Consider the following 71,292-nt stretch of genomic DNA (forward strand, 5'->3'; position numbering starts at 1 on the left):
TCAAGGAGGTATTTCTTCCTTTGGTTAATCTACATTTTTCTAACTTCTCTTCATATGTGTATGGTAAAGTGTTTAACATATTCATGTACTATCATTTTATTTTTACGTATTACTCATTTATTAGTTAATAGGTTACCTTTTTATGCTAGCTATAAAGCCTGCATATAATTGACAAGTGAATCTTGAATTTTTAGAAAAAAGGTGACAAAGTAAATTTTGTTAGACTTACAGTACTGTAATTAAACTCTGTGGACAGAAGAGAATTTTATGTGTTGTTGGCTTGTTGCTATGTTATGTCCGTTGTATCTTGAATTAGCTTTTGAGTATCTAAGAGATTTGATTTGCATGTAAGAGATGGATTGCTGCTTTTGATTGGTTCAGGTTTGATTAAATGCATTGGCAGAAGCATTAAGTTAAAAATTAATTAAGTGGCATAAAGTAAAGAGAGAGAGAGAGAAAAAAAAATAAAGGAATTTAAAGAGCATTTACGTACCCAATATATATACATCAAGGTGTTTTACTGTTTTCATTGTCAATGTCTACTTCTGTGGTAAACTGTGTGCAACAGATAAATTCAATAGTTTCCCTTTGGTTGCAAATTTTTCTGACCTGCTGTTGCCTGTTACTATCTGATCTGAATCACATTGAAAGGCCTCTTTTGTTCCTCTCAGTCTGTCATTTTCCAGATTTCTACTATCTCTTCTGTTGCATCTTTGACAATTCTTCCAATTATTTGTTAGGTTACTATCTCGATGAGTTCGTTTGATTAGATATGAAGTTTAAAAAAAAAATAAAACGTAGAAATAGTGACTTTAGTTGAACATGTTGTGACATTCACGTGGCTATAAATATATGTTAGTAAGAAGTTTAAAGTTAAATTTGAATTTGATTTGGAGTAAATCAATTCAATATTTTAAAATTGTAATTTAAATATTAAAAAATTAAATAAGAAGTACTGTAAGTTGCAATTCTTCCCAAGGGACCTGGATAAAAATAATACATTTTTGAATATTGGTTAAACGTCTCATAATTTGAATCCCAAGAAGCAAAAAATATTGCATACATTGAGATAAAGGGAGTATATTTTTTTTATATTTATATAGAAAAACTGAATGAGAAGGAAATAGTACTTTCACTTAAGTTTGGAAAGTGTAAATAATATATAGCTGAAAAACATTCTTCTTATTTGAGATTTTGATTATTCTAATCATTATTAGTAAATTATGTCTTAAATATAGTTAATGCAGCTAAAACCCTTCACTTCACTTGGGTTAGACTCTAGTACAAATTCCAACTAATCTTTTATTATTATCTATGGTTAGTTAATGTAGTGTTTGATTTGATGTGCCATATTTTAATAAACAATAATATTTACATACACATTGATTTTGTAACCACCTTATTTTAATGACCTTGTATCTATGAGTGAAAATAACCGTATTCTTAGCTGGAAATATCAATTTTCCGTAGGTTTTAATTAGTTGATAGGTTTATTTAATGGTTCGAACATTAATTAGTAGCATTTAGGGAGAAGTTAAAAGAATAGAAAAAACAAAAAGATGAGCAGTACTTTCGATTTTTTTTTAGATAAGAAAAGACGTAAAAGTGTTAAAAAAAATGTATATGTCCCAGGACTTGAAAGGATACAGCAATGTTTAACACCTGTACCAACCAGACCATAATTACGTCTTATTTCTGTAAGGTAATATAATATATATTGTCACTTTCTCCTTCTCTTTTTGTCACTATTTCTTTAGATAATGAAGAAAAATGTGCTAATTATACATTCCTTCTATTTTTATAGGAAAATATCTCATAAGTTAAAGACGATTATAAAAATGTTAGTCGAGGATTTATCAAAGATAACCTCTCTATCTATTTACTTCTTATGATAGACAAATATTAATTGGTCATTAATTGCCATTGTTTGAATTTTTAAATGGGTATGCATTTTGCTATTTAAGTGAGACAACATGAGTTAAGGATATATTTACTTGTATTTATGAACTATGGTCCAGTTCTACTAACTGCTGTATATCATAATGGTATATATGAATGCTCTTAAAACTCCCTGTTTGACGTACGAACTCTTGTAAAGCGGTTGATGATCTATATCAACTTGTATTGGGTACGTAATACTGCTGTTTATATGTTTATAAGCCCACAGGGGATCCATTAGTTGTATTGTTAAAGTTTGTCGCGGACCATTCACTTTTTGATGCACTCATGTTGGATTTATAAAAATATTGTGAATCTGATACGCAACTGTTGATATATTTGAAAAATCCAAACTCTTTTTAAAATTTATTTAGACCAAGGTTAAAAGTGCAATGAATATTTTTTCATTTTATGTAATAGAAATTCCCTGGTTTGGTCCAGCACTGGCCTTGTCTGGTCTATATATAAGATGCCATTATTCAACAAAGGTACTCCTTGTTGTTTGAGTACATTTTTTTTGGACCATAGTCTACATGAACTGTCTCATGTTAATACTCATTATTTCAACTTAGGAATGTGATTGCATGTGCTTGTAGATAACATTTTTTTTTAAAGTTTACCTAGTAGGGAGGGGAAAGGGAAATGAGGGAGATAATTAAATTGAACTTTCCGTGAAAGTTTAGCTAGTCAATGAGTTCATTTTATAGTTATGCTAGTTTGCATGTTAATTTGTTATACTGCGCATTAAATTCCCACTTATTTTCATTTTTTCCACTTGATTTTAAAGAAAGTGTAACGTGTTACTTGTCGTATGTTCCACATATAATCTTAACCTACGGTACGCATAATTCAATTGCTGGTACCATTTAAATCTCCTTGGTTAATTCTTACCAACCAAAGCGGAAATAGGTGTAACTTTCGTATCACATGTGTTCATGTGAATTCTATTTTCTCTTCTGAAGTGGAGGGAAAGAGAAAGGTCAATAGGGGAATAACTTGGAGTGTATGTATATATATATATGGAGAGAGGGAGAAAAACAACTAGGTCAACTGGCTTACAGTGAGCGTGAAGAAATTTTAGTAACTCAATGGATTGATTTGAAAGTCAGAGAAGCCCAAAGCGGTAGGGCATGAAGAAAGTAGTCATGGACATACTTGGTATAGATGCTTAATTCGAATTTGGAGCATTCTAAAAACTTAGAGATCCAACTAGAAAAAGACAGGTTTGGCTATGGTGCCTCGAGCATTATTTGTAGCTTGAATTGATAGACAAGTAAATCAAGTTCAGTATGATATGACATGAAAGAATCTGAGCATAAATTTTAAGGCAATTGGTAGGAGAAACTCAATACGTTTAAACCTTTAATTTTATTTTTTTAGAAAACTAAAATTTCAGCATGATGTTATTCAAGTGTTGTGATACTAGTGTATTTTATTCTCTAATTTTAGTAAACTCATATTATTTAGCACTTAAGGGTGACTTGATATTCAATAATGTGATTTTTTAAACCTTGGAAATTCTGGTAGCCAGAAATTCTTTCAATTTGGCTAAGCTTTGATAGACAGTCGTTTTGACAGTAGTACTTGAAAGAATATTTGAGATGCATAAACTAGTCAAATCACTATGAAATAAACAATAAATATCCACGGATACTGACACATATAAAGGCCAAAATAAAAGAACATACATCGAATGAAGGTGAAGAAATTGTAGCGGAGCTGAATTATAGTTCACCGATTCAATTAAATTCAGTATCTTTAATTTAAATTTATATTTATCTTAAAATTTTTACCAAATATGTATAAATTATAAATTTTAAAATTATAAGATTCAAATTTCAACTCAATCGAACAAAAAAGTATATGTATGAAAAAAAAAACAGATGGGGGACATATCGTCTGAATGCTGATGTTTTAAATTGTGGAAGGGGAAAGATGATATGAACAACTATTTTCCTATTCCCAATGCTGACAACTATACTATTATTGTTTGCATGTTTACTTTCTGTGTGAATTTTGAACAATTAGATTCGATCATATATTCTTGGACAATTAAAAAAAATAAATAAATTCATGGTTCCAACAAAAAAAGAAATATATTCACTTTCCTCAGATTCAAGAAATCCTCGAGCAACAAAAACAAAATCCTCATCTTCTGCAATTTCCCTTTCAACATTATTTCCTCCCTACACCCTAAATATATGATATAATTATTTCATCATTTGTACGAAATAATTTCCGTTAAACAAAATATTTACAGTACTTGATAATTTGAAAAAAAAAATAAAAATAATTTAGTTGCTCTAGACAATATTGGAAATATTTGTTTGTCATTAACATGCCAGACAATTGAATTATTAAAGCATGCATTCCATATGACTATAGTTCTTTTCCATTTTTGAATTTTAATTTTTTGTTTAAATTGACTATCTAAAGATGCTTATGCTTAATAAAGTTATTATATTTGAGAGAATCTCAATCACTTTTTTAATACTAAGTCTTAGTTAGAAGATCAAATATGAAAGACATGCCTCAATCACTAATTAGTCTTTATTTAATGTGATCACTATATTGGTGTATAAAGTGTACAAAGTTAGAAGAAGACACGGACTAATCTTGAACCTAGAAAGGAATTACATGTAGACTTGTTTTGTACTCACAATTTTACCCCCAAAATTTTCATATTTCGTTTTAGAAGTAGGAAATTATTATAATTTATCTAGTTATATTAAATCTAGTAAAACGTCTGCTTGTGAAAATTAATGTTTGAGAAGAGTAGAAAGTTTCCATTGAATTAGAAGATGCCAATTTGGCTTATTTGTTTGGATTAGGTCAACTTGACTGACACTTCAACTTTTAGAATGATGGCCTACTTGCTCACAGTCCATGTATGTTCCTAAATATATTTTCCAATTTTCCTTAATGTAATTGCTATGGTCCTAAAGCAACACATTAAATTTGGAAAGAGTTAATAATGCTTTGACAAGAAATAGCTTTTATTTCTACCTAGTTTAGGTTAACCGTTCTAATATTTTCTAGCAATCGATTATTTATTTTAACAGTTTCACACCATTGTAAATTTTCACATGAATTATCTGTTGAAGAGTTCTACATCACATGAAAAATGAATGAATGAATGATTTTATTAGAATGTATAAGATAGCCTTTTCAGATTTAGTTAGACTCAATATTTATTTCCTTACATAATATTAGCGAAAATGTTTAATTTAGTCCTGGATATGAGACAAAATGATGTAAAGTTTCACATCGAATTAAAAAGAAATGAGTGATCTCCGCTTGGACATTCCGATTAGCCTTTGGGATTTAATTATATATGCCCGAGATTGCAATGAATTTTGGGGTGATAGGGGGAATAGATATTGAAAAAAAAAGACAACTTAATGAAAGGGGTGTAATTAGGGTTTTGTAGTGTTAAGAGGTGGATTATATATCTATACAACTATACTAGCATTTCTTATTAAGAATTATAATAGTAGCATCTTTTCCTTTTAGGGTTATTTCTTTCTTTTTTTAAATCACAAAACAGGATTACTAGGTTAATTAGTCTTATTTCTTTATAAAGAAAAAAAATACATATATATATATAGGAATCATCTCTAACCCCAATGCAAGATAATGGAGTGGTCCCCTAGCTACCTCCATTCCATAGGGTCAACCTAAAGTTTCTCAACACTTGAGTACAAGAATGATTGTTATTTGGATTAGAAGATGCTGCCAAAATTTAAATTAAAAAAAAAAAAAGAGTATATGCATATAAATGTGTAGTCTTCAAAAGGAAATAAAAGAACATGCAGAAGCTTAGCCAGAACTGAAAATTCCATTCTGTGTTTTTCTTTTTTACAAATATTCTTTGATGAAGCATAAGATGATTTCATGGAGGACCCCATATTTTTTTTTTTTTTTTGTGGTGGGGTCAAATTTATATAATATTGGAGCTACTGTATATTTGTGGAATCATATGTACGAGAATGTGAAGGGTTTGTGATAATAACGTTGTTTATATATGAACAAAGTTCCAAAAATACACAGTTATGTATTTATATCAAATTTTAGATCCAATTGTTGTAATACATGTTGCTAGTCGATACCTTGTACTGGCAGCTAGGGTTATATAAAAAAAGGGTAGCAGTAGGGTGTATCAGACTAGAAATGTACAGTGAACTCACATGACCCTATATACATATATACTCTCAGAAGGTTGTTTGGATTAGTTTCAGAAAATCGAGCGATAAAATTAGCTCAAAAAAGTATGAAATGTTTTATTTGTTTAAGATTAGGCATATTATTAACCCCTTATAGTATGTAATTTAACCCATATAACTAATAAATAATTTAAATAAAAAAGTTTCATTTGTTTAGTGTTATACCTATATAACTTTAAAGAAAAAAGAATTAATTTATTTGGTAATCGAACAAATTTTATTGTTCGTTCGGACGAGGATCTGTTGAAAACTACCTCTTTAAGATAAGAGGAATGTTTTGCAACTTAGCATAGGCTTCTACTAGACGTCCTATTTTTCCATAAAAATATATTTGTTCAAGAAGGGTGTTGTTGTTGGTAATAGACGAATCATCAAAAAAAAAATTATAAATTGATAAGAGTGGGACATATTAGGACATGACTTATTATTTAGTTCATCTTGACCTACCTTATTTCATCTCAGATAACTTTTTTTTAGACAAGATAAAGTAAATACACAATAATTTATTAATTTAATTCATCTCATTTTAACTCATTTAAATCCATTCAACCGTCAATTTGTCACCAAGTAATAGATAAAACATATCTACAAGTAGTATGTATTTTCTCTTTTCTATCTTTTTCTTACAAAGATGGGCTTATGGGGGTGAAATTGTCTCATTCCTTTTTCAAAGGCCAGATTAATTGCTCACTAGAAAAGCCAAAGCGAATGGTTCTTTGAAAAATTGATACTAAAAACACAAAGGTTCGAGGTCGATGATTATTTTTGTTCTCTTTTTACTCTGGCCATAGAAATAAAATGTCTACTGACTAGGAATAACGGAAAGAACAAAAAGTAACTCCTCTTGTGATGTTTTTGGTAAAGAGAGTTGCACTTATTCTCCATCAAAGTTTATTTTTTTTCTCTTTAGTATAGCTAATGTTTATATAAAGCATATCAAACAAAAGAAATCTCTTGATAAACTTATCGACAATCGGCATTATTATAGGACGTTTAACTATATATAAATGTTAGTAGCAAGAAAAAGAATATAGTTTGACATGGAATTTTAAGGTCGATCTAACGTTACACCAAGATAATCTAATGTGTATTGTTTCAAGCAAGGTAGGTCTTTGTGAAATGGGGAGAGAGTTTGATGCAGAATATGGTTTATTCTTTATAAAATTATTTTTGGTTTACAATTGTTGAGAAATTGGTGAAAAAGAACAAAATATACCAAAGTTCTAACCTTCTAAGGTGTTAACTCTGTTCTAACACTTATCTAGGGCAACTACACAATGATTCCTGCGGGTAATAATTCTTTTCCTTTAAATGTATAGTTAAGAGAACAAATCTGATAAAATTTTAAATAGTTAAGCATTAAATCCGATAAAAATATAGTTAAAAGAACCATTTTAAATATACTCATATACTTAAAGGACTATTTATGACATTTTCTCGAGAGAATAATATACGTTTTAAAATACTTAATCAGAAAAGAATAGAATCGTCTTTCCTTTCAAATTGGACAAAAATTAATAATACATGCCACACTGGAGTCTGTTTACAGACATTTTGTCTATATGGGGAAGATATAGCTATGGAACAGCAGATGAGTACAAAAATGCATATTCTGAGCAAGATGTATATAGTGCACCCAGAGAATCGTCCTTGTAACATTTGGAGATAAGTGAAAAACGACATCAAGGATGAAATGTTGACAGAAAAACTTGCCTTAATCTAACCCCAAACAGGCATAGTTTATACGTAACAAGTCTTGCAGTAATATACAACTCAATCCTATAGGAGAAAGAACAAAAAGAGCTCTCTAAAAGTTTACACTGTTCCAATCTTTTCCTCTGCAACGATTTCCTTTGGCCGAACCGAGGCCCTTCCCCAATGCGTATGGCTGAAATCCCATCGTGGTTGTTCGTTTTCTGCATGAAGTCAGGGATCTCATGGCTTACGCCACCAGATAGAACTCTCAGCATGTCTCAGTCGTCACCACTGACCAGAAGATGCTCTAGGTTTTCCCTTTGTAGAATTTAGATACTGTGAGACAAAGAGCACTCCCATTACAATTATAAGGCAGCCAACGAGTGTGCTAAAGAAGAGCGCACCAGGTTGCCTAGTTTGAACGAAACCATAAACTCCACTTGATGTGACAAGGATAAGATCAGTTAATCCATCATTTGAAAAGTCTTCGGACACCAAAGCGTGAGTTGGAGGTGCTGGGAGGTCAATAGTAGTCAACACACTCCCTCCAGGAGATAATATTACAGCTTCTTGGTCTCCTGCTGCAAGGATCAGTTCTTGACTGTCATGTACCCGTAGAGGAAATGCCTTCAGGGTTGGGACTACTTTACCAGCTTCCATCATCCCCGCTGGCGATTGAAGGTTTGACCATGTGGCACCCGTCAATACCTGCCAATTCCACAGAGCACCATGTCCATGCAAGCCCGGTGAATACGATGTTACCTGAAAAGAGTACAAGTAACCAGCAGTCAATTATTGTGTAAAAATGGATGTGCCCAAACATCATAAAAAAGACAAGAAATTAAGCATGTCCATGACATGTGAACTCATTTTTCAGGATTCAAACTACTCACTGTGAAGGCACAATTGTGTGTTACTGTTAAAACTAAACTCTTGTTCCTAAGTTGAGAGAATACCTCGCCACGGTTTGTCAAGAAGACAACATCTCCATGGCTTCCCTTACGATGTCGATGGCCATCATTTCTGGGGATGAGGATAGGCGTTGCTACCTCCAGTGAACTTGCATCAAAAGTGTGACCAAATCCTCTGGAGAATTCACCAGCCTGGAATAAGTTAAAAGGAGAATGACGACAAATAGAAGCATTGAAAAGCTGTTCTCGCACTGGAACACCAGAGGTGGCAACAGCCCAACAGGGACGCAGCACCTCCATTGATCCACTAACAACAGTCTGTTCAGCACCATTGGCCCCCACAACCTGCAAAAGAGCAAAATTAGAAAATAAAAGGACATGTTTTTGTCTTTAGACCAACATGCTTGTTCGTGTAAAAAAAGAACTCGTATTAGAAAGCTGATTGATTTATTAGAACAACAGTACTACCGAGCCACCAATTTTTTCCCTTCAACATTCATGTAGAGTCAAAATACTTCATATATTGCATTCTAGTCTGCTAGTTCTTTGGTCTCTGAAATATGGGAAAGATTGGTTTCTCTCCTAATACTGATTCATACTTTTCACTTTCAGTTTTAACATCCAGTATCCTCATATGTATCGTTCATTCATTTTTATTTTTATTTTGCGATCAAGCATAATATATACACATCATCCATAAAGGCTGACAAGTTCAAGAGGGAAAGAGTGTTCTCCAAAATTATCTCATCCTCGGCGCATATTTTATACTGTTCCTGTATAAATGTCAGTGCTATTAAGCCTAATTCCCGAGTGCAATTTTATGTTGTTATTTGGGGTCCACAAGATTTTTTGTAACTTCATCCATCTTACGCGAGTTTTATCTAGCATTTCACATTTTTTTATCTGTTGATGGAGCATCTATTTGCTACTTTATTCTAAGATTCATTATCCATGTTTATTCACATTTAAGCAAAGGCTCATATACCAAAGCTAATAGAGATTTTCCAATACGCTATATTAAAGCCCAAATTTGATAATTGATAATCGGACAATATAGTTCATTTCAATCTGAAAAGAAAAAAGTAACTTCAAGAAAATGCTTGACAAACATGACCACATTTCACACCTTGAACTCAAACAATCATTTCAATTTGAAATGGAGAAAGAAGACGTGATACATCAAAAGTTATATGTTACCTGGACATGGTCCAACACTCCATCGCCATTAATATCTGCATGAAGCCCGCCTTCTAGGAGGTGAAGCTGGTGAAATCATGACTTCACATTAGACATGAGCTAATAGGCAAGACGATGGAGGGTGAATAGGATCTAGAGTTCCCTTGTAAATAAACTTCTGGTCTAAGAAAGTGTAGAATATCTTTTCTAGGTGTTCATGATATATTGCTGTATAGAAAGACAAGATATGGCAGTATGCTTAGCAATTATTAGGCAGCTACTATCCGAGACCCCGTTTACTCAGATAATGCAATCAAGACTTTTATTAACCAGAATGTTGTACATATACACAGCAATACTTGAATCACCACGTCAGATATGTGATATGTGGCAGTTCATACCTTGCACACTGTACGTCCCGTTGCTATATGAACAGCTTCAATTCCTTCCTTCTCATGAGCCACGACAACGTTAGGGACCCACCAAAGCTGGGTATAATTGGTAATAGTAGGTATATAGGGCGAAGGCTGCACAAAAGAAAAAACTAAGAATGGATAATGTGATCGAGTGCTGATATGTTTTGAGGAATTCAATGTAGTCAAAATATTCTTAATTTCACCCAATTAAGTCTAGCTGACTATCTATGAATGATTCTAACTTTTAATCAATTGCCAGCTGGAAACAGCTGCTCCATTAAATGGTTCCATAGAAATACAGTTTCCTTCACAAAACAGGCACTGTTTTAGTGAGCAAAATTGTATAACCTTGGCAAAGAAATTACAGTCAAAATGGAGATGAAGATCCGGATTTAATTGTTCATTTCTTGATGCAGTAAGGAAATGAACCACAATCTTTTATGATAACAGAAGCATACAAGGAAAGTAGGTTACAATTTTAGAGGGCTAGTAGAAACAGTTTGGTTTTAGAATTTCCTTTCCAGATTTTAGAGCTCTCTCGCTCAATCTTTAGCAACCACTACCTGGCCTAGAAGTGCTTAATCCAGTTTTTGTATAATCTCACCTCTACTGACTATCTCTACATGCCAAAAACAACATAAAATACAAGACATTATGGAGAAAAAAGGGGAGGGAGAAGAGAACTACAATAACAGTAAACAGATCACCTTTTTGGGTTTTGCCGATTTTGCATAATTTACTGCCTTTCCTATAGCATTTGAGATTCTTTTGGTAGTGTCCTTCCCAGGAGTATGCTTTTCCTCAGGCTTCTGGAAAGGGTAAGTAGTGGACTTCCCAGGTACTTTCTTAACCGCCTTCCTTTTGTGTCGCCTGAAGTGCGCCAACTTTAACCTGGTGTCTTCTCGCCGATCCTGGTCCAAAAGAACTTGCCATATTAATTAACACAACCACCAACATACGTCGCAATGACTAGCAGAATGGAACAATAAGATGACATACTCACCCAGTTATGTGGCATAACTCCAAGAATAGATTCTCTAAATTCCCGACATTCGTACTAGTATTACAAACAATTCAAGTTAGCTTAGAGATGAATATTTTATAGAGTTGAATAAAACATTGTTCAACAAGCAAGGCAGAAATAGTAGGGAAAGATAACATTTGTTGGTCCTTGAAAGTTCTAAGTTCTGGTATTCATTATGTGTCCTTGAAAGTTCTAAGTTCTGAATTCATTTCCACGTAACACTGTTGGTCTCATAACTATTCTATAGAAGCTGGCTTCACATTGCTAGGTAATTAAGGCATTCAAAATTGAGCTAGTATGTTGCCATACCTCCCCAGGATGACGAATGTTCAAAGCATGAGCATCAAGTTTGTAATTATGTTGTGGAATCAGAAGAGATTCATCAGAAGATGGCGACTGAATATTCTGCAATATCAGGAGGATAAAAGGAAATGGAAGATCATTAGTAGATAAATATCTGAATATTCTCTCAAGTTTAGTCATACCCAAACTGACCGAGTTCACATGACAAACTCTAAGCTAGAAAAAACACCAGTAAGTTCAAGTTGTATCAGCATGTGTAAGATTTTCGCAAACAATTAATCTAGCTAGCTCTGACAAGATATTCAATTCCAAATTGACATTAACTCAATGGTGCCCTTGTTCAACAAATAGCAGACCAGCAATGATGCAACTACAAACTATAACATTGGTCTATGGTACAGATAAGTAAAGGATATACACACTTAACCAAAAATTAGACCTGAAAGATATTCTAGAACTAACGGAAAACAACAAATCACAAAAGGAAAACAAGGGACACTGCTAAAATCATCTTTATTCCTTGGGAAAAAAACATAACATGAAACAGAAAAGGCTTCTATTATGGGATGGAGAGTTGGTGGGAAACCTCTATCTTCCTGCTCCAACGTAGTTGGCCGGTCCGACCAGCAAGTGCATAAAGGGCAAAATGGCGTAAATCCACAACTCCTGAATTCTCAGATGCCTGGATTAAACAAGTATGTCAAATTTTAGAACTAAATAAAAAGGAAGCCTAGGAATACCTTGTCACCATAAGTAAATATAATTAATAATTAAAAAAAAACAATAAAATTCATGAAAAGAAGATAAAAATAAAACTGAATATACACAACCCCTCAGGAAGGACTAGATGCTTCATTTTCATCATGCTTTCCCCCAAGGCCCCAAAACAAACAAGAACTCAACACACAAAAATAGGGAATAACAGGTATAATGATGGTGATTTCTCCATCCTCCTCATATGGAGGTACACTAACACATGTGAATCACAATTCATGAGCACTATCATCTTAAAAGTCACATGTTTATAAGTACTTCACCAAGGACCCTGGAAATCTATTTGGAAGAGTGTGGTACCAACAAAGGTGAAGTGCTTCACCTGGCTGGTAGCCAGGACCCAGGAGAGTCTGTTTGACTCATGACTCATGAGGCATTACAAAAAAGGGAATTTGCATTGTTTCAATGTGCTCATTATGTAAGGAGGCCTCAAGAGACAAACAACCATCTTTTTTCACTGTAGAGTGGCAACATGAGTGTGGCATAATTTTTCAATATGGCTAAGGAGACCCGATCTATGCCAGAGCATACTGAAGACCTTCTAGGTTGTTGGATTAGAAGGGAAGAAAGCAAGAGCCAAAAGATATGGTGGAAATAATACCTGCCTGCATTTGGTGGAACATTTGGAAGAAAAGAAATGAAAATATTTTTGAAGGCAAACAATGTAAAATACAGAAGATCAAGTGGAAGCTTATCACTTAATGTTTTTGGTGTAAAGAGCAATATATAGAGGAGGAAGTTCAGTTAGTGGATAGACTTCTGTAATTACTTTCCGTAAGCGTAAATATTTGGAGGTGGACAACATACCCTTAATGCTGAGGAATACAAATTTTCCATTTTTTTTTTAAAAAAGTAATTCACCAAGGACCTTAATACAAAATCATAAGAAGTGACGAAGAATAAGGTCCAAGCTCAGACATTTTGCTCAAGGAGAGCTATTATTATTTCAAGGAGAAGCTGGGTTATGCGGACTAATGAAAGTATCTACAATTTTTCTTTGTGATATTTAATTTGACAAAGAGAGATAATTACTTCTCTTATTTGCTCAGACCAGAAATATGAAAGGGTGAAATCGGAAATACAAAAGAGTCATTTTACAGGCTTAGACGACAAGAACTAATATAAGTCATTTTCAAGTCAGACTCCTTGAATGAAAGCCACGACACTTAAGTTTTTCTTTTACATCTCTTCTCGATCTCAATATGCAAGCGAATAGACATATTCTGTATTCTATTTCTTTCTTCCCCAAATAACAACATGATTGATACAATGATATTATGTTTCTGTGGGGAACAAAAATAAAGCATGGCTATACTTGATAGAGACTGTAAGTCGAGCAAAAAGAAATGTGTGTAGAAAACAGCATGAATGTTTACCTCCTTCTCAGCAGCACTTCTTCTATGCTGCTCTGCACTTTTCTCAGCCATTTCAATCTCTTCAAATGGATCAATATGCATCTGAAAAGGGAGAAGATGTAACTTATGAGAAATTTAGCTCCAGATGTTTTACTTACTCAAAGAAAAGGAGAAGTTTAGCTCCAGATGTTTTACTTACTCAAAGAATAAGAGAAATTTAGCTCCAGATGTTTTACTTACTCAAAGAATTAAAAATTTAGCTCCAGATGTTTTACTTACTCAAAGAAAAGCTACAAAGGGGGTAAGAGACTAGCTAACAAATGCTACATGGTCATTGAATCATATAAAGTTGTATTTCCTTCTGAGATTTTTTACTTTGTAAATACTACCTTAAGTTGTATTTGAAATGACATTCTTACAGGATAGATCACTTCTAGAAAACAGTTAGGCTAATTACATACATGAGGCTGCATTTCCATCCGTCCGCCAACAATCACCAAACCTGAATCTCCATGCTTTACAGTATAATTACTTATGGAAATTGCTATCTCCCTGTGATGAGCATTGTGTGGAAAATCCTCCTGTATGAATTAACCAGGAAGAAAGAATAGACCATCAGTTATCACGAAGTATATCAGAGGTCACTGTAAGTCAAAATGTGAGAATCTCCATGCATAAAAGCACCTGCAAGTTGACCTCCCATAGCTTTTTGAGATTGTGATCGAAACACATCACAGACCAACCTGAGGTAACAACAACTAGGACCTGTTTTCGAGGCTCCCTGTGATTATAGTTCCTATCAATCACACCAGTGGCCATCGCCACTGCTCGTCTTCCTGAGACAATACGAATTTTGTCTGGCAAGAGGGACACCTCCGCGAGCAAACGTGCTTCACTGAAGCCTTCATCAACACGCCTAGAATGTGGTTCCAAAACCTAGCCAATACCCATATGCCATATGATAAGAAACCAAACAACAGACAAGAAACTTCTCAGCAAAAAAAAAAAGATTAAGCTCCATGCAAAAATTGATTAAGAAAATGCTGCTCAGTAATTGAAAATTCTAGCATAGATCCAGGCACAGAATAAATCAAAGACCTAATGCAAGGGCAGATTAAGACTAATTTCATCAGTGCAGTTGCAGTTGCACCCACGGATTTTTCCTGAGGGTCAGGTACAAGAATCTCTACTCTTCTAGTTCCTTCTATTCAAATGTTAGCAGTACTTTTCTACATCATATAAGTGGAAAAGTAGGTAGCCGCATAGCCTAGTAGGTTTCAGCTCAGCCCTTTCTATCTGATTAACCAAACCAAAAGTGTCTACACATTATATACAGGTATGTAAATGCACCAGTCGGAACCCATCCACTGACAATAAATTCTTAATCCGTATCTAATCCAATGGACTGTAATGTAAAAAATCACCTGAATTTTGGCATCATGAGTAGCGACAAGGACCTCTTTCTTTCCATCACCGTTGAGATCGGCAACAATTGGTGGAGGAAGACGCTCAGCCTCGTATTTGATGGGATACTCTTCGAAAAGATGATACCATGCCTCCTTGAACGATAAATCACCTTCGTGCTGGAATTAACCGCCAATAGACAATAAAATCAGTTTAAAGTATGAATTTTTCAATTAGGAGAAGTGATATAAAAAACGCTAGGGTTTTTGAAGATCGGAGATTTTTCTAGCAGTATGAAAATGGGATTGAATAGAGAAATGAATTTTACCTGTAGAGAGAAGAAAATAGCGAAAGCAGATAGCATCAGAATAGCTAAATCGCGTTTCCTCATCTTCTTGTGTCTTGCTGATTGATCAGCGACTCACACAGTCGCAAAGAGGAAGATGTGCTAGCGTTCTTAACTTCAATGAAGAACTCAGTTGTAACGTTTGACTACGGCTTGATTTTTTTTCCGGGTCAACCCGCTTCTACATTCTGGCCCAGTAAAATTGGGTTGAGAAGTTATGATCTTACTATCTTATAAATCAGAGAAGATCGTTATAAGTTGCCATAACAATCACACAAATTCTCTACTTGTGTCACTCTTCTTCCAAAAGAATTCCCAAATACCTTTTCCAATTTGACTGTTTTGTGCATATAAGTCTTCTCTACGTACGGCGTACTTAGAACGTTTTTGAATGGAGGACCCATGAAAAAACAGTTTCCCTATTTATCCCCACAAAAGGCAATGATAAAATTAACATAGCATATTTTATACTCTACGGTGAAATTACATTGACTATATTAGTGGTTGATGATGTTTAAACTTGAATAGGTTTCTTATTGTATCAATTAAAAGAAACTTTTTTAAAAAAAAAATTGTGTAAGTTCCTATTATTTTTTGGATGGAGATGGTATTAGTGTATAAGAGAATTGGTAGGAATTTGATGCTTCGAGATGGCCCAGTGATTTGAGGGTCTCAAGTTCAGAACCCCTTGCCAGCGAAAGCAAGGAGTTTGCCTTCTGGATCGAGCTTGTCGCACCAAACTTGCTTAGTCTCCTATGTGATTTGCGAGCCGCGGGTTCTTCTTGTCATAAAAAAAAAAATTGGGTAGGAATATAATAAGTATGGTGAAGAATAGTGGTTGCTATCAAGGAAAGCGTCTCATAATACACCGTATCAATTGTTAGAATATATCTTCTTATATTAGTAAAAAAACATTTCATTCGATCTGTCTCACTTGTTTTACAACCTTTCTCTTTATCATCGGCATATCATATATCCTATTATTTGTTCCTGTCCTAAACATCTCTCCAAGACTGACCGTTGGCTCAACGCAGCTAATTAGGTACTTAGTTTGTGTATATCTAAAAAGAATGTCTACAATAACAATTAGGGATTTTTTCAATAATCTGGAGAGGTGCCCTGGACACCATCTGTATCAATACTATGGTAAAGCTACCATGCGTATGCATACCCTACTTCAGATGTGTGCAAGAATATCAATAAACTGTTTGATGCACAAGGAATGACAAGATACGGAAATCTAAGCACATGAGAAACGTTGCTTTAGCAAGCACAGAAGAGAATCATGTCTCAAGGTCAGTTGTTAAACCATTGTGTGTCAAAGATCACCCTAATTGCAAACTTGTGTTAGAGACAACTGGAGTTTTGTCGTCGCTGTTTTGGAAAAGCTGGTCATATAACAAATCTTGGTGAATAAGGGAAAATGGAAGGTACAGGACATGCTCCTAAGCTAGCAAAACAAATACGAAACTAACAAGGGTAATTTGTATAGTCACCAATACAAAAGAACTTGCTGACTCGAGAAGCATTCTTTTCCACCTTTACTTCACCTACTCCAAAGCGTACAACTTTATTCATCAAGAGAAGGATTTTTATTTTTTTTCTTAATGAAACCAAACTTACAGGGGAGAAGATTTTTCGGTTTCCCTTTAAATGAAAAAATTGTGTAATTGAAGAAACATAAACCAATCTAACGCGCCTATGTTAATGATAATTACTTCATCTTTTTTCAGGGGGCAGCATAAACTGAAATCATCATACAAATGAAACTAAATAGTACAATAATTCAGGAGACTTGTGAGCCTACAGAATTTGCTGTATAAATTCAAAACGGAATGCGGGATGAGTTAAGTAAAACGCCATGTGTAAAATTCAACATTCAGAGGCCTATGGTTATCAATTCGTCAAGGTCCAGCTGGATGCATACAATTCACAAGAGAATAAAACCCTTTACTATGCTTTCTGTCCAAGTTGTTTCAAAAGTTTAAGCTTTTTCTGACTTTCCAGACGCGTCGAAAGCTCGGAAGTTTTCTTTTTAGTGTCCTCTAACTCTTTCTCCAGCTCCTCTATCTGCGTCATTTATGTCAGATATAAGGACGCATAATTTAAAAAGCATAACTTAAAAGAAAATTTAAAGTTATCAAACACATGCTCCTCAAGGAAGTGCTACATACTGTACGTTTCAACTCGGTTTCTCTCTGGATGAATGATTCACACCTGTGGAACAAGGATTCAAAATGTTACCAACTGCAGAGCCATTCAGTTTTAGTTTCTAGAGGAGGCCAAAAGCTGGAAGATATAAATAGAGAAGGAAACTGGAAACAAGGATTAGTCCAGAGACACTGCATTGAGATTTGAGGCTGCCTGAAATTTTAGGCTAAATCAGAGATGAAAGAGAGATAAAGGCTGAGAAGTTTATATCGTTTATATCTCCCAAGTCAAATTTAAGTGCAAAACCAAATTCAAGAGAAAAAAGCACTAATCATGTACTCATATTGGAAGGCCCATCCCCAAGAAGCAACATGTGGTGGTTGTCAGTTGTCACTCATTCATTGATCAACAAACTCGAGAGGAAACAGTAGCATGAATTCTGCAGAATCTTTTCCCCTAAAATTCAGTTGTACACTGCAACGCTTTTTAAAAAATAGATGTGGTGCCCAAGCCACCATACGCGCATCTCAACTAATTCAACGGAGACCTGCTTCCTTATACCAACACAAGTGTGGGGGTTACTGTGTCCACCAAGGCTTAAGACATAAGAGAAGAATCACCTGCCATTTTCTACCTCTATTGGCATTCAACTTGAGTCTTCCACGACCCATTCCAGCTTCATTGATTGCTAGAAAAGACACTTTGTGCCACAACAACCATTGATTTTTCTGACAAGCACCACGTCAAAGGCTTCTCTTCAATTCTAATGAAGGAGAAAAAAAGACGACTTATTGCATTACATCTAATCATGTGCAGCTCCTGGGACGTGCTTTCTGACCAGGTTTGACAATACTGGCTGAGTGGGATAAAGATAGTTCATATTCTGTTATGCTACATTTAGTGGTTATAATTGTTTACTTTGTCTTAGCATCAGGTACAGGGTTCGCCTGATAAGTCAACCCAGGTCACACGTTACAGTTTTTGGGTTTTGACATGTCAACAGCAAGAATGAGTAGACTAGAGAACTAGAAGATAAGCCGAAAGGACTAAAAAGAAGAAGAAGAAGACACACACCAGAAGAAGAACGTAATTCTTAAAAAGATAAGATTAGTAACATAACAAAAACAAACAAGCCACAGAGAACACGACAACAATTACAATGCATACTTAGGAGAGTCCTAAGTAGCATAAGAGAGAAAGCTTCAAGTATCTTGGGTATCCAAGGAAATGGGATTAAAGACTGAAGAAGGATTGGGAAGAGGTGATTGGACAGGACATGGTGCATCTTCAATTTACTGAGGACAAGACCTTAGATAGGAGAGTTAGGATAGAATGTTAGTACGTAGTGGAGCATTGTCTCGCTTTCTGGATAGGCTAGTTGGTAGTTTGGTAAACTGGTACATGTTTCTCCTTTCATATAAGTAGTATTAGCAGTATACCCATAGTTCCTTTTCTTCTACTACCTATTGTTTCTTGTGCTTCGAGCATCACATTATTCTTTTGATTGCTGTTTTTTTCTTCTACATGTTAGGTAATGCTTTCTCTATTATTTTTTATTTTTATTTTTTATAAGGATGCTTTCTCGATTATTTCTTATGTCTTCTTTACTTCTGTATGTTCTTTTTCATATTGCTTTAATATGCATTACTTGAGCCGAGGGTCTTCCAAAAACAACCTTGTGGAAGTAGAGGTAAGGTATTCATACACTCCACCCTCTTCAGACCCACTTGTGGGATTACACTAGGTATGTTGTTACAGTAACCTTTGTGTAACAAATCTGTGAAATTGCTAAATAGTCTAAAGGCCATTCTTGTACTAAGATTTTAAGTTCCAGCATAGTGTAATGTAGGACAGATATTTCATTTTGGCCTACAAATTCCCTAATTGAAATACAATATGGATGGATATAATCCCACTTCCCGTTATTAACAATCCAATCTGAGGGGATACAGTCCCACCTTTTCCTATATGAGGGGTATCAAATGACTCTCAAGTGTATAAATCCATCAAAATTGATCAATCATGCAAGGCAAAATGTATGCCGTGCAGCTGTATCTTAAAGAGAGCTTTAAAAAACATGTACCTCCTAAAGAGTTGGATATTTTCTTCACAAATCTGATCAATTGACATGCAACTTGAACTGGATATTTGTGTATCTTTTTTAACAGACTCCTGCAAAAATACCAATAAAGAACATCATTTATGTATGTACTCTAATAAATTGACACAAACCCATTAGACGTTTGATATCCTTATGAAGAACATGAATATAGTATTATCAACTTCTCAACAACGTAAAAGAACCATAAACAAAAAAGTGAATCAAACAAAAAACGAGAAAAGAAAGAACAAGGTCCTACAATTGCAATCCCTGTCATAGGCTGTACACCTGGCAGTTCCATGTTGCAGTTGGTTCTTCCACTGTTGCCACTCTGTGCAGAACGAAAATGTGGCCTGGGATGAGCTGCAAGATCTGTAACTGTTTGAAATTTTGTTGGCGACGGTGTTTGAGCATTAGCCACTTGAACTTGGGGTGGAACAAAAGATTCTCTCAGAAGGTTTTGTAAATGCGGTTCAAGAGGCTTCAATCCTATCAAGTGACAATGACCTTTCCTGTATTATGATCACAAGAAACATGCCTATGTCACAAGTTGAGAAGTACAACTATTTCAATGGCTAACAGTGACAGAATACCGTGATGAAACATAGCAATTCGCGAAATAAATTTCGGAGGTGTAGTAGCCTAGTAGGTAGGTGGAAAAAGAGAGGAGGAGAAAAGTACAGCTAAGCCTACCAGAAGCTAGAAATATTAAAAGTATAAACTTTCTTCATCAAAAAAAAAAAAAAAATTTACACAGCCCCCAGCCCACCCACTGTTCATCTGATGGAAATTCAAATTTTGTTCTCGGTAAGCAAGAGTGGACAGGCTTTAATCATGGATAGGAGAAATGACAATCATGACCGGCCACATGCACTTTAGCTACCTCACAACTTCAAGCAGGATTTGACAATGAATGAATTCTAAAGAAAAAGTGAAAATTACTAGATCTCCATTAGTTTCAACTTCTAAAGACTTACAAATGCAAACAAAGTACAAAGCAAACCCTCCATCTATAACACAACCACCATTTCATCCAGAAAAACAAAAGAGGGGGGGTGGAAGGACCTTAAGGGATCATTTGGTAGGGTGTATAAAAATAGTGTTGAATATGGTGTACTAGTAATGCTTTTAGTAGTTATGCTATGCAGTGTTTATAGTTTGGTGTATTAAAAATAACATGTATTGCATAATTTCTAAACAAATGAAAATGCACTCTACCAAATGAAACACGCCCCCACCCCACGGATTTTGAATGAAGATTTAACTGCAGCATCGGTTCTGTTTAATCAAAAGGAATTGAACATATGACCTACAAATTTACATAACTAAACAAACAAAAAGATGATGAACTCCGTTATCTGAAATTACAGCACAGAACATACCAGTAATCCATCACCATTTGCTTTAGTTTAGTCTCCAGCTTGAAAAACAGAGAAGATCGTTCAAAATCTTGCTTGTCATGTGCAGGTTCTATGAAATTTGCTTCCAGAACACCTGAGTCAAGAGCAATTGAGTACATCATTGTCATACCATAATGATAGAAGTGGGTCTGAATACTTAAAATACATACCAACAACACCATTTCCTTTGGAAGAACCATCTGCAGTAACTTTCCAGAATGGCTAAGAAAACCCAGAAGAACATAATCAGCAATAGGCAAATTCAAGTTACTTAGAAAAAAAATTATGAAGTTATCTCAAGTCCAGCAAGATTCTCAATTCAGGCCAACCGCAATGTTTGGATGCCCCACATACCCGCTTAAACCCCGAACTTAAGTCAGAGGTTTAAGGTCTATTTGAATTTGTTTTTCCTCTTTTCTTTTTCTCTCTTTTCTGTTTGGGGGTGGGGTGGGGGTGGGGGGTGGGTGTTAAACCAGGCCAAATCAGATAAGCTTTTTTGTTACCATCTTCAGCTAAGATGAACAAAAAAATATTGCATATAACATCTTTCTCCAGACACAACATCGCGTACCCTGATGAGGCGATTTTTGTGGTAAACATTGAATCCACAAACTGATGATGGAGTATCCTTGACGAAGCCAAGACTTGTTTCAACCAAGATCTGCAGCAGAGCAGCAAAGCTGTTTGAATCCACAAATCTAGATGATTAGCAAATATAGCCACAAGCCAAATAACCGATTTGCAATTAGTTAAGTCCCCACACACAGAAAATCATATATGAGGAGAACTTATTGATGTTATAATGGTAAAACCGCTGTTTTGTTCTCATTGTGTACATTTGAATCAATAAACAGTTTACAATCTATACTTGGACTTCTGGTCTAATGTGAACGTACAGCCCTCTGAAGCAGGAAAATCAAGAACCCATATCATTCTGTACCTCCTTTGATGTTCCAGCAAGTTGTGGCCTGTAAGTGATTACTTTTGTGAGCTTCAACTCATCAAGAATATTATACTGCTCAACAGGCTTCCCTCTTAGTATGATACTAAAATTCGTAAATTTTTTGAGGTATAATATGGATGTGTATGCCTGATAAGAGATATAAGGAAGCATTAAAATACATCAGCAAAATAATCGGCAGGGATGTTTATAGAAATTAAGTAAAATTAAATGGTTACTCTTAGAGAGTATCGTAAACGGTACGAAATATGGGATTGCAGTTCACGCCCTCTCTTGTTCGTTTTTGATGTATTTCCATGATTAGCTTCATCTCTCAACGTTATGTCCTGCATGACCAACAAAAGAAACGATAAGGCATCCTTCAAATAAGCAAGAGAAGGATGAGGCAGAAAAAGAAGGAAATGCTCAAAGAGCATTGAGAGCAAAACCTGTGATGCCAAAAATATAACACGACACTGTTTTGAGAGCATAGTGAACAATGTGCAGAAAGTTAAAGTTAACTTAACTGCATTCTTTTTTTAGTTTTTTGGTGTAATTAGTACTCAAATGACACTATCTCTATTATTCATGTGCTAGATTCAATTTAAACCATAGAGAAGTGAAATGAGGAGTACTCTTGTACATAAGGTTTCAATCAAACCCATGTATTGTCTTGTGATATAATACAAAGTTACCAAGTTCAAAGAATATATATATAGATAGATAGATAGATAAAAAAACACAATACCAAACAGTATTATAAGAGGAATTGTCATTAAGGGGTCGTTTGGCACAGAGATTAATAATTTAAATAATTTAATATAAATCATAAAATCAAAAAAATAAATAAAATAATTAAAATGATTAGAGGTATATTTTTGCCTTTACATAACTTATCCAATGGTATTAAATCTTATATATTAATAATACCTCCAAATGGAAGGTATTAGTAATGCATATACATAGGCCCCAATTCCTATCAAACATAGTATTAAAGAATCCATACATCATTGGACTACTTCTTCAAATACCCCTACCAAACGACCCCTAGGTTAGAGGAATGAAGTAAAATTACAGCACAATAGAAATGACATTTAGCTGTTTATCATATGAAAAGAATTATGGGTTTTGTACTACTTTTGGAGTAAACATGAAATACAGAAGATGTAGAGTCTATTTTTTATCTCTTAGATTACATTTAGAATCTGCGTATGCTGCAGCCTTTTCCTCTTTATAGTCTTGCAAATTTAAGGGGTACTTCACAATTTGTAGTTGCACAGCCTACTGTCACATTTTATATATGAAAGTATTACCTTCTTCAAACAAACAAACAAAAAGAAAAGCATTTGACATAGACAGGATCATCAAAAACCATTCGTTTTTTTTTTTAAATCAAAAACCATTCGTTTATCGAAACCTTCTTATCATCTTTTTCTCCTATGTCAGGATTAAGGGCTCATTTGGTTAGGGAACAAGTTATCCCAGGATTGCTATCCCACCCTCAATGTGAAACCAAAAAAAAAAATTACAATCGCGGGATAAGTTATCCCGCTATTTTTCCCAACCAAACCAAATATGGGATAAACTCATCCTAAAATTAATCCTGGGACTAGTTATTCCTTGTACCGGACGAGCCTTAAGAGCAGCTATAGACACACTAACCTAAGGTATGTGGTTTACAGGAGTCTTAAAATTGAGCCAAATGTTTTCAAGAAATAGACATACCTCATCATCGTCATCAAAGTTCAGTTCATAAATGCCTTCATCGTTTAGCCATAGGTTGAAAACAATAATCCTAGTTCCATGTGATTTTATATCATCAAACTGGAGAACATATAAGAGAAAAGATAGAGCATTCAGTAATAAAAAATAAATAATTTCGGTAAAAATAATTGCAAGTGGAATCTATTCTATAGCTGATTCTTCTGATGTCCAAAGATGGAATCTATTTCTAAGAAAGAATTTAAATGATTGGGGAAGTGCAAGATTTCGTTTTCTATTAGTCCCTTAGCACCTTCATCCTGGATCAACCCAAGGGTGATTCTATTATATTAAGGTATGATACAGGTGAAATATTCTTGGTTAATACTTGCTAAATGTCACTGACTTCTTCCGACACCGACCGTTGACCTTGGAAGAAGACTTTGCACAACAAAGCACCCCTTGAAGGTTTCTTGTTTTCGGTGGCTTGTGTCTAAGGAAGCATGCCTCACTTGATCAAATTATTCAGAGAAGACGAATGCAATTATGTAGCAGGTGTCCCCTCTGTGAAGAGAACCCTGATGAATACTTGTTATCTTTTTCCTAATTGCAAGATCACTTATCAGATTTTTGATATGCCTAACATACCACCTTGCCAAATGTCCATAATATAGCCCAACAACATACCCAGTGTGTTCCACAAGTGGCGTCTGGAGCGCGGGATGTACACAACCCTATCCCTACCTTTTGAGGGCTAGAGAAGTTGTTTCCTAAATAAAACAAGGTGAACTAGAACTAAAATCTGCATACATATTGCATAATCTAGAAACTTATCTCAGCTCCAATTGGAAGTGAAATTTTAATATGCTATACATAATGATGAAAGTTAAATGTGCTCCATTTTACCGTTTTCTGTTCAACTTTTTTCTCCTCCATCCATAAAAAGTCCTGAAGTAACTAGTAGGCTACACATGTACCCAATTTAACAGGACGCAACATACAATTTACAACTCTAACTTTAAAACCATGTCATCTCAAACATGTGCATACCAAACTTGAGATACAGGAAGTACATGTTCCCTCAAAGTTTAGCAGGTTTGAGCTTGGTATGCTTCATGAGTTATTATACATGGATATTTTAATATTTGCTTGTTATATTATGACCATAACATGATCTCATAACAAAAACAAGAAATTCAAATAACACCATCAAAGCTCAGAGTCTGCAACAAAGACTTAATCTATAAAAGTAACTTTCTAGAAACGACAATTCATACAAAATAAATTCATGATAAAAAAAATATAGCTTTAAAGTACATGTACAATATCCAACCAACCTGTTGCAGAAGATCCAACTCACCTGTTGCAGAAGATCCAACTTTGTTGCAAAAGGGGACCACTCAAGAATCGTATTCAAATTTGTTGACCAATCATCTTGAGAGCCATATACAATTGCTTCAGCCCAATGGCCGGTGATATCATAATCGATCTGCATTCATTTTCAATTAAAAAAAGAAAAACTAAAGATAGATGTACATGTTTAGAAATATATTACAAACTTCAAGTGCCATATATTACAAGTTTCAACAGAATGTAAAGACTTTTTACCATTGGAACAATCACATCATCTTGCCCTGTTCTCCGAAGAAATGTATAGGACAGAAGGCCAACACTTTGAGTTGCTCGGCTAGACCATAAAAGTGCAGAAAATATCAAAATTCATAACATTCTCAAGCACAACATCAATTCTAATTTCTAGCAACATAACTAATTATTTGGTAACACCAGTGACCAATTAACTTCAGAAATAGCATGTTGTTACATATCAAGCAGCACATTGCAAACAAACCCCCATCAATCAACTTCTGGGTCGCTCCTTCCTCTTTTATTTTTCTCCAACTCATTTGGATTCATTCTATACAAGAATTAATGTCTGTTCAAATATAAGCCTGTTCCACACCAGAGCAGCCTTAGAATACAAAAATTGGAGTAACCATCTTGAAAACCAAGGTTCAAATCCCAACAGAAGCAACACCTAGGTGAGTTCTTATTTGCCTTAGTCTCGATTGGCAGAGTTACTCAATAGTTGTACTGGTTAAAAAAAAGCAAATACCAAGTGGATCAGTCAAGGTGTGCACAAATTCCCCCGAGCACCACTGTTATCCAAGAGAATAACGATAATGATAAGCTTATCCAAGCGCTTCTAAAAATAGAAGTGGTCACACAGATTCTTGTTTGAAAGAAGTACACTGAAATAAAACGAAAGAAGGAAATGAACTATTGACAAACTTGGCAGTCATGAGAAAGTTGTAGAAAGAGGGCTTCCTTTGTTCCCGAATGTGAAGCACTTGATAACCTGAATAGTGCTTTGACAAATGTGATTTTCGGGATAAACAATATACTTCACTGCACATAACCAATATACTCTAAAAACAAAAAGTGCCAAGAAAAACACAAGACTGAACTCTTCTTCCAACTGATGCGCACAGCTTAACGAAGCTATAGTAAATATCTAATGTGTCAATTCGGTACTTGTAAAATCCAAGTTATAATTGACATCACTAGTTTTATATCAGACATACAATAATGAAAGTATTTACAGATAACTAAAATTGAAATAATCTTATTTTCAGTTTCAATAAGTCAACCATAAAAAAGAAACACCAAAGATTACTCTTTTGTAAATGAAATTAGGTATTTTACAATGATATCTGAGACGTCGTAATTTTTTAAATAAAGTAAGTAGTGTATTGATGTTGCAGGAACACCCCCACCCCGAATCCATCACGTAAACAAGAAGTATACAGTAAGTAGAGAAACTACACAAGAACATAGTTCTCTGTGGAAATTGGAAGGCACACTGTCATCAGAGATATTACAAATATTGTTATAACGAAAACTGGCATTTTAACCACCAAAATCATAAGAGACGTCACTTCCTTGGTCTTGAATATCTTAGTTAGGTTTACATGTTTACCAATAGAAGAGTTTGAAAGGTGAGTGGTTTGGTGTCCGTTACAGGGGATTTTGTTTGTAATTAAATTATATAATAAGCTATGTTTTCTTGAAGGGAAATAATATAAACCTTTAGAGTTGGTAATTCGCAAAACAACTCATAAAGAACCCAATGTGATTTCTTGAAGAACCTAAGGTTCCATAATTAATATATATAATTATATATATACACACACGCGCACAACAACATACCTAGTGTAATCTCATAAGTAGGGCCTAGGAAGGGTAAAGTGTACACAAGCCTTATCCCTACCTCGTAGATGTAGAGCGGTTGATCCCAAAAGACTCTCAGCATGAGTAACGAACATAAAAGCAATTAAAAAAGAAGAACACAGAAGTAAAGAAGACATAGCAAATAAAAGGAACACATAACATAGTATTTAGAAAACAAGGAGCCAAATAATCAAATAATGTGATAACTGAAGTACAAGAAATAACAAGTAGCATCAAAAATCATAGGACAGACAACTACGAGAAAGATGCTACTACAACTGGTATGAAGGGGAAATTGGTAGAGTGCACCAAACTACCACCACATCTATTCTTGGGAAAGCGAGACAACGCTCAACTACCTATTAACCATTAACCATCTACACCAATTTGCGACCTTCATAACCTCCTATCTAAGGTCTTGTCATTGGTATGTTAAAGATGCTATATATACAACAACGATATACCCAATGTAATCCAACAAGTGGAGTAAGGATATCCGCGACCTTGCCCCTATCTTCAAGATAGATAGATATATAGATATATGTAGACAGAGAGGTGGGAAGAGAAGATACCCTGAACGGGATGAACGGCTGAAGACAATTACATCAGCGCCTAACCGCATGGTACTCGTCTTGAATCCATTACCATCTAAAATCCAGGTAAAGTTATAGCTTTAAAAAAATATTCAAGCAGCTTATTCATCAAAAAGAAAAGTCAAGTAGCATAAAATGCCTCAAAACCTAACAGGAGTATAAGTGATTCCCAAGCAGCAATGAGTGCAAAAAACTGATTATGGCAGTAACACAAATTAGTACACCAGACCCAATTATTTGTAACTCTAGGAAGAAGCTCACATTGTCCAATTGTTGAGTTTGATGTTTTTGAAGAATAACCCAGGCTCATGCATTTGCGAAGGCGGTCTGGATCCATACCACCCCCATCGTCTGCTCAATATGATATAATACATGTTACGGCAATTGTAACAAGGTATAGTATGATAGTGATGAAGGTTAAGTAACAGCAATACCACACCCTGGAAGAGCAATGCAGGAGAGTTGCCCCTTGGGTTAGAGATTCTGTCAATTTTCACAAATGTTGCGCCACTACTTATCTAACATGCAGTTAAGGACAGAAAAATTGTCATTAGACAAAAGAAAATTTATGCAAGTTCAAGAGAGATTGATTTCAACATAAGATCTTATTTTTATTCACATTATCTAAATTGCTTAATAAGATATTACATGAAAGTGAAACCACAGAATCTATCAGTGCAAGCAGCAGAGACAAAATTTTCTTTTTACAAGAAGGCATGGGGGAGAAGGATGTCATCCTTATAAATCATAAGACCTTCGATGTTAAAGGATGGGTAATAATGGGCTGGCTTCAATGAGATGATATGAGTTTGTGAGCATATAATCTTCATTAAAAGGAAAACTCCCCAGAGAACTACAGATAGACAGATGTGCTGGGTTCAGGTCAAAAGAGCAAAATTTATCAGCTAAGTTGTCTGCATGTCATAATGAAGAAGAAAACACATCAAGAGATCTAGGCATTTATACCCTAAATTCAAGCAACAAACAATTTAAGTAGAACCAACATAACAATTTCTATTGTAGATCTAAAAGAAGAGGAGAACTTGAGAAGCAAAAAATTGAAGAGATCTCTAGTCTTGAAGAATGGAGGATAGTTACGCTCACATTTATTAAGAAAAAATCAACATAAGAATGTTGTAAGTGCTTTTCTCCACTCAGAGAAACCATAAATTCAAGGCCCGCTTTTTCAAGACCAGAAAGTATAAATTGAAGAGGGAAAAGCAAGTGATTCCTTAGAATAATAACAATTGCAGTCCCTACTTTGTTGCAAAACAGTAATACAGTACATATAGAATGTGTCTCACAGCTCTTCCTTGTCAAAGGAAATGTGCACATTAGACATTAATATAAGGCACTCTCAACTTGATGATGTTGTGTTCGAAACAATAATCGAAGAGAATGCACTTATTGTGAGTGATTCCTTATCCATTGAACAAAAAAGAATGAGAGAAAGAAATATTTACAACGGCAATTACCAAAACTTTGGGAGCCAAACTCGATGACCTTGAGAATTAGAAGGTATAATTGAAGAAACCAAAGGTTAGTGAGAATTATTGTTAAAGACATTTAAGTCTCTAAAAAGTTGAATTTCTATCAAAATGGCAAAGGAGGAAATGAAACACGCTGAAGGTTAGAAAGTCAATAAAGTTTTGTGAAGGTATCCAAAACAAACTGGCATCTGACCTAAAATTCTAACCAAAAGGGATCTTCCATTTCCTACTTAATAGACAACAAGGGAAGAGAAAGAAGGGTAAACTTGTACCCTTCTTGTTCTAATGACTTGGTGCCATAGTAACTTAAAAAGTTGTTGGTAACAAAATTTACAAAACCCAATCAAACTTCCCTATGGAGACCCAACAAGCTCTTGGCTGAAAAGATGATCGTGATACCTCATATGTCTATCTCTTCAAAGAAACATAGACACAGGAACCATATTCCAATTGCAAAACCTCTTGCGGATTTTTAATCTCTGAAGAGTACCAAAAGAAATGTATCCACAACAACATCTGAGGGCCACGGTCCACTTAGACACAAGAAGACAAATGAAAATAATAATAGAAACAAAAAGAGAATGGTTCTCTTACAAGTAGTGATTTCCACCAATCCAACTGTGAACATCACTTTAAGACCAATCAAATAAAAATATAATGTCCGTAAGAACAATTAAAAGCTATGTTTCTCGCCAAAAACCAATCCAAAGATGCCTAAATCCTAGGTAGTATTCACAACTAATTTTTTTTTATGAGGATACAATTGGCGAACAGGGGAAACCCAGTATACAGCCACATTCAAGGACACTACATGGTTAAGTAAACTCAAGGAACTGTCCAACTATATTTAAAAAGGGTAATTTATGTTTCCTCCAAAATACACAAAGAAGAAAATGTGCTTTTTAACTGAATCATTGAGCTTTGTTCGTCCTGCAAAAGTTCTTCTATTGCATTACTTACAAACTATCAAGAAGACAGTGTCGGACAACAAAATATAGCAGAACTCTCAAAGACATATGGTTGACAAGCTGCAATTCCAGATACCAAATTTCAAGTAGAATCGATAGAATCAATATATTATACATGAAATACTGAACTTCTAAATATACCTCATCAACAGCATTGTCCAAAAGCTCAGCTATTGCTGCAATGACATTCAAAATATCAGTGGTCATGCAATAGTAAAGCAGAATGGATCCACACGGAAATGTACTTATTAATTAACTATCTCCCACTACCACAAAACTACAACTGATAAGATTGGCACTATGCTCTTCTATCAACCAAAAATAATATAGTAGATCAAAGTGCCACATGTAAATGTACAGCGATTGTTAGACAACCTCGAAAGTATCCTCGGGTTAGTTTTTATGTTCTGAGGTTAAGGCCCTTTTGCTTCGGCATAGAACAAGTGTCATGCAGATTTTCTTTAACAATCTCATTAAGATAGATAGAAAAGGTTTTCTTTAACAATCTCATTAAGATAGATAGAAGAGGTTTTCTTTAACAATCTCATTAAGATAGATAGAAAATAATTCTGATTATAAAATAAGTGCATCCAACAAAAGACAACACTGGAACATGAATAGGACCTTGCAACAAATACAACAAAAAGCAATTGATTTCTAACTCTACTCAACCATAAAATTTACCTCCAAACGCCCATTTATGAGAAGTAGCATTGGAATGCAGAAATTTGGGATGAACACGAGCATGTTCCAATTCACCTACAGGTAACCAACCAACGTAACTCTTACCTCATGTTACAAGTAAAATTGAATTCTGAATTGCGAAAAAGAAAAAAAAGATGAGAGATGAACCGTGTATAGCAGATGATTTGATACGACCAACTTCAAAATTGCCAGCTCTCCAGAAACTTCGAGAATCCAGTGGCCTGTAATTAGAATCCGGTGGAACAACGGCGTTGGGATTTTCTATTACCGGTGATTTACTCAGTGAGTTACCACCGTGATTAATTTCTGGTTTTGTCATTCCGACGACGGGAACGCCGGTGCCCTCGTCGTCGCTACTGTCGAGTTCGACGACATTAATTGGAAGCTTCTCTACCTTAGGCGGCATTTAGAAAGAATTAGATGCGAAGAAATCAGTGATCCTTTGATCACTTAGAGGTTTCTTGAATCTTGAGGGTTTTTGCAAGACTACTGTCTAAAGTCTGTTTAGTCTGCCTTTTTAATACTCAAATCTCTTTCTCCTTTTTATACTGTCAATTCTTTATTGAAATTTATATTTATCCAGCTGATTAAATTTAATTTAGTTAATTAAAGGTATTTTAAATAAATCTAGTTATTAAAACTCTTAAATCTTATGTGTAGTTTTAGAGTTTTTTTAACTAGATAAGAGTATAAAATCTAATAAAAAACTTTTGAATAGAAATATCAAAAACATTTTCTTTTTCTAAATAATACAGTACTAATCTAAAACGAATTTAATGGAATTTCTCATTCACAATTTGATACTCAAATAGCTTCTTTAAAAAAAGGTTTAAGTCATCGATAGCCACTTAAAGTTGTCCGCAAATTTCACTTAGACACCTCTTCTTAGGCTTGTTCCAATTGAACACTTAGACAACAAAACTTTTTACCTATTAAACCCTTTTTGCTGACATGGCAAAGCGTTTGTAGTACACACAAAGAAAGAAGCGTGAAAACATAACTTTTCAGTTAAAAAAAAGATTTTATATCTTCTTCTTCTTTGAGAAAGCTCATCACCATTTTTCCATGGCAAGCTGCAACCATCACCGCTCATAATTCTGCAACCATCACCACTCATAATTCTTTCTCCTTCTTTTTCGATTTTCAGTCATTCTCTTTCTCCAATACACCAGCTTATTAAATCGGTGCTATCATCCACAAGTCTACCATTGTCAAACAACCTTAGCCTTTCAAACAACCAACTACACATTCAAATTTGCCACCGTAAGTTTTTCAGCCGTAAAAAATGTTATCTCTGCTGCCATCAAAAGTATCTAACCTTGTTCATCTATTTTGTCAAATTAAACCCAAACATAAATTAAATAAAAATCTTAAAACAAAAGAAAAACAAAAAAAGGAAGAAGATGAAACAGAGATTCCTTTCCTTTGAAATGGGATGTTAAGCAAATTTCATTAAATAAAGATTGAAAAAAATTAAAATAACAAGCAATTAGTGATCAATCATCTTTTTACTTTACTTAAGTGTTCATTATTTCCGGCAAATTCCATTTTTTCGGGCAAGAATAATATGAATTTGAAATTATTCTTTGAAATTGTTAATTTATTTAAATTTTAAAGAACTGACAACACAAGAAGAAAAAAGAACATCAATAAATCTAAATGAAGTTTGAGGATAAGAGTAAGATTCAAAAATGGTAGTCTATGGTGTATTTGGGGAAGGTTATGGAGAAAGAGGAGAAGGGTAATGATGATTTTCTTTTTCTTTTATTTCTAAAAAAATATATAATTTTTCCTTATTATTTTTTTAGTTATTCTAGGTCCAATACCACGTGTTTTCTTTTAATTAGTTACTATGCCACATCACCAGCAAGTGTGTAACACACACTCTCTTATTTCAGCTGATTGTCTATAAAGTGTTTGATAGGTAAATTTTTTTATTAGTACGGGGGTTCAATTGGAACAAGCCTAAGAACAGATGTTTAAGTGAAATTTGCGGACAACTTTAAGTGGCTATCGATGACTTAAGCCTTAAAAAAATGATTAAACATAGTAATTTATCAACAAATATTTTTTATCCATTCAAACACAAGTAAAATGAATTTAATGGAATTTCTCTTTCACAATTTGATACCCAAATACTTCTTTAAAAAAATGATTAAACATAGTAATTTATCATCAAATATATCTTATTTCATTCAAACACAAGTAATTAAGAATTTTTTAAAACTATCTCCAAGTCTAATAACTATTTTTTTTGTAATAACTATGAACATTATCTTTAATAACAAATGATAATTACAGCTTTAACCACCTAACAATTACAACGCAAAGCACCTTGTTTGCCTATTTCTCACAACTAGTTAGCACCTAAAGTTTGAATAAAACTCTTGTATTTATATAGTTTTTTTTATTCCTGAAAATCTGCCTATCATGTGTATGAATTTTTGTTTGATCTGTGTTATTACTTGTGCTTTTTAGACATTTTACTCTGTATATTTTTCAGTTCCCTGCTCTCCAAATGTGATATATCATAGCGCGCATAGAGCAGCAAGTATTTATTTTTTTGTTTTACTCCAATGCTTCTTGTTGATTTTCAGTAGTACCTAATTAATTTAAGTTGCTTGTATTTATATGTGAATCCTCGATTGTTTTTTTTTTACTTTTTGCAATTATACACACCAACTAATAAATAGATTGTTGACTTAATCCATGTGTGAAAACACTATTCATTTTCCACCTTGATGTGCATCTTCATTAACCTTTTGTTAGAAATGAATTTGTCCAATGTAGCTAACCACAATATAAACTTGATTCTTGGTTGTGCTATACTATTTTATATTATTATTATCTTTTGTTTTATACTATTTCATATTAGTGTAGCAGATTTCAAAGGTTTTGTGGCTCAATGACGCTAATGTAACTTGTGGTGATACTTTATCTTCCTTCAATGTTAGGTTATATCTATCTTGGGTATATCAATGCTTCATTTCATTCTTCAAGTTATTTAATTTCCTCCGAGATCAATTATTGTTTGAAGGGGCAATATTATCATCTGATTTCATATAAACGATATTTATCCGCAAAGATTCTCAATGCTTAATTAATTGTCATAATAGATTTCGCGTTGAAGCAACATTCAAGCCATGACAAACATTAATGTTGAGCACCACGTACATTTTAGGCGTCCAAACCTTCTCCCAAGCAAACAAGGCATCATTGCTATTGTCTCATAAGTAGTTCTTCCAAATTTTGTTTACCTCTTAAACGACATTTTGGGGTTGTACAGAGACAAATTCTCCAAAGCTATGTAATGGAAATAGGAGTGATGATATCACTTGCAATCTTCATGTGTATGATAACTTCTTCGAATAAGTGGCATTTATTTGGTGGGTTATTTTGGCAATCAATTGATGGCATTCTATCTTCGACCACTTTTGGGAGAACAAAGGTAATTCATATATCTGAAAAATGAGCCAAGTGTAAAGTCAATTCTACCGAATATTTCTTCTTTAGTCTCCTCAATTATCTTTACTATAAAAATGTTGGACTTCTTTATAGTCCCTCTTAGTCGATGATTTGCTTCAAACATTTTATCAGTGATTTAATTTTCTTTTTAGAAAATTCCATAAGATTATCAGCAAATATAAGCTATGTCAACTTGACTTGCTTACGGACATGAAATGGAACTTAAAAGCCTAATGACGACCTTACATTTTCATAAAGTCTAATAGCTACTTCATAAAACCTACTTTTAAGTCTTGTGTGATATGTTCTTATCACAAATAGATAGTGAATGTGCAACTTTCATTTCATATATACCACTCTAATACAATACATATTATTATTGTCAATCTCTTAAATATTCCGGAGAGTTAAAAATGAGCGTAAATATAAGAATTTCTGAATAGGGTCACCATTCAAATTGTTATTAAATTCGTGAACAGACCAGAGATAACCTGACAAATTAAAACATCCTAATATCCAAGATAATAAAGCAAAAGAAATTTTCAAAAGTAACGAACAAAATGAGAACAACCTAATTTTTTCTTAATTATTTGATACTTGAAAATGCATTATATGAATCATCTGTTCATATCTATCACATAAGTTATGTCAGCTAAACTTACCCCCAAATATTATATTATAGTTTTACTCAATCTATATAATAATTGTTGACATCCTTTGAATGGAATAACGTCGCAGTGACTCAATTAAAAAAAAAATTGGTTAATTAAATTTTTAAAACGGGTAAAGGGGTTTAAAAGTGGTAAAAGGGGGTTAAACGGAAAAGGGAGTCGCCACCTAATTTTTAGGAAAACTAGGAAACCGATTAACTAATTAACTTAAAAGAGAGTCTACGAAACCAATTTGATTCTAGGTAAGGGGTTCAAGTTATTCCGAAGGGAAGGGGTTAGGCACCCTTCGAAATCCACAACTGTGGTTCCCGACTGAGTTCATTTTTTTCAAATTGAGGAGATAACAATAATATACAAGTAATATAAATATGCAATAAACAATAATAATAAAATAAACAACAACATGAGAAACGGCCTAAGGTTTGCCTAGTATCGATATATACAAAATAATGAATTGTAAAATATAATTCGAACTCCTTTCGAATAACTTCAATGAAACAAGTCTTGGGTACCTGTAAACACACTTAGTAAAAGTGTTAGTAATAAATAAATAAATATGAATTAATCAAATGATAACTTAATAATAAAAATCCGTCTTATGAACATGGAAGGCCTTGGAAATCGACGGTAATTTCTTCATCGGCCCTTTTAACAATTTAACAAACAAGTTATATGAACTTAAACTAAAAATTTCCGTCTTTTAATATTGGGGAGGCCTCCAAAACCGACGGAGAGTTTTTTCATTGGCCATTTAACAAATATATTTAATATAACCTGAACATCAACAAAACATAACAAACTTATCCCAAGAAAATATGGAAAACAACAATCAAACTAAAACAACATAATTAGAAATGGAAATAACAATAACGTAATATATAAAAATTAAAAATAACATTAAAATAGAATAATAACAAAACCCTGAACAGTTAAGATAGCAAATAGTTGACTAACAATTTTAAAATAATAATAATAATAAATAAATAAACATCAAACCGTAAAATAATGCTAATATTAAAACTACAATAAACACAAATATTAATTGACTTTTAGAACTACATTAAAACTAAAAAACAAAACAAGCTACATATAATAAACAGAAAACATAAAAGAGCTGGGAATTAAATAAAACAAGGCTAAGAAAAAATTTTACCAAGAACTACGAGTTTGAAGGAGACGACTCCACCTCCTCAACTCGAAAAACCACAAAAAACACTTTAAAATTTTGAACTGTGGAACCAAGAATTCTCAAAATTTTATGGGTACTTTTTGGTCTTCCCCTCCAAAATCCCCCTCTAAAAATAGTGAATGAAGTGGGTTTATATAGAAACCCAAAAATCCTCAAAAAGGATGAAATACCGATGTGGGACTGTTGCAAAATTGAAAATTGTTTGAGAAACGATGTGGGAAAGGCAGGTTTTTTTTTTGACTCAAAATGTATTAATTTTAAAATCATCGGACCAAAATTTAGTGTCAACAATAATCATCTAAATTAATTTAATTATACTAAATTAAAAATAAATAAGGTAATCACAATATATGAAATCACCGAGATTTGCTTGTCCTTTTAATGTTCAAAAATATTTATATGAAAAATTTAAGAAAGTTATGTTATAAAATCAAAATCAATGATCTCAAAAAGATTAAAATTAAAATAAAATTTTTGTTTGCTTCCGTCTTGCGAGCAGGGGCATATATGTAAATGTATAGAATCTTCTTGATGAAACTTCCATCCTAAGCTAAGCCCTATATAAGACGGAGAGAGCCGATCCAAATGCGCAGAGCTTTCTTGTTTGGTAAGCTAATTTTTGCGAAGCCCATAGAGAAAAAGAACAACTCAGAGAAATGGCAGAGGAGGGACAAGTCTTTGGCGTCCACACCGTTGATGAATGGAACCAGCATCTCCAAAAGGGAATTGATAACAAAAAACTGGTAACACTTGTCTTTTCTCTTTTTGTTGTTTTCTTTTCTTGTATGATATCAATATGGAGTATTAATTTCTTCGTTCATCGTTGAGTTTCTTGCTTTATGTTATGACGGATCGAATCTTGATTTGGCGTGGGTTTGCCTAGATCGGGAATTGGAAACTGTTAAAAAGAAAATTGGGCTCTATGTTTTATATGATCATATAAACCGGTTGCACATCGTTCTGTTTCGTTTTGAATTTAGCAAAATCATATGTTTTTTTATACACATTTTAGTTTCTTGTTGATCTCCATTATGAATTGAGGATTAAAATCTTGACACCGTTTCCCAATTTATTTATTTTCTCTACAATGTAGACAATACTCCATCAATGCACCCACAATAAAAGATTTTTATTGTTTAGGCTCATCCGTGTTCACATCGATGAGAACATAACATATGTTTATTTCGAAAAAAGAGATTTTACCAATGACTTACTTCTATCAGTGATCTTGATGTTCTTAACTCTTGTTCAGTACTTGTATATGATTATCGTTTGGGGGATTGATTTAGGCATGGATTGATTGATCGTGTCTAGTTTTGTGCTAGTAATACTACCCCTCATCGAATTTTTTTTAATCATATTTACTAATGTTGCAGTTAGTTGTGGACTTTACTGCTTCCTGGTGTGGTCCCTGCAAGTTCATTGCTCCATTCCTTGCAGAGTTGGCCAAGAAGATACCCACTGTTACCTTCCTGAAGGTGGATGTGGATGAATTGAAGGTAAAATTATTGAGCAAACATTTAATACGTTTGGTGGCATATAACTAAGACTCTATTAATGTTTACCTAACAATATGATCCAACATATAAGGAAGTAAATTTCCTAGTACGAATGATCCTGATGATGTCTTATTTACTCATGGCAGTCGGTAGCTACTGATTGGGCCGTGGAGGCGATGCCAACCTTCATGTTCATCAAGGAGGGGAAGATCGTTGATAAGGTGGTAGGAGCCAAAAAAGATGAGCTGCAGCAGACCATTGCCAAGCACATCAGTAGTACCTCATCAGCCTAATTAATTAGTTTTACTCCATATTATCTTTATATGAGCAAGAAGTAGTTTAATTTCTGTTGGATATTGCCAGTTCTTCAAATATTATTCTGCAGTTTGAACTATTCCGTATCTAATCAAAAAAGGGATTTCTTGCGTTGAATGATAAACGTGGTCCTTAATTATTTCAATGGGTGTTGTTCCATTTGAATTATTTATGTTGTCCGTGTTACAATATCCAAGTGTGCTGTTGGTGAACCACTTGCCTCGACTGACACAAGTGTAACCTAATAAGTCGACTTCAGTCTTCAAAATAACACATTTGAATATATCCTGGGGAGTTCTACTATGAAAAAAGACATCAACTAGCATAGAAGATTGATGGGTAATGAAAACCAAAATTTGAACTGCAAACTTCCGTTCAGTTTGTTGTAAGAAGAGTTGAATAATCCAAGCACAGGGTGAAGACATGAGCAATCGGACCATAAAAAATGGATGCAGGGTGTGAACTCAAAACGGAACAATGGTACCTTATAAGAGAATGCTTTGGTGAGTGTCATGAGTCCCGTCCCATGTACTTCTGTTTAGGCTTAATTAACATGCTCATATATGGCGCTAGGTTACATGAAAATGAAAGACAACAACATGGATGCAAATTACACTTTCCCATTGAATTCTTTCTGCCAACAGCACATCACAGACGACTATAAAGGATCATGTTAGGATCCGTTCCTAACATGAACCTAAGGGGTTTGGTTTTCCCAGGAAGACAAGCTATCACACTGACTAAACAGTACATAAATGACCTTATCCGGTCCATATTTCCAATTTAAAAGCAGAAAGGGACCAGACTCTAAGATGGGAGTTGCATTTTGGAACTCCCAACAATCTACAAACTCGTGTATAAATATGCTATCTTCACAGAGTCCCCTTTGGCACCCCAAAATTAAGAGTACTACCTAATGAACGTGTATCAGGAGTTTTCCTTGACAACATTCACCAACCAAACTACTACCTCCTATTTCCTTTGCTTCACAGTTTATTCTTACCTCACTAGCCTTTTCCTCATGGGTGTACACTAAGTTACGCAACATTTGAACAACTTTTCTTTTTTTTTACTGTTCAATTCTGAGTAGGTGTACAATGTGCTTCTACAGACAACCGCTTCAGTACGTTGGGGCAGGGATCTTCTCCAAAGTTGCTATTTGATATTGTCACAGCACATGTTTGGCGTCCTAGACATTTCTGGCAAAGTTACAAGAACAAAATGTGAGTCAAATGAAATTAGGCTGCCTAGTAGTGGTTGAACTAAAGTAAACAATTTATTCTTGTCACTTCAACACTGTAAGCAAAACAGGAGGGTACCTTTTCTACAACGGCGTGTGAGTCAGGAGCATGGCAAGTTCCTTGCTTGAAGCTCCCACAGGTTCCGAGAGGAGTTCCGAAGCTTGCAAATTTAATGGAGGAAATAGATTGACCAGGAGCACAGTGAATGCGAACTTTGGGTAGGTGAAACTCTTCGGTTTTGCCGTAGTTCTCAATTTGCCAGTTCTTAATGTTTGGATGATATTCAGCTACATTCGAACATACGTTAGTGACTGATCTCTTCACGAGAGAAATTCTTGTGGGATCTCCGCCAAGTTCTTCAAAAAGCACCAATAGATTTTGAGTGGGTTTTAACCAAGACCGAGGAACATGGTACCTGAAAAAATAAAATCTTCAAGTTACCAGTACAAGGACCTCCAGTTTCCAGTTATTTATGGTGTTCTGTGAAATTGTCAGGAAGCAGTGTATAGCTGGGAAGAAGTGGCTTACCATTTTTGAGTTGGTTCCCCACATCCCAGTTGACATTTTGGAGGCCGAAAAACTCCAGAATATTGGCACCCATTGCAATCTCCAGTAGCATATGCAGTCCAATATCTACCAATACTCTGGCCATTAATCCATACTTGACCTTTACCCATACTGCTCATGTCCAAAGCCAATGGCTCATCTCCTTCGGGCGTATTGAAGTAAGCCTGCAATATGATGAGTTGTAAGACATGACTACCATCACTTGCATCTTTGGAAACTAACTCCTAATTTCATACCTTATGCCATGTTAAGGGTTGTTGTTTCTGTGCAATTAATGAACCTTGCATCCAGTCAACAGCAGAAATACCATTTGTCGAAACAAGATTCATGGCCTCCCCTTTAAGCCCAACCTGTTAGTAAGTCCATATCAGTATAAAAGGTTGCAGTTGAAGTAATTGATGATTGATTGAACAATAGTGCTATAAGTTAGCACACCTGATATGTCCACTTTGCCCAGGACAAGTCCCATTTTCCCTGGTCAAGTCCTTGAATTGCAACAGGACCTAGTACGCCAGTGCTCCATGTTTCAAAATGTCCACCAATGTTCTTCAGAAAACAAAAAGAAATATTAAGAATCAAGAGTACATTAAAAAAAAATGTATAAATGATCTCACGACAGTAAATAGGCTACAAAGTGTGGCTTCAACATATCAGTGATCATGATGATAATAGCTAGTTGCACTGATGAACTGGTTTCCTATCCCTTCTTTTCTGATAGACTTTTTCCTATCCCTTTACTGCTGGGAAAGGAGAATTTACATTACCTTCCTCTCACACGGGTATATAGTAATCAAAGAATGCACAATGGCCTTCTTACACTGCAAGGTAAGCAACGTGAGGCTGTATTTTCTTGTGCGCTTAAGTTTCATGCTTTTGCCAATCCCAGCGGAAATAAGGAAAAACGTTGTCTACAAATTATCATTAACTCTGCCAAAAGTAGCCATTAACCCATGCTCAATAGTTTTAAGCTATGCAACATTTTAACCCCTCATAATTATTTCTTTTCTTCACTTGCTGGTACCAGCATTTTGTTTTTTGCACTAGCATAGTAATCAGTGATACTGCAGCTGATTAATGATTCTGATATATGTTAGTGATGCTCAACACTTATTGTTGACTTTATTTGAAGCTATTAAACCGTAGAAACTCATTTTATTTTCTTCATGAGTTACTCAAACTTGAATTGACCTCAGGTATGCATGCTATTTGGAAGACCGAAGGTGAGGATTTAACTAACCGGCAGTCCGACAGCCACGCTAAGCAGTGCAATTCTGTTTGAGCCAGCACGAAGATTGACTTTTCCTTTAAATACAAATCTCCTATTCTTCCTTCTCCCAAATGCAGAACCTTTAACATGTGTAGGAGCATTCATTGAAATTAGCAAGTTTAAGCATAATCATAGATAACTTTTGATGAAGTAACATTGACTGCATTACCTGAGAGCTGACCATTAATAAACACATGCATAGCATGGCCTGTTGTCTCAACTATAAGAGTAGGGAGCTCTCCACCATGCAAGAAGGACTCAGTTGAACCAATATCAACACTGTAACAGAGGAAAACATCATACATGTCACATAAAGCTAAAATTTCAGCTTTCAGGTCACAAGTGTTCAAAGAAGTAGGAGAGGTCCCAAGGATGAGTAATATGAGAACCCAAAGTGTCAATTCATCTAGAAATGCTCCTCGAGCGAGTGGAACATTTACTTAATTTCCTAGAAGATCAAAACACATTATTTTCTGTAACGGAGGTACTTCAAGACATCCACCCTCCATCCGTAACCCCCTTCCCATTCTCCCCTTCTCTTCAGACACGTCGTGCAGTAAAAAGAGATGAGCAATAACATTTGCACTGGCAGACAATCCAATTCCACATGAGAAGCAAATCGAGGAAACAGGTTTAATGGTCAGATACAAAACCAAACTCACCTGGTTATGTACCACAAATAATCACTTGTATCTCTGGTTACATTTATTTGCTCCAAGAGACCAAAAGACCTAATTGATGAGCTGTCATCTAATGCAGATATATCTTCACTGTAAGTCTCCCAAGATAGCATCTCTGAGTTAGTCGGTAGCATTTCCATCTTTGATGTTTGAACTCCAACCTACATATGGAACTTAAAAGCTGTTAAATCCTTGCTTTCAGAGTTGTCAGCGAGTAGCATAAATGAACTATATCTTTCGGAGGATGCTAAAGCAGCTCATGAGTACTATTGAATGTACAGAAGTTCCCTCACGGGTGTATTACGTACTTTGGCCGTGTTGAAGACTACATTTCTGCAATCAGGAAGGATGCTAATGGACCAAGGAGGCAAATTATAGTGCATGTTATTGAACATTACTCTAGCAGCAGATTTCCAGTCATTGTTTGACAAGAAAGCTGCACAACCCCCTGTCTCTGAAGAGTACACATATGCCTACAGCAACAGAGAATATTCAATGAGAGACAAATTACAATGAACCATAGTGACAAGATTACAGATGTTTATGTAGAATTATATACTTGCTGAAGGTTTCCCAATGATGTGATTGCTGGATCTGCAGAAACTATGGATTTCTCACACATCTTGACAGCTCTATGAAGCTCCTTGAGATGACCATATTTTGGCTGTCTGATCAAACCTGTTGAATGGAAGGGAGTTTAAAGGACTTCTCTCTTATAGTTAAGCGGAATTGAATAATGACATAGGCAAATTTTTATGCTACAAAGCTTTTAAAGCGTACACAAATTAGAGAAGATTATCCTTATAGAACAAATATCAGTGAAGGAAACATGGTCTCACTGAAACAATCCACAATTTCAAAGACCATAACAACTCCTTAAATAATACTCAAGGCATGTGAGTTTAAATCTACAAGAGAAGAGAAGTAAAGAGGAAACAACAGCTCTACACTCACCATACTCATCAATTGGAGCATCATAGTCATAGCTAGTAGTGATGAATGGCCCACCCGCAGTGCGTCCAAAGTTCGTGCCCCCATGGTACTGTTAGGCAAAGAGAGGAAATGTTGTTACTATATGGGACTTCAAGCATGCTTTCGATTTATAAAGAAGTACTATGACTTCTCCACATCAGGCATTCGCCGAAGTAGTGAAATGGAACTAACCATGTAATAGTTAACAAAAGATCCTCCTCTTTGTATAAATTGGGCAACAGCAAATGCCAAATCCTGAACTGGCCTCTGATGAAGGGGACCGCCAAATTCCGAGAACCTTAAATTTATTGAGAAAACAAGTCAAAAATGACCCCTCTTCAAATATAATCAAAAGTTTAAAGGAAGAGACAAGATTTACCATCCACTCCAAGCTTCAGTCCAAATTGCAGGTTTGTATGGTTTGTTTGGGAAGAAATTATCACAGTAGAAACCATTGCATGTGTTGATCTGTTATCAGCAATAAGAAAAAGTTGTTTAAGAAGTTGTAGAATTAATTTAAGAGCTGTGAGAGCTAATCAGTTGCAAAATTTTTGGATTTTTATTAGAAACTGAAGCGAAATTGGAGAGGATCGATAGGAGCATAACTGTTTGGCTCATTATAGGAGGAGGTTAACTAATATGCACTTAAGTGTAAAATTAGGTCATTTAAAAGCTAGTTACAGGTAACTTTTATAGCAAGATTGACAGGTGTATGTAAGTTAAACTAAACTATAACATGCTACAAAACAAAGCCAAATGGAGTATGGGAAGCTCTAACAACTATGTTTGCTTACCACAGGATCTGGTGCATCTTCTTCCTTGCACATCACCCATGGGACGCCTGTGTCTAATCCAACTGCCATATTTGCAGCCCATGTTGAATACTGATGTCCCGGTGCTCCAAGTACCTTGGCTTGAGGCCCATACTCATTCTCAATCTGCAGTAGCAGATCAGGTTACATGAGAATTGAACTAGTTTTAGTGGAATTTGGCTTCAGCAAACACAAGAATTGTAGAGTATAATGAACTAATTGGGATAAAAAATCCTGAAAGATAAACAACCTGTGAGAGTATGATTGGACCACCCTGAGACTCGAAAAGATTATGACTCTTCATCAAGTTAACAATTTTCTCAGCATACCCTTTCATTGCATTCTGTCAATCCATAAAACAATTAAATTTCATTAACTATCCACCATTTAAAATGATAATCTTCTAATGGTGAATTTCTTTTTTTTCAATTATTTTCAGGAGAAGGCTGAGACCTTGAAAGGTTCATTATCAGCTCTGAAGCTAATGCCAGGTACATACTTCAGCCATACTGGAAACCCTCTGTGGAATTAACAGTAAAAATTAGTACCTCTTGGTATGGACATGTTTTTATAGATCTAGTGAAGAGATAAAAAAAAAAGAAATGTACCCGAAATTCCACTCTGCACAAACGTAAGGGCCAATTCGAAGATGAGCATACAGCCCTGCTCTCTGAATCGTTTTTACAAACCTCACCAGGTCATATCTTCCTTCAAAATTGTACTGAAAACACCCAAAAGAAAAAAAGATTTAATCTTTGAGCACAAAACATGAATGAAAACAAGCTAATTGAACAGAAATAAGAATGAAATGAACTACATTGCCAGGAGAAGGCTCATGAACATTCCAAAAGACATAGGTCTCAACCACATCCAAACCCCCTTCTTTTGCCTTGTTTATCAGATCTTCCCACATCTGCAAAACCACATTTTAAAGCTCACTTCATAAACACTTTCACAGTAAAAAGAAAAAAGAGAGCATAAATGGGCAAGAATTGAAGTACCTCAGGGGTACTTCTAGGGTAATGTATAGAACCAGAGAAAAGTAATCTTCTTTGCCCATTAATCACAATAGCTTTCCTATCATATGTAACATCACAGTGAACCAACCCAGAGCTAATAAACAATACTATACACCATAGCAGAACCCACTTCTGAAGTGAGTTAACCTCCATGATTCCACCTCCCTTTTTTGCTTTTTTTTTTTTAATCTTACAAACACATCCAAGAACACAACTTTCCTTTCTGGATGGAGGGAAATTTGAAGCAAGATCAAGAATCTTGGAACAAAAAGCTAAAAAAAAAGGTGAAAATTTATGGAGGGTAGGCTTAATTGCAATGTGGGTGCACAGCAAGTCAGTCCACTTTTGCTTTGAAGAGCAACCACAGTGCTTGTGTCCAAGTAATTGCCTCTTCCTCCACCTCAAAACTATAATGTGCAAGTCTTGGAAGTGATGGAAATACAAGTTTATATAGAGAGAGACAGTTGTAATGTACAGCTTTAATTTCACTATTGCCAAGAAAAATAAAAAAGGGAGAGAGAGAAAGTCATCAGTGCGTGACTCTGAGCTCAACACTCAAAAAGAAATTACTAAAATAATTTAATTAGTTATTTCTTTCGTTTTAATTTATTTATCTAATTATAATAATACGATACATTTAATTTCGTGATTTTAAATACGAAGAGAACATTCATTCAGTATTACTTAATTAAAGCACATGGAGTAGTAAAAGAAGCTGACAAACAGAAAAAAGGAAACAAGAATATCATGTGTAAATCTAAGAAGCTTTTCCCACTGCTCTCTTTCTTTTTTTTTTTTTTCATTTTTAATTAGTTGAAAATTGAAAATAAAGTGAAGGTTTTAAAATGGAGGGAGAGAGTGATTTTGGCGCATTAATGAAATTTGTGCAGGTTTAGCGGGGTCATTAATTAATTAGTGGGAAACATATGGCTAGATTTTATTTTCATAATCTTTGTTAAAAATATTTTGTTAATAAGGAAAGAGTTGTATTTTACTTATTTGTTACAGTATCAATTTTATTTTTATTTTTGACCTGTTTTCCTAGCTGTCACTGCTGATGGTCAAAATTGTACACCTGGATTTATAGATTTTAGATCCACCGAGCTGACACACGAATGTATATTTTCGGGTCTCATTTAATTGTGATTAATTAACAATTAATTAAAAGTGAAATCTTTGATTCTTAATCTGATCTAACGAGAATATTTTAAATGATTTGAAAATTTTTAACTTCTGAACAAGTCTCGTGAAAGTATCTATCGGTTCCATTTTATTTTTTCTCGTCAAACTAATTAATTTAGAAATTTCCTCTTTTATCTTCAATAAAATTTTATATACTTTTTTAAAATACACCAGCAAGGTATATAACGTAATCTTAAAATTCAATAACAACAAAGATTTAAATAGAGGTATACTGTCATTTTTGTTAAAAAATTACAATACAAACATCGAGTTAGAAAATAAAAAATAAAACACTCAAAATTTTATAGTTAATAAATAATGTTATGTGTGTAACACTCGTTGTGATTCACCAGAAACAAAAAGCACATAAAATGTGAAAAAGAAAACGACAAATATTATATAGAGTTAAATAAATGTGAAAGCTTTCGTATAGTGTGTATACGTAGCATCCATTATTATACAGAAATTGGTCATTGAGTTATAAAGAGCTCAGCTCACCGACAGAACAATTAGCAATAGTACATAAAATACAATAATTTGATTTGTGTCAAACAAAGAAGATGGTCAAGTGTCCAATCTTAAGATATTTAGACATCATGAATTAATGTCACTTTCCCAACTGATCATTCAATTCACATGATTCCAATTTATATTGGAGTTACTAGCTTAGCTAGTTGTTTGGTAAATTGACCAATTTACTTTTAAAAAAATTATTAATTATACATAATATACTACTCCCTTGGTGCCTTTTGATATGTTGTTTATTGTTTGGTCACATCCACTAAGAAATTCATTTGATTATACCAATGGTACACTTTTAACTTAGATAACTCTTTGAATGCTTCCATATGATTTACTAAAATAATAATAATATGATTGAAAGTGGCAAATTAATAACAAATATCGGAGGAACTGCATCTCTCTAATCACTTATTAATGTTAATTGGGTGAAATGTCACTCTCTCCATTCATTTTACTTAATTATTTATTATTTAAATATAAGAGTATATCTATTACAACTTAAAAATTAACGGAGGAAGTACATAATAGTACTTCAATTTTTCAAAGCATAATTTATAATAATAAAGATCAACAGGATGTTTATGTGTTAAACTATCTATTTTTAATAAAAGGAATCGCCAAACAATGTCTTTTATAAAAAATATCAAGTCAACCTGAATCAAATAAAATAAATTTAAAAAAGTAACGAACTAGAGATAAATAGTAGTTATTCAGCAACATATGTTATGTTCTGATAATTTATTTATCTATTGAGTGAATAATAAATGAAGCAAATTCCTATAAGAGAGGAAGTAGTAGAAGTCGTTCACAAAAATGTTTAGGCCGAATTGTGACACACCACAACTATAGTCTATGTATAATAATCCATATTGAAGCAAACTAGTACGTGTGTTTACATTACATCCAAAAATAAATTGGTCAGTCATTTTCATTAACTCAATAACTAGTCTTCTTTTTTTTTACTTGACAATAATTCACAGCAATTGCAGCTAGGCCACTATATATATTTTAATTTCATGAATGTCGTTTTTGATATATCGATGCACCATATTGTCAGTGTCTCCCAAAATTATGTCATTTTCTAGTTCCATGGCGTTTGCCCACAACCCCCACCTAAGTTTACATGTACTTATTTCTTACTAATTGAGTATCAAACTTGCCCAATATTTTTGGTTTAAACTCTATAACACATGTCAAGAATCAACAAGAAAATGCTAATTCTTAATATAAAATGGTGGGAGCAAGTAGTTGGAAATTGAAAAGCTACTCCACTAATTAAACTTTCTTTATGTTTCTGTTCCTTTAAAAAAAATAAATTGTTTGTCTATACTTTATTGTTTCAATTTGTTTGGTTTATTTTTTTAGTTCATTTCTAAGAAATGATACTTCTCTTTTCTTTTTTTATAAACTTTTAAAATTTTAACTTTCTACTTATCACATTTAAGACGATATTTTAATACATTTAACATATTTTTTAATTTTATATCACAAAATTTAAAAGAGTTTAGTTTATTTCCATTTGTAACAGGAGAGTAAAATAGAGAGGGGTCCCCCACAAGGGGAGAACTAAGGTAATTTGTGTGAGTCAGAAAGTAATAGTAATACTATATATATGTGGTTCTACTTCAATATTCTATTTGAAAATTGCAGTATATATCATAATGGAGCAAAATTGTATGTATAATATACTGAAACTTTTACATGAGAATGAATATAAATATATATAATTCTCCATTACCCGAAACATAGCATGAAAATTGGCAATTATTTCATGCTACAATATAATGCTTTTCCTATCATAAATGTTAGTTGTGAAAACATTATTAAATACAATATTAAAATGAGCAATAAGAGTAGCTTTTTTTGCAATAAGGTAAGTATCCCCAATTATCAGATTCTGGCCTAACATATCACTTCACGTTATTTGAGTTCAACAAAACAAACAAATAAATAGTCAAAGTTTATGGGTTCAATTACACAATGGTTCTTTTTTCTTCGTATGCCAAGGTATGTCAAAGTTACCAACAAATGAGTACTTGGGTTGAATTTGGATGATTTACATTTTACGATAGCCTAGGTCAATAAATAGATCTCACATTTAGACATTTAATGTAAGTTAAAAATTTAAATTGAAATAGGTTATATTGTTAAAAATGACAAAAGTCTTACATTTTGAGGTAAATGAGATGAGTGGACACCATATAAAGTCTGTGTAATCCTCTTTCCTTTGAGTTAACTTGTGGAGTGCGAGTTAAGCCTGAGATTTATTTTCACAATCACCAACTAGTTGACATTAAAATTTTAGTTGTAAAACAGATCATATATTGTTAGGAGCTCTATTTTAATCTATTTAACGTTATAGTATTCGAAAATTCATGAAATTATTAAGTATTTGAATATGGAAGCGAGACTAATTAAGCAACCTTACAAGTTGATGTTTTCCTTCATTGTCAATATAACCTTAAACTTAGTTGTAAAACAGATCAGATGTTGTTAGGAGTTCCATTTAAATAGCAATAGAAAATATTAACAACGTCCAATATTAGAACTCATACAATCAATAAATATTGAAGCAAGCTTAATTAAGTAACGTTGCAAGTTAAAGTTTTTTTCTTTATTGTCAAGTTAACCTCAAACATGTCCTTAATTACGAAACTTTAAGTATGGTCAATCTCAAAAGAGAAGTAAGATTAGAGTGAAGTTACAATTTATTAGTTGTTACACGAAATCTATACATGACTTCTAATTGTTTCAGACAAAAAAGGGCATTTTTAAATCTGTTCTTTGGTCAAAAGAAGCAAAGACAAATTGAATTGATTATTCTTTTCCTTTTTGTTTAATTACTAATTGTTTGGTTTAGAGCCCAAATTGTAAATTAAATTAGTAATAAACATTGGATCCTTATAAGTGGTTGCTGCAGTCTTTTGGGAGTCAAAATAATAGGAGTCGTAAGCCTTTTTGTTGCTTTTGTTAACTTTTCCATTACGCTTTTTAAGCTTTCGACGGCGTGATGAACGGGCAGATTGCAGATTCTGTCTCGCTAATGCTTCTTTGCTTAACACTAAACATGTTAATTAATTAAACATTAAACTAGTTTAATTAGTAGTCCACTAGTTGCTAAAAGCTCATTTTTTAGGTATTCTTATAGAGTTCCTTCACATTTTATCTTAAGTTGGTACAAAAAAATTCAATAATTTGATAGTTATAAAGGAAGTAAAGAAAGAATCTAATCCAGCATCAGTGAGGTGAATGTGGCTGAGCAAATGACACAGATATTCTCATGGGATTTACCTAATTATATCATGCTTTGTGGTTAGTCACTAGAGACCATTTCCTCAATTGGTTGAGATATTTAAATTTTACTATGGTTATATGGAAAAAAAATTGTAAGTCTGAGTGATCGATTTCATGTCATCATAATATTTTTCTTACTCAGGAAAGAAAGGTTGAGTTTGTAATGTATGATCAAAGAAAGATAGAGTTTACCGAGTCTGAAACACATTTAAATTTTGTATGAATTAAAATCAATGTTAGAGACTATCTGATTTGGAACAAATGTATTGTTTTTTCAATTTTTTCTTTACTGTAAGTGAATATAGAAGATCAATTTTTCCTTACCAAATAAATAAATTTAAGCAGTCATCTGAAATCTTGTTAGCGACCCAATAACAGTAAGTCATCAAAACATCATAAATTCCATAAAGCTCTGGCATGGCTAACGCTTGGGACCATCCAAAGGATCATAACTTAAGATTTAATTTGCACATGATCATACTCCTACTAATTAATTTCAGGTTTTGCAATAATAATAAAGAAATTAATACTATGTAAATAGGTCCTATGCTATGATAAAAGACTGTTCCCTACTTCAACAAAACACCAGGGTGAAAACAATAATTAAGTTAGTTGGGTCTGCTCATGAAAACTCTATTTTAAATTACACCTAAAAGAAAAAGAGATCATTCATCTTTTTTAAGTACTGATTGGTTCTCGATGACCATTTTTTCTGTATTAATAAATGAAGATACAATAATTAGAATAAATAAAAATTCAATATGTCCATTTCAATAAAAAAAAAAAAAGAGCAATTAAGCAATTAAGCGTGGACGAAAATGAATGGTTGGTCAGTCTTTGTCGAATTGTCAATTGAATGAATACTCATTGTGTTTCTTTTATTTTGTTTGAGGTTCTTTTTTTTGTGTGTTTCTTTTATTTTGTTTGAGGTTCTTTTTTTTTTTTCTGCGGTAGACAAATCTTCCTTTGTTGCATCATTGCAAATTAAAACCAAAATATATTCACTAGTTCGTGTTGGGTTTTATTTGCCCTAAATTTCTTACCATAAATAAGTTTTTTTTTTAGGAAAAAGTTTTGAATTGACTAATTTTTTTTTTGGTAGTAAAAGGTTTAGGACTCTATAAATAGAGGTATATTTCTTCTAACTTAATCAGCATTCACAATGTAGTCTTTAAGGGTCTTGAGAGTTTTGGTTAAGGGGAGAATTTATGGGTCACAAGTTTGATACATTATCACTTGTGTGAACCTCCCATGTATTCCGAGTGAATTGGTAGAGGTTGTTTCCCTCTGTATTTTGTACTCTCATATTTATAGTGAATTGCTCATCTCATTTGTGGATGTAGGTCGATTGACCGAATCACGTTAAATCTTTGTGTCTTTTGATATATTTCTAGTTGTCTTTCGAGGTTTATTTTGCTAGCTTCCGCATTTATACCTGCTTATTTTCGATCCTGACAGTTCGACACCATAAGTATTTTATATAAATCATATTATTTTATTAAAGTTTCAAATAAGTTTATGATACACAAGTTAAATCTATTATCATCCCGTCTCCTATATTAGAATTAGATAAGATTATGTATTTGTATAAAAATAATATATTTATAAATTATAATTATATAAAAGAACATTCCCATCATTTTGATGTTAAAGCTCTCGTCTATGAAAATTTAAAGCGTGATTGGTGATAAAAGTCTACAAGCCTAAAAAAAAAAAAAAGGCAAAAAGAAGTACGGTAGGTTTGTTGAGTGGGGCCCACTTATAAAAACAAGTGGCACGTGGCAGTCATGAATGGCGCCAATAATTATTAACGCCGTGACCCCTCCTTCACATTTAATTACCGCTACCCAACTTTTCTGTCTCAAAGAAAGCCTCCATTCTGTTAGCGTCGGTGAGCTGAAGAACCGTTAATTCTCACCCTTAATTGGTATGCATCTTCTTTTTTACTTCCGAGTAAGTATTGATTATAACACCACTTTTTACTCTCTTACAGAATCTTCTTTTTCCATTTTCTCATTTTCACTAGTTGAATTAGACCCCACACAAAAAATAGAAAAATTAAAATTTTGAACCGTGTAGAATAAATATATCATATATAAATTTAAAAATTACAAACACTCTCTATGAGAATATATATATATATATATATATATATATATATATATATCAAATTCTGAAATATATATATAACTCAATACACTATTTCATGAAATTCTAATATCTATAACAAAAAATTTAAATTTGGATAAAGTTTCACCATTCGTTTGGCCCAAAACTTCCTTTAAAATGTTTGACTATATCAAAAAATATGATTTATATTCACAAGTTCTAAAAATTATTGAAAGTATTCACAAATTTATTTTCATATTTTATAATGAATATGTTCGATTAAAAAATAACCTTATAATATAATTGCTAACAATCAACAATAAGAAAATAACAATATAGGCAAGACAATAAATTAATCGCATCATCAAACTTGTCACTGATTCAATTATAATTATAATTCATTAAACTCAGTTATTTTTTTCTTAATGTGATCACTCAAATTAGAACTCAATTTTTTCGAACGAGATAGTAATAAATATTAATTAGAATTAATAAATAAAGGATATTTTTTATAAAAGAAACTTAGGGTAATTTTTGAATTTTTAAAAATTCCCAAATATTAGAACTTGACCCAAATACTAGTTTGTTTCTAGTATTTTGGAACTTGAATTACTTGACAAATATATTTACAAAGTTATATGATCAAACACCACTTTTCAAGTTTTTTTTTAAATTCTTTCCAAGTATTATTGGGGCCAAATGGGTCCTTCAAAAAATATTTTTTAACGATAAAAAAAATCATTTTATATGTGAATTCTCTGTTAATTAAAACTTTGGTCGGACCACTCGTGGTTTTGAAAAAGAAATTAAAGGTAATCTTATCATCTTTGTGAAGGGCAACGTGGTTAATTTTGGTACCCTTTGACTTCTGTTCGGTTTGCTCTTTATTTTATTTAAATTATTAATGAGTGAAAGAAAAGGTAGTTGTACCTTTTTTTTATGCTTTCTAATTGCTACTTATTTTGATTTAATTAAAATACTATCTTATAATTATGATTAACGGATAACAAACATGCATAATTATTTACTTGAATTAGAGACGTGATTACTTCCTTTCGGTAGGACTAATAACATAATTTCCTTGTTCATTAATCATTATGTCTTTATTTAATCCACAAATTACATGTCTGAATTATTAGTTTTCGACCATGGTGCAAAGCGTTATTATGTTTTAACGGTAAAACAAGATATAGGAGGAGTTACTAATTGTGACATTTCAACGGTTATGTTTTAAACCTTTTGATCTTATTGATTATTTAACGGTTGATTAATAGTAGTAGGTTTTGACATCTTCAATGATTTATAATTCTTTAACTCATCATTGGTGTTATCCACCTCCCGCATTCATCGGTTAAACGTTGCTCAGATTTTTTATATTATTTTCTGGATCAAGAATACACTATGTATAAACTTTGACATAACAAGTGAATTAAGGGATTCTAGAATCTAGGATTTTACAGTTGATGATTTAACCTCATAATAACATGAGACAGTAGGATTTGGATTATTATGACTACTAATGTGTATTACTGTATAGTATAGGAATGATGTGTTCTTCCTAATTAATTACATACAAATTTGCCACTTAATTACATAAACATCACGAGATCATTGTAATTTTGATTTACTTAAATGTTTATGACATGCTTGATATGGACTTCTAATATGATCTATTCATTTTCTACTTTTAGTTGTTTTCATCGACCAAACTCATTGTTTGGTTATTATACTTTTTGAGTTTATTAAAAATAATCATTACTTAGTAAAACACCTACCTTTTTTTTTAATGATAAACTAATTGTCTTAGTCACTTATTTTGGCTAGTTTTAGACTTGATGATTTAAAACCATACGTAGATTTAGCATTGTTTGGTTACTACGCAAATACTAGGTAAATTAAACAAGTAATCAATATGCGTCAAATTGACTTTACAACGTTTGATGTTTTACTAATTAAGCGCAAATAAAGTAAAAAGTGTTTATAACCAACTTGATCCGTTTTTTGAACTTACCCAAACACCTTCATGATCACTTATTTTGATAATTACTTCTATTTATATCAGTGTTGCTTATGCAAACCACATCTATGTATATACCTGTTTGATAATCTACCTAATTGCACATTAGTGTATTACTATTTAAGAACCAAAGTTTATTGTTCTTTAACTGTTAAGTAACATAAACACATGCATGGAGCAAATTATGATTTTGACTCTTAAGTTATTAGGAATTGGAATAGAGTCGTTGAGTGGGTTCATTCAAATCTCATCTGATTAAAAAATTATATTATTTACGGTAAAGGGTCAAAAATATCTTTGAACTATCTGAAATAACTCAAATATACCCTTAAACTATATTTCGGTTCAAATATACCCTTCCAGTCAAACTATAGGGTCAAAAATACCCTTTTCATTAACAGATTTTGTTAAACGCCATGTGGATGCCACATAAGTCAATACGATTTCACTCATGCCACGTAGACTAATAAACTTACCCCTAATTTCCCCCAATTTTCTCCATTTCCCTTAAAATTTAGAAACAGTTTCACCTTCTCCATCATGTGGAAAAATATAACCACATCAAAAGCCTTTACATCTGTTATAATCAACAAGAATAAGCTTCAGTACACACTCATTATTTAGCACAATAACAAGACTGGCTGAAAAAGGTACACTTGCTAAAATGCAAAAATTTTCATTTTTGTTCTCATAGTTTTGATGTTGCTAGCTTTATTAAATCCAAAAGGATTCTTGGGTATGGAAGCCACAAATGCAACTCTCTGAATTCTCTTATATGGAGCAACCTATATAAACTAACGCGATAAATTTGACTATCATTACAGATATCAAAATTGATATCTTTTAGATGCCTCCCTATTACATCACACATACCAAACTACGGAAATGGAGAACTGAGAAAAAGGGGTAGTATGTTCTTCAGTAAAATCGTTTCTAAATTATAAGAAAAATGGAGAAAAATGAGGGGGAAAAGAGGGTTAGTTTATTAGGTTACGTGGCATGAGTGGAACCCTATTGGCTTATGTGGTAGTTGGCACGCCATGTGACATTCACATGAAATCCAAATGGAGTTTAACAGATTCTGTTAATGAAAAGGATACTTTTGACCCTATAGTTTGACAGGAAGGGTATATTTTAGCCGAAATATAGTTGAAGGATATATTGAACCCTTTTCTGTATTATTCATATATACTTAATACGTTAAATATTAAATTTCTTTATATTTTTATTTTTTCATATTGTAAAATTTTTAATGAAAATTTTAATTTGGTTGCCATTCATTAGGACTATGCACGCCTCCAAGTCCCCTACACAAGATTGTTCCTTCATATTCACGACTCTTTAATTACGTTAGACTAAGAGATTATGCTTGCAATTACTCTTTTGCATGTGATGGGTACTGTCAATCTCCTAAAATTTGGGCCTTGGTTGTCTCAGCCTTTTTGTTACTAGCACAAAATTTTCACATAATTTTTTGTCCCCATGTCTTTAGTTTTTCTTTCACTTTTCACTTTCCACTTTTCTATTTTCTCCTCAGCATCTTCTCTAGTCCTCTACCATAATTATCATTCAAATTAGTACATACTTTCTGACTAGTTTTTGCCACACCTAATGCGGAAATGCCCCTTTACTAATTTAACTATATCTAGCTGAACAAGGAATTTACATATTACATAGTAATTAAGGGTGACAATCTTTCATTTTCTTAACAAGTCTCCTGGTAAAATAATTCTAGCTTTATCACTACTGAATCGGTTTTTAATTCTATGATAAATAATAATCGATGGAGGAATAATTTCTGGTAGAATTTAAAAAGAGAATGTCTATAAGAATTATTAAGCATGTGAAGTGATCGAAACAAATGCCCTCTGATAGTTGATGAAACTAGCAATGTAAACTTTAAAGAATGGGACCAGCATGGAGACACAAAATATCAAGTATGGGTGCCTTCTCCAGTACGAAAGAGTTATGGGGACTTTCTTTTTCCCTCAGAAATAAATCACAAAAGTGATTGCTCTATTACCATGCTTCCTATCCTCTTTATTTATTTGCTTCATTCTTTAAGAATTTCTAGAGGCAATTAATGTTCATATGGAGTAATATTATACTCCACAAGGATACGTCCAAGTAATATTTGTGCCTTTTTTTTTTTTTAACGTGGCTCTTTTGGTACCAAAAATCTAATTATAATAAAATATTTAGGTGTATTATTATATTCCTTACAATTGAAGGACTTGTTGTCGAGAAAATAACACTTGATTAATTATGTCCAACTTCTGTCCTTTATTGATGATAGGGACATTTGCCGCACGATTATTTGATTTGTTTCTTTTCTCTTTTGGCCTCACATATACATCTAAGTTTTTCCTTGCAATATTTTCGTTATAGCCTTGATTCATCATTTTTTTACCTCCTCTTAAAAATTGGAGAGTACTATTGTTTCACGTTGATTAAGTAATCATTTTTATGAGGTCAAACAAACACATTAAAATTGTGTAAGGAGTACACTTAATTTCGGTGCTAATTATTTCGAAGTGATTTTTTTTTAAATATATCGTCTCAAAATGTTGGCATTTAAAATCTGTGATAGTACAAATGTGATTTGCGTATCATTAGTACACCAATCGAAAAAAATGTGTTGCTCGGATACACATTCCAAGATAGCGTTAATTAATTGAAACATCCCATGGGTTTCTCAGACCTCCACGTTCCCTTAAACACATTCCTGTATACTCCCCCTATTTTATACTCACTCAAGCCAATATAATTGTCCGGTATTACACTATAACATACTTCTCTAACAATAGGGGTAATTTATTATTTTATCATTCAACTTTATTAAATTTATTGTTTCTTATGGAGTATTATTGTTTTATAAAATTAATGCATAAATAATATTATTTGTTTCATTTTACTCTTATGGGTTATTAGCCTTGAAAATATATAAATTTGATCAATATTGAAAAATTAAGTAAATAATTAATGTTTATTGGTCAAATTAATTAACCAAAATGAATTAATTAATGTTCATTGATTGAGAATTCTCACTTCATTCAAACATTAAATAAGAATACAATATTAAATTTTTAGTTTTTTTTCATGTACGTAATCTAAATAGAAACGGAGGTACTATTACATCTTCACATTGATTTGATACAATTCTTAAGAAAACTTTTATTACGGTGTATATATATATTACTTCTACTATTCACTTTTACTTGTTACTTATTCCTCAAATAAATTTTAATGGATGTCCCAAATTAAAATATGACAAGTAAAAGTGAAAGGAGTGCTAATCTACTAGAAACTTTATTACCGATGTTTTGAAACTCTGTATGCAATTATTGTTGATACTAAGGATAGAATGAGAAAAAAATGAATCCAAAAATATATATGAATAAGTAAAATAAAAATTCTACTTATAATGTAGGGGAATAAAATTAATTGAAATAGTCAACAATTTTTTTTTATAAAATTAATCTGCCATGTATGATTGCAGATCTATGGGAATTACGAAGTCCCATCTTCTATAGATAGCTGAAGAATCCTCCTCAATCTTATCCTTTATTTCAGGGGAAAAAAAGAAAAGTTGTATGCACAAAACTCGACAATATCTACAAATTATATTCCCTTTATGTTGCTCTTGAAAGAATATTACCCACAGAAAAACGTGACGAACATTATTACTAATTGAGTTCATAAAAAAGTGATTTAAGGGATGTTTTTTTCCTTTCTAATTGTATGACAAAATGATGTGAACTTGTTTGTATAGTCATTATTAAAAGAAATCCATAATTGGAAGGTTTCAATTTGTGACACTCTAATTAATACCACTAGCACTGGCCGGTATATGGACTTAAAATAATTGTTGTATATTATACTGGTCTTGAGGAATAATATAATTACGGGACATCCATGCGTTGTTTATCAGGTTTTAATTAGATAGTAATCAAATAGAATCATTACATTAAAGTTCTTATACCCCAATAATCCTTCTTGTCTTATCGTATAGGTCAGAAGTTCGAGCCGTAGAATCAATCATTAATATTTGCATCAAGGTAGATAGTTATACTGAATTGCTTTTTTTAGTTCTAACTTTTTTACATTCTCAACATGATCATTCTTTCTTTCACATATCATTAACATCATAACTACAAGCAAGTACACAATTAAGAGAATTATGGTATGTATTAACATTCAAAAATGACATAATAATAAGCTGTTATTTTCCATATATAAGTAGAAGTGTGGCATAATGTTTCAAAGATGTTTATTTGGACCTTTCTTTCCATAGTAAGCGGGCCTAGGCCCATATAAGTAATTTGTAGTTTTGGGTCCTTCAATTTGGGCTCGGCCCAGAACTATGAACTGAACTGGGACTCACCTATCATCTTTTCCTTTTTATTTTTTAACAAAAATAAATTAAATTAAATTTTCGGTGATGAAATCCCCATGCAATTCCCGCTGAAATTGAAAATCTCTTCAACTGAAAAGTTCAATTTATGACAATGCTTGATCGTATCAAAATTTTGTCGAGCAAACTTATCATTAGCCAACATTTTTTCCGGCGAAGTTGTCGTTCGCAGTCGACTCGCCGTTTCAACAATGTCAAAGATGAAGATGAAGAATATAACAAAGTTCGAAGAAAAACTGAAAATGAAGAAGCACAGATTTATTTGCTTAAGAGTAGAGGTCAACATCTTCTCATGAATCCTCGAGTCCTTAATTCCATAGTCCAAAAATCCAACATACTTCCTACTGATACAGTTCTAGAAATTGGACCAGGCACCGGAAATCTCACCCTGAAGCTTCTAGAAGTCGCCCAAAAAGTCATAGCCATTGAACTCGACAAACGTATGGTAGAGATTCTTCATAAGCGCGTCTCTGAACGAGGACTTCAAGACCGTTTAACTGTAAGTTTACATGCTTGCATATTGTTCGACGAAATGCCTTATGCCTTTTTAGTATAAAATTTTGCACTATAATTTTAATGTGGTTTCCTGTTAAAATTAGGCATAGACAAATACACTTAGTTTACCGCGGTGAAGTTAGAAAGAGTACCATAAACTTAAAATCCAAAATGAATGATATGAGACTAGGTGTATTAGTAATACAAGGATTAAGGAAATTCTTGATTTTGGTATGGGCATTGTTGCATTCTCGATTGTGACTATGCGTGTATGATTATTACACTATATAATAACCGTTATATTATAATCCTGGTATAGCTTGTCATTGAACCAAAGGACTGCTTAGTGCAGTTACGTTGAGTCTGACATGTGTAGGACTTCATACTTAGTTCAATTGAGTAGTTGTCATTTGGGTTTTGCAGGTTATATGCCAAGATGCTTTAAAGACTGAGTTTCCACGGTTTGATCTTATGGTTGCCAACATCCCTTATGGAATTTCTTCGCCTTTGGTTGCTAAATTAGTTTACGGAAAGAACTCTTACAGGAGTGGGACACTATTGCTGCAGAAAGAATTCGCTAGGAGGCTATTGGCAAATCCAGGGGATTCAGAGTTTAATAGATTAGCTGTGAACGTGAAGCTGGTGGCTGACGTAGAGTTTGTCATGAATGTGAGCAAGAAGGACTTTTTGCCATGTCCAAAGGTTGATTCTTCTGTTGTGAAGATATATCCTAAAACTGAAATTCCAGAGGTAGACTATGAAGAATGGTGTGCGTTTACAAGAACTTGCTTCACCAAGAAAAATAAAACATTGGGTGCGATCTTTAAGCAGAAAAGAATGTTGATGGAGTTAATGAAGCTGCAAGAAACCAAAGGAGATGAAGAGAATAATGCATTGTACAGTGATTATCATGTTAATGATACCGAAGATGAAGACGGGCTGAGCAATGAAGACAATGTTAATTTCTCTCCTGATATGGGGAAGGACCTAAATTTGTTTAGAGATATAATCAATGACATTTTAAGAACCACTGGATTTGAAGATAAGAGGCCTTCAAAGCTCTCCCACAAGGAGCTACTGGACTTGCTTTCTTTATTCAATCGAGCTAGGATACGTTTTCATGGTCAAGTAAATCCCAAGGATGAATGTGATGCCGAACTTGCTTCTGCATTTGGTCCATTATAGATCCTTAATGCACCTATGCTTGTGTAAATACGTGCAGCACGGTTTCTTACCTCATTTTCTCATAAATGGAAATTCAACCAAGGCACAGATTATCAATTTTTTTGCAGAAGAAGTCATTTCACCCTCAGAAAGTTCCTACTTTGAAGGTGATTGATTGGTCTGTGCATCTTAGTCATATCATGACTACTGAATTCTGGACACTAACTTTATGTTTCCTTCAATTAAATTCGATTGGTGGAATACCAAATGGGACCTTATTAGGTGTTGTTGTTTAATCTATTTAGCAGATGAATTGACTCCACTGGAACCCAATTTCGAGTTGTGCATTAGGGAAATGAGTTTCTGAGCCTTGAGACTAGGGCCGTGTATCGGTCGGTTCGGTTCGGTTTTGAAGTTTATCGGGTTGTCTTATTGGTTATTAGTTTGTAGAGATGCTAAACCGTTATAGAACCATTAAGATATTGACTTATCGGTTATTGGTTTATCGGTTTTTCATTGTTATCGATTTAACCGTTAAGATCTGTCACAAAAGAAAAAACATTGAAAATCACTTAGAAACAAGGTGACAAACCAAATAAACCATGCACTTGAGTTCACATGTTACATCTTGGTCAAAAGCAAACACTTTTACATTGTCGAATAATCAAGTGTTTGAGACAACCAAAAATAAAAGTAGGAAATCAAACTCTAAGTCGAAGACTTTCTATACAAGATGGTATAAATATAATTATTTAATTTAGTATCGGGTTATCGGTTAACCCGTTAAGAAAAAACTTCAAACCGTTAAGAACCGATAACCCGATAACAAAAAAATCAAAACCGTTATCAAAACCAATAACCCAGTATTATAAACCAATAACTTTTTATCGATTCGGTTTATCAGTTTCGGTTCGGTTTGAACAGCCCTACTTGAGACAGATTGTTGGACTCGTTTCCAAAATCCTTCTGTCAGTCCTGAGAGTATCCATTCGTTTGCTACCACCTTGTTGCCTCCTCTTCCAGTGCAAAACTGGGGCTCCGGCTGGTATTTGGCAAACTTTACCCTGAGCCTTTCATAAGGTTTCACAGCTTAACCGACGGTCACCAGCAAGGGAAGGGCCAACAAGAAGCTTCGCGTGGAAAAAACCAGCTTAAAAATATTGGTTTTAGCCAAAGAAATAAAATTCATTTTCTTGCATGTAAAGGAGCAATTTCAAATTTTTTTGGTAGCCACTATTTTGTCAATTAGAGAAGGCGTGTTACTTCCCTGTTTTGTACATGCTCTTCAAATGTGTGTATTGTTTTTAAAAATTAAAAACAGATACATACACGCCCACCGTGGGGCTCGAACCCACGACCACAAGGTTAAGAGCCTTGCGCTCTACCAACTGAGCTAGACGGGCACATGTTCTTATTCACCATTAACTACAATATGATTGATTCCTAAGAGATGGTTTTTGGCTCTGGTTCAAAGTTCTGGGCACTTTTAAGGCAACTTGGCCAGCTTCTAGCTAATTTTATAACAGTTTCTCAATGCTTTGGTGCAAACAGATAACATGTCGGACACAATTGGAACAAGAGACGACCAGATCAAGGGTCATAAAATAAAACATTCTCCACGTACAATCCTAACATTGTACATTCAAGTTATCAGGGAAGCAAAAAATTTGAAATTTTTTCAATAATTTAACCGACAAAAAACACGTATAAAGTAGCAGTGGACTTCGGTTGGTGAACTAAAATACAATCATACCAGCCATAATTGGGACATGATATGAGAGTTCCTTTAAATTATTGACAATATATTTTCTAAATTCTCTACTTCTCGTCTGATTTACCCACCAAATTATTTGTTAGGCAAGTGTTGCACGTGTGGCATAGGACCCACTACCCACCTTTCAACTTCATTCTACATATCTAGTTTACAGCCACCGCATATTTTTTCTATTTTTGGAACAAAAGGACATACAAATCTTCCAAAAATCGACAATAAGAATGAAAATTTTGAATTGATTTTTCCACTACCCTATTTTTCTCATACACTAGGACTATAACAATGAAATGGACACATTGCAACGACTACATCTCATTTCCAAACTATTTATAACTTAACTAAATATTAATCTTTTTTAAAAAATTAAAAACTTGTACATGGTTCGCTACCTTAAACATAGAGATGTATATTTGGTTGAGATAATAATAGATGTTGGTTACATTAAAAAAAAAAAACAGCAGCATGTTGGAGAAATTAAGGATGGAAATAATAAAGAAGAAATTTAGTTTTGTTTGGTCTGAATTAGTGGGTTTTGCTGAAGGGGCATGATGTTGATAGGCAGTTTGTTCTTCATCTTCACTGTTGGAAAATAGACAATCTCATCCTTCTCTGCCACCCATCTGTTCATCAACACAATAGAAAGTGATTGCTCATTAATTATTACTCTTGTATTATTTTCAATCACCACTATCTTTCTTCCTTAGCTACTTGATAACAAAATAACAAAACACTACTATTCCCACTTCTTTTTTATTTTTTTCACATTCCAACAACTACGTCTCAATCTCAAGCTACGATAAATATATATTGGAGGTCGCGTTTTTACCGGTAGGTGGTGACAAGATGGTGGAGGAAAATTGAGATTTCAAGCCTTGAAAGTTCTAAACCAGGACATAGCCTCTGTCCTCCACCAAAGGGTGTGAATGTATTGCTGGTCACAGCAACTCCAACTTTCTGCCAAGCCAAACAATTAGTTAGAATTTTAATTGCTTCATTTTTTTAATTGTATAAAAGGAATTAAAACTGACCTCCCATCTGGAGGGATCAAAATTGTATGGATTTTCATAATTTTCTTCATCCATGTGAACTGAAGTGAAGGATGCCAAAACACACCATCCTTTTGGTATCAAATGCCCTGTATTCACAATGCCACATATATATTTCGAGTTAGTTTTATGGATGGTCACTCAACTTTAATTTTACCGCGCTAAAATTAAAGTAATATCTGTAGTGCGTATGAAGCAGGTACACTAGTTAATGTAGGAGGCCTACACAGAGAAGGGAAAATGGTGGATCATAAAGAAGTGAAATACACACCTTTAATTTTGACATCTTTGAGAGATTTTCTCCAAACTGCATTAATGATATTTGCCAATCTCAACGTTTCACTGATAACCTGTCATTCCATAACAACTGAATTTAATCTTCTCTTTATCATAAATTTCAATTTTCAACCTGTTTATATAATTTTTAAAAAAAGACAGAATTAAAGATTACTAGAGTATTATTTTTGGCACTGTGAATACATTTATAAAAGGACTTGTTTGAACCTACATGTATATATAGTGCAACAATAGTGACTAGACTGAAAAAGTATGACAATTTATTTTTATATGATAAAAATGAAAACTAACATTCTGAGTGAAGGGCATTGACAAATAATCAGTCCAACTATAATCCTCACAACAGCTTATCTTCTGCTGCTTCAATTCCAAATTCTCCTCCTGCAATTATTCCAGCAAAACAACAAATTTGTGATAAGAAAATTAAAAAGAGAGTAATCAAGAACAGAGGACTAATGTATAGAACGAGCCTCAACTTTTGTCTTCTCTAATGACTGAGAATAATCCCTAGAAAAGCAGACAGGATCTAACTAAAATTTCATTCTAATCTCTATATTGTTAGAATTGGTCCAAAGTAACACTACTTTGTATTGTAATATTTTTTTCAACCGCCAAACTAATTGTCACTCTTATCAGTAAGTATATATAGAAAAATACAGAGTGTATTAGCTTAGTTCATGTCATTATGAAAAATAATAAATGTAAGGTTTTCTAGTTTACTAAATTATTCATATTTAATAATCGGTTTGAAGAATTGAGCAGTATAAAAAACTGTAGCTATTTCATATAGGAGTATACTTGGAAACATTACTATTTTTTATCTCAAATTTTATAAAGCAACACTTATTTTAGGATAATTTGTGACCAAGCAAGTCTACTGAAACCAGACCACCAAAAAAAGTGTGGGCACAAGTTTCAAGAAGAAGAGCACGGGGGTTGTAAAATTGGTCCACAACTGACAGCCGTTAAATCAATATCGTACGGCTAAAAAACATAGTCTTCCATATTTATTTAAAAAGATACTCCATTTTAAATAGTTTTGGTGTGTCCACAGTTTTGAAAATGACTTGGTAGAAAAGGATAAATTAATTAAATAAAAGTTAAAAGATCATATGACTATGACATATAATTCCCCACCACCCACCCACACGTGGGGCAAGCAAGCAATCATTCCTCCCAACCCTTCGTATTTTGGCCCAAGCAAAGCCTATCCGTCCATTTATTATATCCAAAACAGTCAATTTTACTAAGGTTTATTTAAGGTAATACTATTTATAGCTGTGTTTTGTTTTAATTTGACGATTTTTTATACTGTCAATCCATATAAGTTAAATCACAGTAATAGCGGTATCATACCAGCAAGCGATGCAGAGCGACGGGATTGTCGCTTAGAAATTTGACGGCTAAGGTGATCGCGGTTGGTACGGTCTCTTCTCCAGGAATCATCATCTCTATCAAGTTGCCACTGATGAAATCATACGGCAGAGGTTGCTTTGCCCCATCAGCATTCCCTAAGAGCACGTCAATTGCATCATTTGGGAAACCCTTTTCTTCTTTTTTCTCCATGCTTAATTTTCTCTCCTCTACCATCTTCTCTACCATTCTTTTTAACCTTTCTTTCGCCTAAACAAACACTTAAAAATAGTGTTACTACAACTCACACATACATATAAGTTATACAGAACAACACAACCTAAATTTTAAAAAAAAAATAACTAGTACCTAATAATCAACAAAAAATTACCTTTAATGATTTGTAGAGAGTGGTTCCAGGAAGCTTAATGGGCAAACAAATCAAGCCTTTGGTGAGTTCTTCAAATTCGTTCTTGAGTAAGTTCAATTCTTCTCCAGGGTCCACGCCTAGTATCAGTTTGACTAATACTTCAAATGAAATCTTCAATAGCCAACAACAGGAGATGTTACAAAAATGGACCTATAAAAAGTAATGTCCGCGTATATTCTATACTTTACAGACTCATGAACTTATGAAACTATACTAAAAATGTTTACTAATAGACAATATTTTGATGGTGCCCATACGATGTGACATTGAGCGGAGTGGGCTCAAATGATATATATATATATATACTACAAGTGGTACGTAGTGATGGGGTACGATGAGACATAACATAACATAAATGCATGCATGTGCAGCAAAGAATTTAGATATAGACCTTTTTGGCTTCATCTTGTAGGTAGACGACGCTGTGTTGTTTTTCGAGCCATGTTGACAAGAAATGGCGGACAGAGGCTTCAATGTCCCGTGTAATACGAGCCTTGAGTTGTGGCGATTTTAAGAAGCTTCCGATTAGTCCGTGTAGTCTTTTATGTACTGGCCCATTCATTTGCAATATTGAATTCTTCCCAAATAATTCTGTTATTGATTTTGGATAACATGGTATAAATACATCTCCATTGTTCTGTAGAACCACTTTGTTCACCTCTGCATCTGTTGATACTATTATTCCTTTTCCTAGTATATTACTTTTAAACACATTCCCGTACCTTACAAGAATTTCAGAGAACAAAAATAGTTAATTAATAACATATTTACGATTATCAGAATACATGTGCAAATAAAGTTTCGGAAGAAAAGGGGTCAGTGAATTTTAATGAGAAAGGTTGATTAGGGTCTGCAATTGAGTTCCTAGGTACTAGCTAGAGTCGAAGAAATGTACTGTTAACTGTAAAAGAGAGATATGGCAGCTTTTTGCACAAAATCTTTTTTCATGATTTTGGCCAAGTCATATGACATGGTACCATTGGTTAAAAAGAACGGTATCGATGCTGATTCTGCAAAATAAAACGATACTCCTTGATCTCAATTCATAAAATAATTTACCAATTCTTTTCTTTTAAAAAAAAATTGAATAAGTCAAAGATGGTATGTTTCTTCATGCAAAAGCCAATTTATCGTAGAAACACAATTAACAACGCAAAAGTCTTTGAATGTGTACAAAAAATACCAATATTATTGTAAATTTTAATTTGTGATGAGGAGTTATATATAATTATTGTACTACTAATTAAATTGATTACATCAATGCTAAACTCGGTATAATTATCAACGATTATGAACTTGAGCTCCTAATTTATAAGCATTTTACAAAAACATGCTCCATGTGTCTATGGTCAACATGTTAAAACATAGCGGACACGCAATTATAATTGAGGGCCGATAAATTTTGGAATTATATGTATTATTAGCAAATGAGTATTGGGAAAGAGAGATAAAATGATTACAGTTTCAATAAAATGATGTCAAGGAGAACACTTTTAAATGTAAATGATCATCGTAATCCCATGAAAATATTACTCATTTAAATTTTCACTCTATTTATTTTTATTTGTCACTTATAATAAGTAAAAATAATTATTTCTTTCATGTTGAATCTCAACAATAAATAATACTATTTATCACTTGTGATAGGTAAAATAATTACTTTTTTCACGTTGAATCTCAATAATAAATAATAATATTTTTTAATAAATATACAAAATCAAATATTAACAAGTGAAAATCAACGTAGGAATTAATGTTCTTTCTTCAGTCAACAACGGGGACTTGGGAGAATTATTACTTACTATTATTACTTTTCCAATTCTACTTTTTAATTTTTAGAAAATTAAAAGGACAGCTCACTATACTAGTCGTAATATTGTAATCTTGTACCCGAAAAAGTATTCTTTCTATTGAATTCATTTTTGTTAGAAAAAATATCTTTTCACTTTTTAATAACTCTTTTTAATTCTACAATATATTTAACAATTAAAATTGATGAAATAATATTTCAATCAAAATGCCGTGCAGCTGAACGGAGTCAACTGATTGACGCTCACGTGCGTGACCACGCCATGACCCTTATTTAAAAGAAGAAAATTTCTTTAAAGAATACTCCCTCAGTTCCAAAAATAATTTTAAAAAAAGGCTATTTGAAAAATAATTTTATTTTAAGAAAATCAAGATAAGATATAGTAGAAAGTAGTAATATTTATTTATTAAATATCTAATGAATATTAATAATATATCTTTTATTACTTTTAACTTTCTTTTACCTCCATTCAATACCTTTTAGTATTGTAAAAAGAATGATGATCCTTTTTTATATATCACTTTTGAGTATAATAATGATAAAAATATTGATTAAAAATTTATAATATATTTTTTAATATGTAAAACTAAAATTTATAATACTTTTTAAATAAATTTTAAATATTTAAATTTTTTTATTTAAAATATTAAATTAATATAAATCTAATTTCACATTGAAAACTAGTGAAATTAACTTTTGGAAAATACAATCTACAATTAAAAGCAAACAAACAGAGGAATATTTTAACTTCAAACACATGTTTAAAGGTATAAAATTTTGATTTTATGATCAAGATCCAATTTTTTTTTATATATATTTTCTTCAGCTTCTTGCTAAATCAAATTAAAATGGGGAGAAAATAATTTTCTTAATGGATACGAATTAAAATGACCGATCTTCAATGGATAAAAGTCCTTTGTTAATCATTCGAATCTCTCTCATATATAATAACAGTAGAAAACATGAATTTTAAAAAACAAAAATCAGTGAAGGGAAGAGAAAAAGTTGTGTTTACTTACAGAGATTTTCGTTTTTCCATGAAAGTGACAGGACGAGAAGTGTATCCAGAAGCAATGAAATCGAGCGTTTCTCCTAAAAGAGGCCAACCAGAATTTCCCCTTGGAACTCCAATTTCCCTTTCTTTATCTTCTTTTTGCTTTTTTCTCATCTTATAAATCAACCACAAAACTGTTACCATACATATCCAAATCCAATTTTCTGCTTTTTCTTCCATTTTCACAACAATTTCTGCTTTGATGTATATATATACCAACAAGAGAGAAGAGAGAGAGAGAAAGAAGAGGTGGCGGTGGGGTTTTATTTTTCGAAGAAATATAAACAGAGTATTATCCTAGTTTGACAAAACAGACTCAAGTAATTTACCATAAATGTATTTGCTCTATTCTTTTTGTCTCAGTCCCCTGCTTTTCCAAACATACACCAACGACAATTAAATTACTAAATTTTATACATCTTGATCCTTTAAGATTTAATTAATAATAGTTTTAAAATATTTTTTTTATTTTATAAATTTAATTTAAATACATCTTCAATCTTACCATATAATAAAATTTCACCAAATTTAAAGAAGTTTTCAATATTTTTCTTCATTTTATTAACAGTTACATACTCCTATAAGAAAATGAAATTAATAATTCAAAATAATTTATGTTAAATTTAAAAATATTTTCAATATCTCTCTTTTTTAAATTTTATTTTCCTTGTCAACTTCAATGGTCTAATTTGATATTTATATGGAAAAAAAATAAATATAAAGATACATAATTTCGATGTCGATAGGAAAAATCAAAAGGGGGGAATTTTTTTACGCTCGCTTGATATATGTATTTGTTCCCTTTGCTGATCAGATCTTGTTAATATTATTGATCAATTGACTCAAGACTGATATTAAGTACTTTCTGAATTTTAAATGCCCATAATATTTTTTCCTAATCAGGTTTTTACTATTAATATTTATATCCAGTCAAAATAGAGCCTTACCAAAACATATGAAAGATGTCCAATTTTAGTTGTTTTATTTACTAATTTTGAACAAGCTGTTGACTCAATATATTATTTTTAGTTACAAAATCAGATTATTAATACTACAACCGGACTAGAAATGTTTTTTGTTTTTAATATATAAAGTTGTCAATATTTTGACATGTTATTCAACAGTTGTTTTTACCAGCTTTGTATTGTTAAAATTACTTTAATAGTACATCATCTCCACCCAACATACCTTAATTATGAAGGTTTTGGTATATAAAAAAGGTGATCTCAGATACAGTTATCATTTAAGGATCGTTTGATAAAAAATATTTAAAAGTAGTATATACATTAACCTCAACATGCTAAACTTAATCAGAGTTAAAGTAATTTTAATATTACTAATCTTTTAAGACTTCTTATTTCCTTTACCAAATAGCCCAAGTTGGGTTGCCAAAATCCAGGGATATGTGGATCCAATGAGTCAAATCATCATTACTTTTTAATAGTAGAAAGTAGAATTTGGTCAAATGCTATGACATGTCATAATTACTACTTCATCCACATAAAAAAGAATGGGAAAATTTTATATAATAGCAAACTAATAACCTAAATTAAATGGAATAGCTAGGGTTTGATTTAATTGTGCTCCATAGCAAACATTAACTAAAATTTGCCAGCGTCTCTCTCCCATAAATCTCGCTCGCCACTCTCCATTCTCGCTCACCTCTCTCGCTTTATACACAGAAGTGTATAATTTTGTTTCTGTTTTGTATAAAGCGAGAGAAAATTGTATATACACATGTAAAAATGTATATCTTTGTGTTATACACTTAATTATACAATTTACAAACATTTTACTTCAAATATTGCAGAGAAAAAGGCCAAAGAATTATACAATTGCGAATTATACAATTGCAATGAAATACAATTTTCTCTAGCTTTATACAACAGAAGTGTATATATTGTGTTTCTGTTTTTGTATAAAGCGAGAAAAACATATATCTTCTTGCTATACACTTATAATTATGCAATATACATACATTTTAATTCGATTCAACTGTATGCAAAGCGAATTATACAATTGCAGCGAAATAGGCCAGCGAATTATACAATTTAGGCCAGCAAATTATACACTTGTATATGTATAGCGAATTATACAGTTTTTATGTTTGCTATGGAGCACAATTATGCAAAGTTTGCTATAGCATACAAATATGAATTTTTTGTTTGCTATATGTGAAAGTTGCCCAAAAAAGAATGATTATATTTTTTTAGTCTGTTTTAAAAAATATAATTTCTTTTCTTTTTTGATAATATTTTAATTTTAATTTTTCATGTGGTATGTTTAAGATCACAAGATTAAAAAGTATTTTGATATATTTAACATAGCTTTAATTTAAAACAATAAAATTAAAAATCTTCTTTTTTTATTAAACTCAAACTAGATTATCCTTTTTGAAATAGAGAGAATATAATTTACGAGACGTAATCTTTTTTCTCCCATACTCCACTACACAGTATCCACAGTAATTGAGTATTCGAGGAAGATTACGAAAAACTCTCACCATAATTTTTTAAAAAATATAATAATTTTTTATTTTAAAATAAATTATTTTTTTATTTTTAATTAAAATATAAAAATTTAAAAGATAAAAATATTTTAAAAAATAAAATAACATAAATAAAATATCATTCTGATCAAATTTTCTAGCCACAGGAATTCTTTCTTAAAAGTATTATTATGAGTACTTGATAATTTAAAGAAAAACATAAATGATTCAGATTCAGGTTGAATATTATTAATCAAAAGAGAATATTTTCTATTATTACAAATTTATTCCTAAAATTGAAATTCAAAATCAAATAAACAAACATTTCTTTTAATCAAATAATTCATTTTCAAAACTTAAGTTTGAAACTCTAGTCTAGCGATAGGGAGTTAAGAGCGGAGAGGACAATGATGATCCCAAAATTACTTTATGCTCTAACCAATTATATTTCACCTCATTACTATTTTGAGTCAACAAATATTTGTTTAACTAGATGCTATCATCGGTGCGCTCCAACTTAATTTATTTGATACATAATAAAATAGAGCATATACAATATGAAATTATTAACTTTCTGATATCACCTTTTGTGTTTGATTAGTATGAATTCATGCTTGGATAAACTCATTTTAGACATAAAAGTATAGGTTATGAAGGATAACCTCACTCCGTGGATGCATGCTGCAAGTCTTGAAAAATATAGTGGGCCTACAAATCGCCACAAAAGAGAGTAGACACAGGTCGCAAACCTAACCTTAACGTTATTGATCATTACCAACTGATAACATTCAGTTGTAGCTAGTACACATTGCTCCATCTTCTGTCTACAGAGCTATATTTTACTTGTATGATTTACTATTTTCCTCTATATTTATTTCTTTTGCGTTAATGAGTTCTAAACTAATAGACCTGGTAATCAATTTAGGGATACAAAGGTTTTGTATGCGACATTTGAATATAGTTCAGTTTGATGAATATACAAGGAACGGTTAATGGCCAGACAAAATCTCAACATGAGAAGACAGTTGATAAGGTTACCTTAACTATAATCGAGAACAAAATTTCCGGGATTCCCTGCAAATTTTCAAATATTATTGAGCAAACAAGACTTCTTGTCTAAAATTAGATACTGAAAATTAACCAGCTCAAAGATGACTCATCTCTGCGCTATCTGGAACAGCCAGATATAAAACTCCAGTATGGAAGCAAAAGATATTTAAGCTACCAAGAATGCTACAACTATTAACAATACTCTGTGATTTCAAAAGAAAAGCAAGATGGAAGAGCAAACTGTAGTACAGAAG

At 33.0% G+C, this 71,292-nt stretch overlaps 7 protein-coding genes and 1 non-coding gene across 8 annotated transcripts in view; 2 read left to right on the forward strand and 6 right to left on the reverse strand.

The window, feature by feature from the left end:
• Positions 1-7,664: 7,664 nt before the first annotated feature.
• LOC107011377 lies at positions 7,665-15,977 on the reverse strand. The gene is made up of 13 exons (XM_015210856.2): positions 15,548-15,977; positions 15,240-15,398; positions 14,500-14,751; positions 14,277-14,396; positions 13,837-13,917; positions 12,273-12,368; positions 11,693-11,788; positions 11,363-11,416; positions 11,067-11,270; positions 10,345-10,470; positions 9,965-10,030; positions 8,813-9,112; positions 7,665-8,618 (listed from the first exon to the last, which is right to left on the reverse strand). The coding sequence occupies exons 1-13, from the start codon at positions 15,608-15,610 to the stop codon at positions 8,142-8,144; spliced, it is 2,094 nt and encodes a 697-aa protein (XP_015066342.1). The 5' UTR covers positions 15,611-15,977; the 3' UTR covers positions 7,665-8,141.
• A 1,292-nt stretch (positions 15,978-17,269) lies between these two features.
• On the reverse strand, positions 17,270-31,368 carry LOC107010898 (protein MICRORCHIDIA 2-like). The gene is made up of 18 exons (XM_015210157.2): positions 30,990-31,368; positions 30,822-30,896; positions 30,279-30,313; positions 28,119-28,197; positions 27,941-28,030; positions 27,659-27,734; positions 25,467-25,545; positions 25,219-25,347; positions 23,883-23,981; positions 22,397-22,504; positions 22,158-22,307; positions 21,789-21,878; positions 21,388-21,439; positions 21,200-21,311; positions 20,077-20,329; positions 19,800-19,888; positions 17,740-17,782; positions 17,270-17,635 (listed from the first exon to the last, which is right to left on the reverse strand). Exons 1-18 carry the CDS (start codon positions 31,246-31,248, stop codon positions 17,519-17,521), a joined length of 1,935 nt encoding a protein of 644 aa, XP_015065643.1. The 5' UTR covers positions 31,249-31,368; the 3' UTR covers positions 17,270-17,518.
• Positions 31,369-36,717: 5,349 nt separating this feature from the next.
• Positions 36,718-38,126, forward strand: LOC107010899 (thioredoxin H-type 2). The gene is made up of 3 exons (XM_015210159.1): positions 36,718-36,910; positions 37,544-37,666; positions 37,813-38,126. Exons 1-3 carry the CDS (start codon positions 36,824-36,826, stop codon positions 37,957-37,959), a joined length of 357 nt encoding a protein of 118 aa, XP_015065645.1. The 5' UTR covers positions 36,718-36,823; the 3' UTR covers positions 37,960-38,126.
• A 392-nt stretch (positions 38,127-38,518) lies between these two features.
• On the reverse strand, positions 38,519-44,951 carry LOC107010897 (beta-galactosidase 3). Its single transcript, XM_015210156.2, has 19 exons — positions 44,522-44,951; positions 44,338-44,433; positions 44,129-44,241; positions 43,974-44,040; positions 43,771-43,863; positions 43,503-43,646; positions 43,088-43,176; positions 42,901-43,006; positions 42,691-42,778; positions 42,296-42,414; positions 42,045-42,209; positions 41,719-41,897; positions 41,226-41,335; positions 41,027-41,136; positions 40,225-40,335; positions 40,026-40,139; positions 39,751-39,953; positions 39,301-39,637; positions 38,519-39,180 (listed from the first exon to the last, which is right to left on the reverse strand). The coding sequence occupies exons 1-19, from the start codon at positions 44,690-44,692 to the stop codon at positions 39,058-39,060; spliced, it is 2,538 nt and encodes an 845-aa protein (XP_015065642.1). The 5' UTR covers positions 44,693-44,951; the 3' UTR covers positions 38,519-39,057.
• Positions 44,952-58,090: 13,139 nt separating this feature from the next.
• On the forward strand, positions 58,091-60,226 carry LOC107009576 (ribosomal RNA small subunit methyltransferase, mitochondrial). The gene is made up of 2 exons (XM_015208918.2): positions 58,091-58,576; positions 58,996-60,226. Exons 1-2 carry the CDS (start codon positions 58,166-58,168, stop codon positions 59,755-59,757), a joined length of 1,173 nt encoding a protein of 390 aa, XP_015064404.1. The 5' UTR covers positions 58,091-58,165; the 3' UTR covers positions 59,758-60,226.
• An 840-nt stretch (positions 60,227-61,066) lies between these two features.
• TRNAK-CUU lies at positions 61,067-61,139 on the reverse strand. The gene has a single exon. It is a non-coding gene; the product is annotated as a tRNA-Lys (tRNA).
• Positions 61,140-61,836: 697 nt separating this feature from the next.
• LOC107009038 (3-epi-6-deoxocathasterone 23-monooxygenase CYP90C1) lies at positions 61,837-67,852 on the reverse strand. Its single transcript, XM_015208296.2, has 9 exons — positions 67,466-67,852; positions 65,028-65,358; positions 64,598-64,747; positions 64,210-64,476; positions 63,145-63,234; positions 62,828-62,906; positions 62,539-62,645; positions 62,337-62,464; positions 61,837-62,130 (listed from the first exon to the last, which is right to left on the reverse strand). The coding sequence occupies exons 1-9, from the start codon at positions 67,678-67,680 to the stop codon at positions 62,013-62,015; spliced, it is 1,485 nt and encodes a 494-aa protein (XP_015063782.1). The 5' UTR covers positions 67,681-67,852; the 3' UTR covers positions 61,837-62,012.
• A 3,197-nt stretch (positions 67,853-71,049) lies between these two features.
• The window catches only part of LOC107011384 (CDK5RAP1-like protein), a 4,945-nt gene continuing 4,702 nt past the window's right edge, over positions 71,050-71,292 (reverse strand). Inside the window, exon 3 of the mRNA XM_015210866.2 lies at positions 71,050-71,292. This exon is cut by the window's right edge and continues 522 nt beyond it. The gene's annotated coding sequence lies outside the window, so the exon portion shown is untranslated.

This window comes from Solanum pennellii, chromosome 2 (genome assembly GCF_001406875.1).
Source record: "Solanum pennellii chromosome 2, SPENNV200".
NCBI lineage: Eukaryota > Viridiplantae > Streptophyta > Magnoliopsida > Solanales > Solanaceae > Solanum > Solanum pennellii.

What these genes read in the sequence shown, in the direction of transcription:
- LOC107011377 (XM_015210856.2), bottom strand. Translation starts at nt 15,610, where the DNA reads ATGAGGAAACGCGATTTAGCTATTCTGATGCTATCTGCTTTCGCTATT. An exon ending in CTATTTTCTTCTCTCTACAG is followed by an intron (nt 15,399 to 15,547) that starts GTAAAATTCATT and finishes GGTTAATTCCAG; the next exon opens with CACGAAGGTGATTTATCGTT. An exon ending in GAGTTATGCCACATAACTGG is followed by an intron (nt 11,271 to 11,362) that starts GTGAGTATGTCA and finishes CTTTTGGACCAG; the next exon opens with GATCGGCGAGAAGACACCAG.
- LOC107010898 (XM_015210157.2), bottom strand. Translation starts at nt 31,248, where the DNA reads ATGCCGCCTAAGGTAGAGAAGCTTCCAATTAATGTCGTCGAACTCGAC. An exon ending in TGGACAATGCTGTTGATGAG is followed by an intron (nt 28,198 to 30,278) that starts GTATATTTAGAA and finishes ACTGCATGTTAG; the next exon opens with ATAAGTAGTGGCGCAACATT. An exon ending in AAACCGAGTTGAAACGTACA is followed by an intron (nt 17,636 to 17,739) that starts GTATGTAGCACT and finishes TAAATGACGCAG; the next exon opens with ATAGAGGAGCTGGAGAAAGA.
- LOC107010899 (XM_015210159.1), top strand. Translation starts at nt 36,824, where the DNA reads ATGGCAGAGGAGGGACAAGTCTTTGGCGTCCACACCGTTGATGAATGG. An exon ending in GAATTGATAACAAAAAACTG is followed by an intron (nt 36,911 to 37,543) that starts GTAACACTTGTC and finishes CTAATGTTGCAG; the next exon opens with TTAGTTGTGGACTTTACTGC. An exon ending in TGGATGTGGATGAATTGAAG is followed by an intron (nt 37,667 to 37,812) that starts GTAAAATTATTG and finishes TACTCATGGCAG; the next exon opens with TCGGTAGCTACTGATTGGGC.
- LOC107010897 (XM_015210156.2), bottom strand. Translation starts at nt 44,692, where the DNA reads ATGGAGGTTAACTCACTTCAGAAGTGGGTTCTGCTATGGTGTATAGTA. An exon ending in GTCCAATCATACTCTCACAG is followed by an intron (nt 43,647 to 43,770) that starts GTTGTTTATCTT and finishes CTGCTACTGCAG; the next exon opens with ATTGAGAATGAGTATGGGCC. An exon ending in TATTTGTGGTACATAACCAG is followed by an intron (nt 41,336 to 41,718) that starts GTGAGTTTGGTT and finishes CCTCTGTTACAG; the next exon opens with TGTTGATATTGGTTCAACTG.
- LOC107009576 (XM_015208918.2), top strand. Translation starts at nt 58,166, where the DNA reads ATGACAATGCTTGATCGTATCAAAATTTTGTCGAGCAAACTTATCATT. An exon ending in GACTTCAAGACCGTTTAACT is followed by an intron (nt 58,577 to 58,995) that starts GTAAGTTTACAT and finishes TGGGTTTTGCAG; the next exon opens with GTTATATGCCAAGATGCTTT.
- LOC107009038 (XM_015208296.2), bottom strand. Translation starts at nt 67,680, where the DNA reads ATGGAAGAAAAAGCAGAAAATTGGATTTGGATATGTATGGTAACAGTT. An exon ending in ATGGAAAAACGAAAATCTCT is followed by an intron (nt 65,359 to 67,465) that starts GTAAGTAAACAC and finishes AATTCTTGTAAG; the next exon opens with GTACGGGAATGTGTTTAAAA. An exon ending in TACAAGATGAAGCCAAAAAG is followed by an intron (nt 64,748 to 65,027) that starts GTCTATATCTAA and finishes TGGCTATTGAAG; the next exon opens with ATTTCATTTGAAGTATTAGT.